Genomic DNA, 72,089 nt, shown 5'->3' on the forward strand with positions numbered 1-72,089 from the left:
ACGGGCTGTGGGTCTCTGCACAGACCAACAACCACATTGTTGTAAGGAGTTTGGAGATTACTCGAAAATCTCTCTCATGGAATAAAAAGTCGATTTCTTGGTTTTGATCTTGTGTTCTTTCTGGGTTCTCAATTTATTGCCTTATTGTTTTGTTCTTGTATATTACTGGATTCTTAATCCAGAAAGACATACAATTTAACTTGGTTTAATATCCCTTAAATGATTAAGTTTGATACACACACACACATATGCATGGAGTTAAGTTTATCTATACCTATTGCTTGAAAAACTAACGAACATTTCAGGGGGAGCTTAAGTATTATTATTGATATCAAACTTTTACTAAGTGCTTGTCATCATCAAACAACCAGAGATTGCTGAGCCTAAGGTTTCAAGTATCATAAAATTCTATATCTACTTATGGATTTTGATGGTAACAAACGAGTTCAAGTATAAAAGAGTTTCAAGTTATTCACATAATGGAGTTTTGAAAGTTAAGGACATCAACAAATCATGCATGAGGAAGAAAGGGAACAAGTTTACAAATGATGCTCTAAGAGTTTTTATGTACATCTTGTTCAAATTCAAAAAAGGTTGAAAGCTCAAAAATTTTTTTTTTTAAAATACAAAACAATATTCATGAAAAATCAATTTACATTTTTTACATGTGCATGATATAATTGAAAGATTAAAATTTAAAAACTTGAAAGATGATTGATTGCCTTTTTCACACGTGCATGATATGCTAAAAATTTTGAAAAGATAATAATGTTCTTTTTGACATATGTAAAAAAAAAAAAAAAACTTTTGTTTAAAAATTTTGAACAATGATCGACACCCTTTATGACATATGTAAAAAGTAAAAGCTTTTATTTGAAAATTTCGAAAAGTGAATGATATTGTCATTAATAATTGCAAAAAGAATAAAAGTTTTACTTGAAAATTTTGATAAATGAATGATTCTCATTTTTGACATATGAATCTTTATAAATTTGAAAAAGATATTTCATATGTCTATAAATAGCTCATTTTAGATCCTTAAAATCACACAACAACTACAAACTGTACAACATTCATTCATAAAAAACTCTCAATCTCTCTTTTTTAGCATTGAGTCTTAGCACTTATTAATTTTAGAGATATATAGTGTGTGATATATTGTTTCATTTTACTCATTGATGAGTGTACTCTGATAAACTACCCATCCTTAGCTCTTGTACAAACATTAAAAGTGTGTATAACTCTTGTGAGTAGTATAGTAGAAGTTCTACATGGATAATAGTTGAATCACCACTTGTAAAGTGATTGAAGTGTAGGTGTTGTAGGTGAATTCTTTGAAACAATATTTCTCATTGCTCGAAAGTGTAATATGTTTCTTTCTCGATATTAAGGAGGTTGAATAGTGAATTTAAAAATTCTTAAGGGATAACTTGAGGCGAGGATGTAGATAGTGGGATTCAACTTCGTTAAAATACTGAGTTTAATTCTCTCAACAACCGACTGAGTGTCCAAAATTAAAAAATCAACAAAGTAGTAAAACTTGTCAATTTGGATCAAAACGTCCTCAACTATCCCACTTGGTTTCTTAACTGAACGGTCAGCCAATTGAAGCACAACAAAAGTAGGCTTAATTTCACCCAAACCAAGCTGCAAATAAATGGAATAAAGCATCAAATTTAGACTAGCTCATAAATATAGCAAGGCTTGCCCAAACTCATGATTCTCAATATTACATGCAATGGTGGGACAACCAGGATCTTTGTACTTAGGAAGAATTCGCTGCTCAATTAGAGCACGAACTTGCTCTGTTAGAAATGTTATCTTCTTAATATGGTGCTTCCTCTTAACTGTACACAAATCTTTGAGAACTTTTGCATAAGTAGGAACTTGTTTAATAACATGCAAAAGAGGAAAATTGATCTTTACCTGCCTGAGGTTCTCCAAGATTTCATTGCTAGAATCTAAAGTTCGGATACCAGATTTTAAAGCTTGAGGAAATGGTACATTAACTAGGCTCTTAATTACCTCGGCTTCCTTGGGCAACTCGGCACTATCCTTGCTTTGTTCCTCTTCAACATCCTCTGGCTTATCAGTTGTTGGGATGTGTGAAGACTTAACACTTCATGTCACGATGGCATTGACCTCCTTCAAATTTCCTTGAGCCATATGTTGGCCTTGGCGTATAGATTGAGCTTGAGAATGGAACTTGCCACACTCATTCACACTCAAGGAGCTCATCAACTTGGATACTTGGCTCTTTATCTCATTGTTTTCTTCAACAACCTGCATAATCAAATATTCAAACTTTTGATTAGTTTTACTCTGTGCCTCAATAAAAGCATGCAAAGTGTCTTCTAAAGGACTCATAAAAGATGAAGGTGCATGATATGGTGTAGGATATGATCTAGGGGGTTGTGCAGGCTGCTGGTTTTCAGACTTCTAGTTAAAATTGGGGTGATTGTGTCATCCCATATTATAGGTATCAGAGAAATGTGTAAAAGGCTTATTGTACATACCTAAGGCATTACATTATTCATCATACATCCCTCTCATCTTAGCATGTGTAAGACATTCTTGGGCCAAGTGATATACCCCGCCACACACAAAACATAGTCCAAAAGACTCTGCATGATTAGCCACGTGTGTTGGCTTTAAGTCCTTAGTCTTTAACACATCTACTTCCCTAGTGAGCATCTCAACCTTAGCCTTTAGGCTATCCTCTTCCCTGAGATGGAAAATTCCACCACCATTTAGGTTTCCTGCAAGTCGTGACCTATTTGTGCTTGAGCTTTTTCAGCGAGCTCATTGAGGTATTCTATAGCCTCATCAGGATCTTTATGTAGAAACTCACCATTACACATCATCTCCACAAATTGACACTCTCTAGGTGTAAGTCTCTCATAAAATAGCTCACTAAGCGTCAATTCTCATACCCATGGTGAGAACACATACTTAACAACTCCTTAAATCTCTTCCAAGACTGATACAAAGTCTCACTGTCATTTTGTGCAAAGGTGGAGATTTGCCTTTTTAATGCATTAGTCTTATGTTGGGGAAAATATTTATTAAAGAAGACCTGAGTCATCTCACTCCATGACCCAATAGATCGGGGTCTCAGTGAGTATAGTCAACTCTTAACTCTATCCTTCAAAGAGAAAGGAAAGAACTTAAGTCTTATAACATCATCAGCTACATTTTGACTATGAAAAGTGGCAACTACTTCCTCAAAATTCCTAATATGCACATATGAATTTTTATTTTCCAAGCCATGAAAAGTAGGGAGTAACTGTATCATTCCAGTTTTAAAATCCAATTGGCGAGTATTAGCTGAAAACATGATGCATGATGGTATGGCTGTGCGTGTAGGGTGGAGGTAATCATGAAGAGTTCTAATGGGTTGATCCTCGTGTTCACTCATTTCTTCGGGACTAGATGGATTGTCAAATAAAGGATTTAAAAAATTTGATTTTGACTCTTCCACAGGCCTACAAGCAAATCTACCCAATGTGTCTCTATATCTGTGCATGCAAGGCAACAAAATACTAAAAGACTAAAAATACTATGAAAAGAAAGGAAAAAAATAATGCCGCAAGCAAAAAGAGGGAATGAAGTTACCGCCTTTACAAATTGCTGAAAATAAAAACAATCTAGCAATTTTTCTACCATCTCCCCGGCAACGGTGCCAAAATTTGATTACTCCCAAAGAATAATGCGGTAGTTGTAGCACAACTTTGGGGTGTCGATTCCACAGAGAGACAAATTAAAAGAATTGTAGAAGGAACAAAGAAACTAAAGAAAGAGATTAAATTATTAATGGAAAACAAAGAGTAATTTTAAGTGCAAATTAAAGTGAAGCAAAGTGACTAACGAAAAAAGTACTCAAGTTTGACAAAAAGTAAAGCATCGGAAATCCCTTGCACAAATATGGTATTTTAATTATTCTTGATTCATTGAATAACTCAATTGGGAACTCAATTCCTAATATTCTCAATTGGAATGTATAGATTTATAAACCAAGATTAAACCAAATATAACCCTTTGAAAAATCATTCACCACTTTTAAAATACGTAAATTATTATCACTATTGAAAAAATTCAACGACAACAATATACTCAGGAAGTGATATTGCAGCAAAGAATTAAATCAATATAGATAAATAATTGATCCAAACATAATCAAAGAGTTAATCCATTCAATAGAAAAAAGCATGACTGAATCTATAAACAGAATAAATTTTATGATTATTTGAATAAGAAAACATCAACAATGAATTGAGAATGATAAAACAAAAGAGTTTTAGTAATTGAAAATCACATACATAAATAAAAAAATAAATTAAAAATACCATCTAATGTGCAAGTTCATCCCTAGCCCTACTTGAGAATTTAGTTACCCATAAATATAATGGACAACAAAAATCTCAAGAGAAAAATAGAGCAAACGGCGGCCATGGAAATTAATTAAGATCTTCTTCCTTCAAACTGAGCCATCTCCCTTCTTCTAAACTCTCCAATTTCATGCTAATGACATGCTTAAATAGGGTAGGAAAGAAACTCTAATGTCTTCATATTCCTGCACATAAAATCACCTCAATTTTAGGACTCAACTTGTCAGCCACATACGAGCTTCAGGAGTTTGAATTTGGAAATAATTATTAGAGACAACTTTGTATCCCTTTAAGATATCTTTCCAACACATCAAGAATCGCATCAATCCGATATTTGAGCAGAAAGTTAGGGTTAAAATACTAAAGTATGTCCATTCTGTCTCCTAACGCATTTTGGACTCTGATCCGAATTACTCTTAAACTCTATCATTATCCTTATTTGAAGAGTCCTATACTCATTGAAAGTTCTTAAGTTGTTCCAACGTCTTGCCTACTTGAAAGTCTTTTAAATTTGAATGGATTTGGGCTTACTCTTTTATAGACTCTGAAATTAAACATAAAAATATGCTTATGAGTATCCCAAAATAAATAGAAACTCAATTCAAGAATACACATTAATTTCAATGATTTCTATTAATATTTTAGCATTTTAGTCCAATAATAGGGTATTTAGAGTACACTTTCGTACACTCATCAGCTGCCAACTCACTCTTCAAGCCGCCCACAAAGGTCCTAATGAGGGCCTTCTCCGACCACCCATGTGCTCTAGTGGACAAGTACTCGAACTCCTTTTGATAATTTGTTAAAAATCCGGTTTGTTTGATCTTTGATAAAGTCTCATGGTAGTCCATATACTCGGTTGGCCCGAACCTCTTCAAAAGTTCCTTGACAAACTTCCTCCATTTCAACTCCCTCATTTGAGCCCCATATGTCTTCCTCATCCATTGCCACCATTGGTTGGCCTCCCCCTCAAGGAAGTAGGCAGCATATGACACTTTTACATGGCCATCCATGTGATTGTGCTCAAAGTATTGCTCGGCTCTACTAACCCATGTGCTCGAGTCATCACCATTAAACTTTGGAAAGTCCATCTTTGGCTTGAGAACTTTCCCCCTACGTGCTCCTCTCCTTTCATTACGGTTCCTTCCTTCTTCACTTTCCCCGGTTGATTTCTCATGAGTGCTTGAGGAATCTTGAGAAGATGAATTTGAGTCATCCACCCTCTCTTGGCGTTGGCTTCTTCTAGATCCAACGGAACCATCCGGACTATGGGCTATTCTCCTATGGTGCCTCCTCTCTCCATTCCTCTTTTGACCTACCAATTGGTAGAGCACCTCCTCTAACCTTTCAAGCTGTTCATTGGTGGTGGTGTGTTGTGCTTCCAAAGTGGCTTCAATGTTCTCAATTCGCTCCCTATGTGTTGGTTCGATTAGCCACGGCTTCCTTCCTTTGGGCTCGACTCTTAATGAAAGCACCAATGATGAAAGCCTCACTCTCACTTAAGTGTTTACGGTCGTGTTGGATGGTTGAATCAAGGGCTACCTCGAGGCAACACCAAGATCCGAATGGTCTGAAGATGAAAATCAAGACTAACTCGAGCTAGCACTCAATTCTCAAAAATTAGGAAAACAAAACATAAGCTTCACTTTTATTGAAAATAACATAATGCTCAATTACAATGCAAACCTGAAATAAATAGTATTAGGGTTCGGCTAGCCTTCTCACTTATTCCCTCTAATAATTTATTTTGAAATTTGAAATTACAATCCCAAAACAAGTCAAACTTCTAAAATTAAGGAAACAATCCCAACAACTTATAAAATAAATGAAACAAACTTAAACAAATTAACATATAGATAATCTCTCTAATTCGAATGAGATATTGGTCAACTCTCTATCAACCGCCAAATCCCCTAAAATCAAGGGGTTTGCCTCCTCTCCCCTAAATTCAAGGGATTTGCCAACCAAAACTTAAAATTAAGGAATTGGCTAACAACTTGATCATTCTCTAGTTGACCTTGTCTTGGGAGCCCAAGGACCCATCACTAGAGCCATGCATGCACCTCAATGCCACCCTCCTAACCTCGGCACGCCTAGCCCTCCTAGTGGCATTACGAATGGCTCTTCTTGGATCTCCATCACAGTGCCTTGGGTCCAAATCTCTCTAGAGATGGACCATGACACTAATGTGCGCCCATATCAACTTAAAGATGGACCATTTTGCCATGGCGAGGAACATTTTGCCTTCCACAATGCTTGTAGGGGTGAGGAGCATTTTGCCTCTATGGTACTCCCTGAGGTGGAAAGTATTTTTGTTCTCCCATGGTCACCTAGGTAATAAGCAATTTTGCTCTCCATCTTGTTTACCTGGAGGTGAGCACTTTGCATTCCACAGTAACACTCTCTTTCCACGATATTCATCGAAGTGTCGAGCACTTTTATTTTTGCGGTGCGCTCATGGGTTGCGAGCATTTTTACTCGCTATGGTACTTGCATTGGGGACAAGCATTTTCGCTCTCCATGAGTCGATATAATGGGGGTTCATGCTTATTAATTATGTTTGATGAGGTGATTAACATTTTGTTTGGATAGTGAGTTGAGATGGAAATTGAAAGTTGAATAAAATTTTATTATTATTTTAAAAATTAAAAAAATTTAATTAGTTATTATATTTCGTATAAAAATTTAAAAAATTATAATAATAAGATAGAATAAAATGAAAGAGTTTTATCATCCAGCCACTAGAATCAGAATTGTTCATGAAAGGCTCCGCCTCCATAACTACATGGGTAGCACAGAAACTCCGTCCTACGTACCAAAATTTCAGTTCGCGCTCCCAAAACTCGGACTCCGTGATCTTTGGAGCCAAATCTACGTTGTATACTATACACTACCACTACTTTCCTCTTCCTGTCTAATAATAATAAAAATTGTTAATACATACATATATAAAACTAAATTGCTGTATAATTTTGCATTTGTTTAGACGAACCGATACTGGACACCTTTGAGCTCTCTCCCTCCATCTCTCTGTCTGCGATATCAACTGGTTTCTCGGAAAACCCTCTGGTTTTTCTTCACATAATTCATGCGCTTTCACTATTCGGTTTTGAGATCTTACTTCTTTATTTTTCTTTCAATTTTTTCTCGGCGTTTCAAGAAGTTACAGAAGAGTTTGAATTCTATCTGCCTTCTTCCTTTCACTCTCTTTTTAGGGTTTCGTGTTGACGTATAGGATTTAGGGGTGTATTTCTGAGAGCCATCGCTATGTAAAAAACATAATCGAGGTGTAAATAATACGTGGGAGTCTTCCGAATTCGATTCCTATTGATTTGGATTTTGATTTCGGCATTCGATGTGAAGTTAGGGCTTGCCTTTGGAGTGTGGATTCGTCGACTTGAATGGTTGAGAACATGATTATCAAACGGACTATGAAACTTGAAATGCCTAATCTGAAGCGGTGCAAGCTCGAAGATTCCGATTGGGAGGGAGACGATGACGATGACCGCTCTTGTTCAGTGAATTCGAAGAAAAGGAAACCCAATGGGTATCACTCAGTTGGTGGCGGTGAGGTTGAAGATTGCAGCAACGGCTCAGGTTATTCCTGTTGGAGCGAAAGCGAAGGATCGTATATGAGCGGAGAGTTCGAGTCGAACTCGAAGCAATTGAATAGAAAAGGAGAGGTGCAACAGTGCTCGGAGCGATTTCGGCCGCCGCTGTTAAAGTCGTCGCGAGGGCGGGTTCAGATGTTGCCTTCGAAGTTGTATGACTCCGTTGTGGATGTATGGAAGACAGGGGAGTCGAAATTCAATAACAAGGATTCGAGCTTACAAGGGGACGAGATGGAATTAAAAGATACGAAATTTGTTAGAAAGAGCGAGGAGGACAAGTCAAAGTTGAAAAACTCGAAGCTTTATCCAAATGTTGAAAAGGAAGAGGAAGAAAAAGTTGGATATGTAGCTTATAAGAATTTTTATCGTAGGAAGCATTTAAACTCAAGTAGCTCCACCGCAAAAAGCTTTGGTTTGAATTCTCCAGCGTTGATAAGAATGGACACTTATAAACCCAGGTTTAGTTTTACCGGAATTGAGCGACTGGCGAAAGGGAATGCTGGGAAGAGGAAGGAGGTTTATAAGCCCGAGGACTTTGCTTTGGGTGATATAGTTTGGGCAAAGTGTGGGAGGAGATACCCGACTTGGCCGGCCGTAGTGATCGACCCCATATCGCAAGCTCCAGAAACGGTCTTGAGTTGTTGCGTTCCTGGTGCTATATGTGTAATGTTTTTTGGGTATTCGAAGAATGGAACACAAAGGGTAAAGTCCAAAGTCCTCTCTCTTCCTATCTGGCGATGATGTTTTTGTCTATTTTGGGTTCTAAGAGAGTTTTGATGGGCAGGATTATGCGTGGGTGAAGCAGGGAATGTTGTTTCCCTTCATGGAATTCATGGACAGGTACGTAGCTAACCGGTCTTGGGATGACGTTTCGAATAGTTGCTGTTGGTTAATTGAGCACGTGCTAGAATTTTGCTTTGTTCAGATATCAGGGGCAGACCCAGTTGTACAAGAGCAAGCTGAGTGATTTTAAGAGGGCATTGGAGGAGGCATTGTTGGCAGAAAACGGTATTCTGGACACAAACCTTGGGGCTGGGGAAATTGCAATTCCAGAAGAAAATCCCAAGGAAATCCAAGAGGCCACTGCTTCTAATCTGGACCAGCAATACTACTCCCAGAATCAGGCAAGTTTCTCCAGAGCAGAATTTACATGCCGTTAATCTGTATGGCTTTGTGTGTATTCTTTTCCTTTTTGCCCAAAGAGTTGGACATATCGCTGGCTGAGTATATGCTTGCTATTAAGATAGGCCTATATATTTCCAAATCAATAATTAGGCCGCTTTCAGTACTTAAGTGTGTGGAAATTTGATCAAACTGTGCAAAATACCAATATACAGAGTTAACAGTACTGCCATTGCTAAAACTTGCTCTTTTCTGAAAATTTTGTAGTGTTTGCTATGAAGTTGTGTAACAGATTTTTTAAGCCAATTATGCTTCCAAGTTTTTGTTATTACTCATTACAAAAAGTTCTGTTGTTTATTCAGCTGTGAAATGCCCAACAGAATCAGGTCTGTTTGGTAAAAGGGTTCATTCAGTGACTTAGTTGTGTATGCAGGATGAGTATTATAAGGATACAATACCATGTGATGGCTGTGGTTTGTTTCTGCCATGCAAGACTATGAAGAAAATGAAGGGTCCAACTTGCGAGACCCTGCTTTTGTGTAAACATTGTGCTAAGGTGTGTTATAAATGCTTGAACCATATCTCTGAAAACTTCATTGTAGCTTCTTGTTTTCCAAGCGATGTTAATGTCTAAATTTTTATAGCTACGAAAATCCAGACAATATTGTGGCATTTGCAAGAAGATTTGGCACCATTCAGATGGAGGGAATTGGGTGAGATTATTAGCAAATCAGACTTGTGTCTATTATATGTCCTTTAAAAATTGAATGTTTCAAAGATTGTTGAAACTTAACTCTTTGGATCAGGTGTGTTGTGATGGTTGTAACGTTTGGGTGCATGCTGAGTGTGACAATATTTCCAGTGAACTATTCAAGGTGCTTACCATATTTGATTTTTGATTTCATATCTCTGTTCCTCTTGTATGTTTATTAACTGAAGTTGGTGACGAGTAGAAGGATCACTGATTTGTTATTGTTTAAAGGATCTGGAGAGCATTGACTACTATTGCCCAGATTGCAAAGCAAAGTCCAACAATGAATTATCAACTTTGGGAAGATGCCAGCCAAAATTGAGGTGTGTCTGCGCTTTCTGTGTTTCATCTTTTATCTATTTCATTTCATTTGCATGTTTGACTTTATTGACTGTCTTTGGAGGTTATTATAAATTTCAAGCCTAATGTTGCACGATTTTTGAAGCAGCTCTGTTGAAAATAGGGGAGAAACTGTTTTGCCTGAGAAGGTAACAGTGGTATGCAATGGCATGGAAGGAACTTATATTCGAAGACTTCATTTGTAAGTCTTGAACACTTTATGAATAGCATACATAGATTTTAATGGATTTTCACATTGGCTAGGACCTCATTTTATTCCTTCTCTCCTGCGTTTGTATGCAATCCTTATTTATATGTACTCCTTGCTGTTGTTCGTCGCTGTACACCACATTTGTGGTGACCTCTGCATACCTCCAAGTGTTAATTTTAGTTACGATCTGTTAGTAGTTTAATCCGTACTGGATTTTTGTTGAGATTTAATTACTAATGTGATGCTTATTGTGAATTTGACTAGGAGTTTGTTATTGGGAAATTCTAATTGATTAGTTAAGTTCTGAGCAGATTTTAGGTGTTTTGAATAATTATTTTGAAGAACAATTCCATTAAACTGCTCTGTTTCTTTTTTGCCTTAGAGTAATATGTAACTGCGGTTTGTGCGGGTCAAAGAAGCAAACACCTAGTGAATGGGAACGACACACAGGTTGCAGAGCCAAAAAGTGGAAGTATAGTGTGAAAGTGAAGGGTACAATGCTAACACTAGAAAAATGGGTCTGTATCAGTTATTCTCTTTTTGAAAGCATAGATGGTTTTTCTGTGTTGTATATTTTAAGTTCTTAGTAGTATTCTAGCGTATGAAAGTAGCTTTCTTGTTTAAAACAATCCAAATTCATTTAAAGTATGATGGTATTTTTGTATTAGATTTTGATGTCTCAATCTTTTGGTAGCATCTTGTCAATGGCTGTTAGGAATGCAAAACATTTAGCCGATTCAATTTTGTGATGTGCATTGGACGACTAGATCTGTTTGCCTTATAGTTGAATAGTTTGGAATGTATTGCTTGGTTCTAAATACTTTCCTGTTATGTATACATTTTATGTGTTCTACACTTGGCTAGAGTTTCTTGGGTTCCTGGACCAAATTGGAAGCCTTGTCAAAAGAAAACTTAAGCTTTGTTGTCTATAAAGAATAAACACTGATTTTGCAATTACCTTTCAGAAACCATATATGAATGCAAATATGTTGTCTTGCTAATTTGCTGTTCAGCTTTTCTTAATTATTTATTTTAAGTACCTATAAAAAATTTATCTCAGGCAGAACATCTTGCCATTTATTATGCAGCATCTGTTTCAGCCCATTGTCTGAGGTGGTTGTGTTATTGAATTTGATACATGATTGAAGACATGATGTTAATCTATCATGTGATTCAGTTGGAACTCATTTTTTTATCGATGTGATTTGTTATACATAACTCTGATGGCTTCAATATGTTTATGAATTTTTAGGAGGGCTTGAAGCGTCACTTTTCTTTCCTTACTAGTATTTTCTCATTTTACTCATTTTGTAAATGAATGAATTATATGTATGGTCCCTATACATTTTCCTACTGACAGTGGTGATGCTTCAGATTTCAGAGCATAATACACATGGTATGGATCCTCTAAAGCTTGATAAGCAGCAGTTATTCACTTTTTTGAAAGGTAAAATGTGCTTTACTGAGTTCTTTACACGTTGAAGGCTGTTCTGTTTTGTGTTGGTGCTGTGTCTGTGGTAATAAGCTCTTTCAGTGGATAATTCTGAATGGTAAGGGGAAATTATTTTAATTAATTTTACATGCTACAGAGACATATGAGCCTGTCCATGCAAAATGGACAACGGAAAGGTGTGCTGTATGTAGATGGGTTGAAGATTGGGATGATAACAAAATCATCATCTGCAACAGGTAGTTCCCTCATCAATTATGTTTATATGCCCCTTTTCGTTTTGTTTTTTTTTTTTTTTTTTGTTACTTAGACGGGATTGCAACTTATGCACTTGAGTACTGAAATGTTTTTCTTTTTAACCTTTTTTGGGTGTACAGATGCCAAATAGCCGTCCACCAAGAGTGCTATGGGGCAAAATCTGTGCAGGATTTTACTTCATGGGTTTGTAGAGCATGCGAATCGCCTAATGTCAAGAGAGAGTGCTGCCTTTGTCCTGTAAAGGGTATGATAGGGATCAGTGTCCTGAGCTATTTTTAGGCCTCATTTGATTACACAGATGAGAGATGAGATGGGATGAAAATTGAATAAAATATTGTTAAAATATAATTTTTTAATATAACTTTTGTTTTGATATTTGAAAAAATTGAATTGTTTATTATATTTTATGTAGGAATTTAGAAAAGTTATAATGATTAGATGAGATGAGATGAAATGGTTTGTGTAACCAAATGAGGCCTTAGTCGACCTATTCAGAAATTATATTTGCTTGTGCTATAATGTTGTCTATGAAAATTCTATGATATGTTTATTCTTCCTGTGGCGTCAAGATGATCTTTTTCTGCCCAGAAAAATCATCTATCTTCAGATGCTGCTGTTTAATTTCGCCAATTATATTTGAAAACTGCTTCCTCAGGTGGTGCTTTGAAGCCAACTGATGTTGAGACACTGTGGGTTCATGTAACGTGTGCTTGGTTCCGGCCTGAAGTTGGTTTCTCAAATCATGAGATTATGGAACCTGCCGTTGGAATCCTTAGAATTCCGTCTAATTCATTTTTGAAGGTTATATGGTGTTTATAATGATTTTGTACAGAGTTTTTAATTCTGGCGCTTTAATTGCAAAATCATTTAAGAGCTCAAGTCTTGTGAATCTTCACAGTTTTGTACCTTGATAGCTGCCAGAAGGCTTTGGAAAGTCTTTTGTTTGATTGTGCTTTCTTTTTTATGACTACAGCGATGTGTAATCTGCAAGCAGAGCCATGGTTCCTGCACACAGTGCTGCAAGTGTGCTACTTATTTTCATGCAATGTGTGCATCAAGAGCAGGATATAGCATGGAAGTATGTTTTTAGAGCTCATTTAGTTGTTAACTGATCATTGATTGGAAGCCACTAATTTCATAATATAATATTCTTCAAGCGATGCTTTTATTTTGAAATTATTTGGGTAAGTTTTTGAGTAAATTAAATTGTACAGGGGTGATAATTTTATTAAAATTATGTTTTGAACTCTCAGTTGCACTGCTTGGAAAAGAATGGGACACAAATGACCAAAAAGTTGATATATTGTGCAGTCCACAGGTTTGATTTGTTCCCATCTTTTGATTCCTCATTTTCTTTCTATTGCACGCAGTGATAAATCTTTTTCTGTTCCATTTCATCATGCACCACTAGGGCTGTATTTGGCTTGTGTTTGTTCAAGTTTGGGCTGCTCAAGCTTGACTTGAAATTATTGAAACCAGGCTCGAGCTTGGCTTGGATAAGATCCGAGCTCTCAAATCTTGTTTAAGCTTGGCTTGGCTCGACTCAACATTTTTTTAAAGGTTTCCATTTCTCAATTTTTAAAAGGTAATGGAATAAAACAATTAAATGAAACAAAACTTGCAATTTTATTGATTTATAGTCAGGTATCAAAATTATGTTAATCCAATGTCAAACTGGAAACACATACATACAACAACTAACAACCAAAATGCTGTCCGATATGCACACACTAATCTTATTAGTATAATGTGACATCCCGTCCTCCTAGGGTTAAGAATAATGTCATTTTTATTTAAATTTGACTGATTGGTATGGTACTAATCTTAAAACCATTTACGTAGAAGCCCGATATAAAAGATTCTGTAATTTAAAATAGAACATACTTCATTAAATTTTAAAGAGGATATGTGGAAGCACTTATTAACATTTCTCAAATTTTGTACTACAAGAATCATAATTTAAAATCCTTGTACATATTCTAGGCCTCTGCCTCACCTCCTTGGGCTAAGTCCCATCTTGCAGCTCCATCCTTATAAAGAACCTCACTTCGTGTGATTTAAAACATAAAAACATATACAAATCAGCCGAATACTCAATAAGTAGTACATCATAATGGTAAACATAATAAACATAGAGTTTTCTTAAAACGCATGTGTACTTAATACTTATACTAACATAAATATGTAACTTGTACTAAGCATAACTCATTAATCTTGTACTATTTTTTCTTTAATGACTATCACACCTTAACCCCCATGTGCAGGATTGTGCACTGATTTCACTACCTATGGCCATAAGGGGAACCATTTAACTTATCATAACATACTATGGTGGATTACATTTAGGTCCGTGATTTGCACATCCACCTATAACTACATTAGTACCATGCATCTGTTATGGCTATTCTTAAATTTTCTTTCATAACTTGTCTTTTATCTTTCTTATCATGATGCATTTAGAACACATAATGATAGTTTATCGTAATCATGCATCAAAACATATCATGATGCATATAAAACATATATTAACGTGATATTGAAATTGACTTTCATCATGTCATAATTGGGGGTGACAATTCGTGTTTGCGGGTTGTGTGCCTATCGTGTCAAGTCATGAAAATTCGACTATATGGGTCAACCTGAACTCGAGATATTAAGCTAAACGTGTCAAAACTTTCAAATTCTAACATGATCCATTTAACTAACGGATCTACTGTATCATTCGTTTTGACTCGTTTAATAATTAATTAAAAATAAGTCAACTCGACATGACTCATTTTAATCGGTTTCATGTAAATGTGTTGAATTAACATGCATAGCCTATTTGATACAATTAATATAATTTCACATAAAAGTTAAATTTATATTTCTTAGGAGTCACAATATTTAAAAAAAAAAACAATAAGACTGTCTACTAACAAAAAATATCAATGTTTTTCAAATTTTAACCTATAATAAAACTAATATTACAAATCCTACAATAACAAATATGAGCATAGGTTTAGAATTACAATCCTAACAATAAAAATATAAACAACACCAATATTACAACTCAACAATAATAAAATTATAATTTTCAAATAAAATCTAAATGGGTTATTAACTTATTGTGGGTTGATTTCAGGTTAAGCGGGTTGACTTGTTATTGACTTGTTTATTAATCATGTCTTAATAGGTCAATCCGTTTTGACTTGAACACATTTATATTAAATCCAAACCTACTAATTCCGTGTCGTGCTTATGTTGAGTTCACAAGTCGTGTCACATATTGTTACCTCTAGTCATAACTTGGTATGTAAAAATGGGCTTACAAGGAGGGGCATATACACATAATACCTTTATAAAAGACATGTTTGTCGTACATTCGTGGAAGGGTTTGATCATGCTACTTGTAGCGCTAATCCAATATTTTCGGGGCAAAGCTGATTTTATCTATAAAATAAGTACGTAACTTACGTCAATTTTTACTTAAACACGTACTTCACAATTGAAACCCTAAATACATTAAATAACCTATGCTTCCCTAAAGTCTAAAATCATCATAACCCTAAAGTATCATCACTTCCCAAATAATTGATGTCCACTTAATTTCTCCAAATACTTGCACAATTAAATCCTAACAACATTTTCGCATCCAAACGTTTATTTTCTCTTGATTTTATCATAAAAATATCATTGCAAATAATAAACCCTACAATCAACACTCACTCAGTAGGGGCATTTACATAACTTGATTCGTAGAGGTCAAGTCCGATCATATAAATTATTAATTATTGGAGTGGAACAGAGAGGCCTTATGGGCAGAGTAGTCATGTGATGTGGGGTGCGACTGTGTAACCAACAAGGAGAGAGAGAGAGAGAGAGAGAGAGAGAGAGAGAGGCTTTTGGTGCAATGGAGGATGAACGTGCAGTGGGTTGTCCGTGGAGGTGCTGAATGTGGTTTGTTGAGGGAAAAGCCACTTGCTTCCAATGTGAGGCTTCATGGTGGAGACTAGAGGTGGTTGCGAGGTGACTTGCAGTGCAGGTACTTGGGTTGGTTGAGTGGTTGGAACAAGAGCTTGATGTAGGTCTATAGTGGTGTAGGATAGAGGCTTGAGGCAGTGGCCTGGAGGCTTTCGTTGTGCAAAAGAGAGTTAGACAGTGTGAGGTGGGTGGTTCTGTTAGGGACCTCGGTCAAGTTCCTAAACACTATGATCTCCACGCCAAGGGTAACCTTGTGATGACTGAATCTTCGTTCCTCTCTTGCTTGGTTCTCGAACAATGGTAGCCAAGATGACCACTTTGGTATGGTGAGGTTAGGTGTTTAGGCTAAAATGGTTGTATGGAATGGTGGAAAAGGTCAAGGAAGTGTATGGGCTACAATGGTGTAAGGGGCGACGGCACTAGTGTGGAGCTAGGGTTGGCGCCACTTGGGAGTTAGGGTTTAGGGTTTGGAAGATGGAGTTGGGCGGCTAGGGTTTAGGTTTAGGGTTTTGAGTTAGGGTTTGGAGATGGGCGGCTAGGGTTGGACGGCCACAAGGGTTTGGCTTGGTTGCTTGATTGAGTGATTTTAGGAAAAGTTCCTAAAATCTAGGAACTCAATTTGGGAAGGGATATGGCTGGTTATGGAGATGTGATTGGGTCAACTAGGGTTCCTAAATTATAGGAACTCTAATATGGTTAGGAGAGTGGCGGCTAGGTCAAGTCTCAATATGGCAAGTGATTGCCGAAAATGAATATGACTTGGCAAGGATAATGTGTTTCGGCTAGGGTAGGGTTTGATGAGGCAAACCAATTATGGAAAGTTGACAAACACTATGGTGGTCAACTTTTATGGATTGGATGGATTGGGAGAGCAAAAATATGATGAACACCAAGAACACAATGAAGAACACTCAAGAACAAAAGCAAAAATACTTATGAACTTGAATGAACAAAAGGACAAACAATGATAATTTAATACTTGATTCACGAATTGCACAAGAATTGAATAAACCTCATATATTGATAAACACAACTTTGATTCACGAATTGTACTAAGTTGCAAGAAAACAAGATAAATGAATTACGCCTGTTCAATGAATTGCAAGGTTTAATCCTCTCTTTGGAATTCACTATGATCTCTCAAACAATAGTCTTCTCTATAGGAGTTTTGCCAAAATATTCTAAGGCAGGAGTTCTATTTATAAGCAATACAATTTGAAAATCCCCAATAGGTCCCTTGAAAATAAATAAATAAATCAAATTAAATAAATAAAATAAATAACATGATAGTGGTCATGGACCAAGTCTAGCCGTGGCATGCATGGCCCATGGTGGGCTAGGTTGGTGCATGGTGGTCTTCGGGTTGGTACATGGCTAGGTGGTGTGGCATGGCTTGCTGATGGTGAGCCATGGTGATGCGCTGCATGGCCCAGGTTGGTGGCCTAGGCGCTGAGGTTGCAAGGCATGGGCTAGAGCCATGCGCTGGTGGGCATGCCATTGACTTGTTTTGCAAGGCATGTGCTGGAGCCGTGTGCTGGATGGCATGCCGTGAGGCATGCCACTAACCTCGTTGATGTGCAGCAGGGTTGTGCATGTGCGCGCGCACTGGGTGGGCTGGATGTGCCGCGCATGGCCTTGCGGCACATGGGCGCGCACAAGGGTCACGCGGCCCATCAAGGTGCGCATGGGCCTGCGCTCTGAAGCACGCATGCGTGTGCGGCGCACTGTTGAGTGTAATGCTGCGTGCATGCGCGCGGCCTAGTGTTGCGCGCATGGGCACGCGGCGCATGACTGCACGCATGGGCAGGCGCTCACTAACCTCGTTAGCCCGCATGCTGGGCACCCGTGTGTGCCATCGCACGGGCCAAGACATGCATGCGTGCTGGGCGCCCCGTGCGTGTCACCCCACGAGCCAAGGCATGCTTGTAGGCTAGCTAAGGTGCTTGTCTCCACCATGACTAGGGCATGTGTGACATCTCTAGAGGCAACTCGACGTGGAGGTCTAATAGGTTCACGGAGGTCTGTGTCTACGGCCTTGATATTCTTGTGGTTAGTTTCACATGATCTATGGCTGGTGTCGAGCATGATTATGGCGAGAGTCCTCCATGGCCTGATCATGCGAAATGGGTTGGGAGGGGCTTTGTCGTGGGAAAGGGTGAAGCTACGATGGGTGTGATGCAGATTGACATCAATGTGGGGGCTTGTTTTGATTCTAGAGGAGGGAGTTGGGCGTGGCAGAAGCTCTCGACGGTGATGCTTGGTGCCGCGGCTGTCCATGGTTGAGCAAAATAGAGGGAGGCATGGACTTGGGAGGAGTCATGTGATTGGTGGTGGAGCAATGGTGCAGAATTAGCTCTCCGTGACTATTGTGGTGTGGAGGAGAGGACCTGTGATGGTTCTCTATTTTGATGGGTGCAAAACAAGGGGTGGGTGGGGGCCGAGATGTGGAGGCTTGTGGGTCTAGACACTTGGAGTGCTCTACATGGTGGTTCAAGGGAGTGGTCTGGGTGTTTGACGATGGAGGAGAGGTTGTTGGTGTGGAGGATGGTTCTCGGATGTGTTGCCACTGTCTTGGCTGTGGGCTGTGGGGAAGAACTGAAGGCTGAGTGCGCGGTGGCCATGCGGTGATGCCTTGAAGAGGGATGTTGGGGTTGCCGGCAGTTTGTTGCCAGGGAGAGGGCTGCCACAAGCTACAAGGAAAACCTTAGAGATGGCTGGGTGTTTACGTGCATGGAGAAGATTGTGTCGGGCCTGGGGTGTTTGTAGGGCTGCCATTCCCCCCTCTCTCTTGTGCGACTTACACATGTGACAACCCTAATTTTCATGAACAAGATGGAGAAGACTTATTGTGGGGGCTATATATATATATATATATATATATATATATATATATTTATATACATATGTGGTTCTGATGGGTATTTGAAACTGGGTCATGGTTTGGGTCTATATCTTGGGTCCTCCTATTTTGGGCTCTAACAAATGGGTTGGGTCATTTTAAGGGTCTAACTAAATTCTAGGGCTTGCCTATGATTTCATGGGCTTTACCTTACAACCTTAATGGGCCAATCTTAAATTCCAAATTGAGCCCAACTTGTCCAATAAATATTTTTGGGCTTTTAAATAAATTCTCAGGCCTAATGCCAATTAAATATAGGCCCACTTGGTCTATAAATCTCAAACGGGCTTCCTAAATTATTAGCCTATTAATACCATTAAAATAAACTTTTTGGGCCTATGAGCCTAATTAAAATTCGTAGCCATCCTCAATAAATTATGTCTTGTGGGCTTATCCAAAATAGCCCATAAACCTTATTTAGGCCCAATAAAGTTAACCACATTCCGACGTTAGAATATTGAACCAGGTCTTCACATATTTTTTTTTTTTTTGTAACTAAGTATTTATTGATATTTAACTTGTATTTGAACCAGTCTTCACATATAACTTGTATTTGTAACTAAGTATTTATTGATATTTATTTATAATTGTATTCATAACTTAGGTATGCTTGTACTTGGGCTATGCGTTGCCTTTATTAATAAAATGATTGCTTACCTATATAAAAAGTTTGGATTAGGTAAAATTTGAAAACTTTTTATAAAAATCTTGAAATGTGTTTTTTATTGAGTTTTGTGAAAGTAGAAAGGAAATATGAAAATATCAATAAAATCCTTGTTTACTGGTAATAAAAGGAATGTAAATATGAAAAATGATTTGGAGGAAAAAGTTTTAGATATATTTTGTAGTGGGGTTAGTGAAAATAGGTAGGTAGATTTGAAAAGTTTGAATTTTTTATAGGGTTTCTTTGGTCTTGGTGAAAGTTGTTTTGGTTTGTTTCTTTTTCTTTTTGTTTGGAAACCTAGACAAATGATTAGATGAAAAGTTTTTTAAGAAAGATTTTTTTTTTTGAAATTTAAAAATGTTTGGATCGAAGTTGAAAACCTTTTGAAAATACCTTGAATAATTTATGGTATCTAAACGTGTAGTTATATATGTGACAATGTATATTCTTGATATACATTGTACTTTGTAACTAATATACTATATATATATATATATATATAGTACTTTCATTTATATACCATTTTTACTAATGTATGTGTTTGTGTTACGATATATAACAACGAGCTTATGAACCAATTCGATCTTACAATGAGAATGACAATACCAAATTCATATTCAAGTGCTTGATTGATTGTGTTTTCTTGTTTGAAATAAATGGGAAACTCATATAATGTGCTTCTTAATAAATCTAAATGGATTTTTTAGGTCACTTGTTGGTTTTGGTATGTGAAATATATAGTTCAGTTCGATTTTTGTCCAAGTCCTATGATAGCACAAGTAAATTAGTAAGAATGGGGGAACTCTTGTCAAAGAAAGTTTGTGATAGCATAATGAGTAGATTTGAATTTTATAGGGGTTGTATTGTTTAATAATCAATCATATGTACGTGTTCACGAACGTCTTATTTAATAGATGAACCGAGGAGTTAAGTTTAACAGTGCCAAATTTAACCAGATGTTGAGCAGTGTTGTTTAGGTTTCATCCCTATGCACCACATTTAATGGTCCAAACCTTGTTTATATTATTCTTTTTTGCAGGGTCCCAAACCCTGATTCTGTTCTAGCTATTCATACTCCTTCGGGAGTTTTTTCCCCTAGAAGCTTGCTGGAGAACCGGAAGGGGTGCTTCCGAGGTTCAAGGCTGGGTTCACTAAAGAAAACTGAACTTCTTGAATCTCCAAGCTTAGAGAGTAATGAGTTTGAGCCGCTCTCTGCTGCAAAATGCCGCATTTTCAAAAGATTAAGGAGCAAGGTAACTTGTCGAGTAGAGTTACATGTCTATAATTTATTGTTTCATTAGAATAATAGTTTCTCCACTTTCTAAAAATAGTTTGGATATCTTTTTTCCTTATTGTGGAGTCCAAGTTTTTATTCTTTTGTGCGTAGCTTGTTCCCAACAAAAAATATAAGCAATTTTACCTCTTGTTGGTTTCATTATTAGTTTTATTTTTTTATTACCAGAGGGCTGAAGGGCAGCCGATATTTCATCGACTAATGGGGCCAAGCCGTCATTCTTTAGATGAGATAAATAGCTTGAACACAAATAATGTGAGTTCTTCGATTGTTATTCTGATCTTCTGTTATCTTTCAGGTTTTAGTCTTTTCCTTTTAGAAGAGGCTAAACTTATTTGGCTGTTTTCCATGGAGGAACATGACAGATTAATGTACATTTACATGCTTCTGTTGTCTTTTAACAGGGGTTAGAAAATCCTAAGATTTTCACTTCCTTGAGGGAACGACTTCACCACTTACAGGTAAATCTTATTTCTTCATATGCAGTAGTTATTGCCTACTTGAGAGTAATTTTTTTTAGTCTTATTGAAATTTTTGGATTCATTAAATTTTTTGGTTATCATATTTTTATTAATATTTATTTGTGGCTTCAGAGAACTGAAAATCATCGGGTTTGCTTTGGTAAATCTGGTATACATGGATGGGGTCTCTTTGCACGAACGGACATTGAAGGAGGAGAAATGGTACTAGATGTGTATTTCTTATACTATTTGCACAATTTCTGATATCAAGAACTTTCTTTAGGATACCCAACTTTCCAAAGATTTTATGGTAAATACATAGACTGCTTTTAATGATTTATTTGTGTTTTTTATGTGCAAATAGAAATAATAAAATTTAGAAGTACAACTAAAGGGGGTGGGCACCCCAATACATACCTAAAAAAAGATATTATAGTGCGATTAATAAAAACGAATCTGGAAATGTAATTAAACATTGTTCGTCATGTAATTTCTTCACTCTTGCTTGAGAAAAGGATCCTGTAAAGGCGGTTTTGTTGGCTGGTGTAGAATCTATCAGTGTTGGAATATGCATTGAAACTGTCTGTGTTTTGGGTGGTCAATGAGAATCTCATGTCCTGCATCTTTGGATAAGGGAGCATACAATAGTATCTTCCGTTAAAAGAAGCATAATTAGGAGTATGAAGCTCTCGGCAAAAGTGGACAACATTTTTTTGCAGTGGCAGAGTATAGTGATGCGCGTGGCCTGAGTATTGGCCAAAATGTGGAGGTGGTCGGGGGGGTGGAGACACTAGGAGACTCACAGTGGGGCAGATGATGTGGTGGTGAGCAGCGGTTGAGCGCGAATATGAGATTAGAAGTTCATATAAAGAAAAGAAAAAAATATTAAAATTGTCTTACAAGGTTGGTTAGCCAGTCAATGGCGAGCCTGAAGTGGCTGGCGTGAAAAAAGGCTGGAACCCAAGGCAATTGGTCAGCATGTGGTGGCCATTTGAGCCAGAGATGGTGTGGCTGTCTTGTGCCAGTTACTGGTGGGAGCTGATGGTTGAGGGTGGGAGATGTGGTGACACTTCCAACTGTGGGGCACTTGTACCAAGTTGGACCAAGAGCCCTATATCTAGTCTCAAGTGTCTTGAAGAAAAAGAGAAACTAGGGAGGAAGAAGTCGAATGGAAAAGAGGATTGATGACTAGATCCTCTTATTAGAGGGGAGGGGGATCTTTTCCCTTCTTGGATTTTGCGTTTGGGGAGAGGTTCGGGAGGAGGGTGGGCATGTAGTGTATAAACTTAGTTTATGATATCTCTTTGCTTAGGTGCTTGACATAATAGTGTTTTACTGCTGTTCTCTACTATTTAAAGTATTTAACTAAATCACTTGAAGCACTTTTCTGAGACAACTTTTGGTTAATTATTTTTCGGTTTTGAAAGTGATTCAACTGATGTATGTGTGTGGCCAGGTGGTTGAGTATCGTGGTGAGCAGGTGAGGCGCAGTGTTGCAGATCTGAGGGAGGCAAAGTACGGATTAGAAGGCAAAGATTGTTATGTGAGTCTCTGACTCTCTAGTTCAAAGTTCCTTTATCTTTCTCTTAGATGTGTGGCTGTCTCGGCAATTGCTTATATTATTAGACATCTTGTGCCTATATTGATGGTTATGATATCTAAATACTGACAGGGACTGTTCAGGTACACCCTTTCTCTGTTTAATTAGGCTTAGTACCTATTTGGGTTTGAGTTTGGAAGCTTAAAAAGTGGTTTTAACAGCCAAAAAGCTCTTTTAAAGAAAAAAAATGGTATACTTGGTAAATTTGTAAAAAATGCATTAAACACCTAAGAAAAGTTGAAAATCCACTTTTTTAAAGAGCACCAAGTTGAAGCTTTTATTGAAAAGCTTCTGCAAATAACTAATTTTTTTAAAAAAAAACTACCGTAACAAACTTTAAAAGTGCTTTTAGATGCATGTTTACCAAACAGTAAATAACTTTTTAATAGAAGAGCTTTTTAGTAAAGCTCTACAATTAAAAGCACTACCATAAAAAGCTCTATTTCCTAATGCAATTCCAAATAGGCTCTTAGAAATCCAATGCACATCTTTTACCTTTCCCCCTTGTTTTTTTTTTATAAGTAATAATCTTTATTGATGTGAATGAAATTAGGCGAAGCCCAAGTACACAGGAAATATACTAAGTGAGGCACCTAATTACATTCTAGTAGACTAGAAAGAAGATAAAAACTCATGAACATTCCCTCCCTTCAATACAATAGCAGAAAACCACTGGAAAATAGAGAATACAAAAAAGTTCCAGATTTCTCCCATTGCACGCTCCTTGTTATTAAAGCACCTGTCATTCCTTTCCAATCATAAACACCGCATTAAGCACAAAGGAATCATCCCCCACACAGCTGCTAGTTGGACACTACTATGAGGTCTGTTCCAGCATGCTAATAAATCCACCACACTCTTGGGCATAGCCCAACTTAGCCCAGCTCTACTAAGAATACCAGCCCAAAGCTCTCCAGCCACCTCACAATGTAAGAGCAAGTGATTTACCGATTCCCCACTCTTTTTACACATGTAGCACCATTCCGTGATCATATCTCGTTTTCTTAAATTGTCAACCGTCAAGATCTTCCCAAGAGCAGCTGTCCAAATAAAGAAAGCAACTTTAGAAGGCACTAATACCTTCCATATACTCTTCCAAGGAAAGAAAGTGGGCTGTAGGGCTGTCAAAACCTTGTAGAAAGATTTAACAGTAAACTTTTCTTTCCTCGTGTGAGTCCACAACATACGGTCTCCCCCATTGGCCCCTAGCTTTGCTGAATACAAGTAGCTGTAAAAATCTGCCAGCTCTTCTAGTTTCCAGTCCTGAACATTTCTTGTAAAAGTGACATTCCAAGTGACCATCCCATTGGCACGACATAGAACTTCTGAAACTGGGGCTTGCTAATTTCTAGCCAAATTAAAAACAACTGGGAAAGCCAAACAAAGAGGGCTCTCCCCACTCCATACATCGAACCAAAAGCGGATACGTGTTCCATCACCCACCTCAAACTTAAGATGTTTTTCAAAGGTATTCCATCCCTTCCTTATGAATTTCTACAGGCTTACTCCGTAAGACCCCCTACCCTCCTTAGAGCACCATCCTCCCCACACACAACCATACTTATGATCAATAACCTCTCTCCACAGCGAATTCCCTTCCATATGAATACCTCCACAACCACTTTCCTAAGAGTGCCTTGTTGAAAATACACAAATTTCGCACCCCTAACCCCCCATTTGCCAATGGACAGCTCACCCTTTGCCAACTCACAAGGTGAAGTTTGGATTCCTCTCCCAATCCACCCCACAAAAAAGCTCTAAACAACTTTTCTAACCGGTTTGCCACACCCACCGGTAATGGAAATAGAAAAAGATAGTAAGTGGGAAGGTTGGAAAGAGTACTTTTGATAAGGGTTAATCTCCCCCCTTTCGATAGATATAGTCGCTTCCATCCTGAAAGTCATTGCTCAACCTTCTCTACCACTCCATCCCAAATGCTCCTTGCTTTGAAAGACGCCCCCAAGGGGAGATCAAGATATTTCATAGGGAGAGAGGCAATTTTGCAACCTAGTAACTCCGCTAAAGAGGCTATATTGTTCACCTCCCCCACCGGAACCAACTCCGACTTCCCCAAGTTCACCTTGAGTCCCGAAACAGCTTCAAAACACAACAAAACTGACCTTAAAGCTTGAATCTGGCCACTAACAGCATCACAAAAAATGAGCGTATCATCTGCAAAAAGTAAATGAGAAATGGAGCTGGTATTACTATTGCTTCCCACTGAAAAATCAGCAAGAAATCCCCCCCTTACAGCTGCCTCCACTATACGACTCAATGCCTCCATTACAATAACGAAAAGGAATGGGGATAGCAGATCCCCTTGTCTCAAACCCTTGGAAGAATGAAAAAAACCACAAGGACTTCCATTGACTAGTACCGAGAACCGAGCGGTTGAGACGCAATGTTTAATCCATTCAACCATCTATCCCCGAAACCACTTCGTCTAAGCATATAAAGGAGAAAATCCCAACACACATGGTCATAAGTTTTCTCCATGTCGAGCTTGCAAAGGACCCCTGGGATGCCCTCTTTCAACCGACTGTCCAAGCACTCATTTGCTATCAAAACTAAATCCAGAATTTGCCGACCCCTTACAAATGCATTTTGAGGTTTGGAAATGAGTTTGTCCATGATCAAACTCATACGATTAGCTAACACCTTTGATATAATTTTATATATCCCACCTACCAAACTAATAGGCCGGAAATCTTTCAATTCATATGCACCGACTATTTTCGGAATGAGAGCAAAGAAAGTGGCGTTTAGTGACTTCTCAAACTTTTGACTGGTATGAAAAGCATGAAAAATCTGCATCACTTTCTCCTTCATTATGTCCCAACTCTCTTGAAAGAAAGCCATAGAGAAGCCATCCGGACCCGGTGCTTTGTCTCTGCACATACTTTTCACCACGAGATGCACCTCCTCTTCATCAAACGGCCTCTCCAACCAACCTGCTACATCCAAATCCAGCTGAGCAAAGGGAAACCATCTAGTTTGGGACGCCATTCTTCTTTTTCAGCAAGGAGATCCTCATAATACTGCACTATGTGGTCATGGATTTCTTCGGAAGAATGTAACACATTTGAACCGGAATGGAGTACTTCAATAACATTGTTGCGCCTATGTGAGTTAGCCATCTTGTGAAAAAACTTAGTACATTTATCCCTTTCCTTCAACCAAATTGCCCTTGATTTTTGCCTCCAAGATATTTCTTCCAACAACAAAACTTTCTCAATTTCGGTCACCACCACTTTCTTCCGCAATAAAGAATCCGCATTAACTACCCCTTCCTCCAAAGCCTGCAACTCATCCCAAAGGATATTTTTCTGCACTTCCGTATGTCTAAATTCTTCTTCGTTCTACTTCTTCAAGTCATACTTGAGGGCTTTAAGTTTACCCGCCACTATGAAACTAGGGGTACCCTCAAAAGAATAATTGTCCCACCAAGCCCTTACCTTGTCTGCAAATCCTTTCACTTCCAACCACATATTCTCAAATTTGAAGGAATGTCTACTCCCACGAATTCCACCACAATCAAGCAAAATTGGGAAATGATTGGAGCAAACACGTGGCAGCTTTTTCTGACGTAGATCTGGAAAGTGTGTCTCCCAAGAAGAGGAGACTAGAAATCTGTCCAGCCGGGACCCCCCCCCCCCCCCCCCCGGGGCTATTGGTCCAAGTGTAGGCCCCCCCAACCAGCGGAAGATCCACAAGATTCAGATCAAAGATCAACTCTGAGAAGGCTTCCATTGCCCCTGACGACGTAGAGGCCCTTGCCCTCTCACTAGAGAATCGAACAATATTAAAATCTCCGCAAAAAACCCAGGGTAAATCCCATAAGGATTGAAGACCTGCCAATTCCTCCCACAAAAAGCTTCTATCTCTTCTATATTGGGCCCATACACACCCGCTAATGCCCACCTCCACCCATCCGCAATGTTCCTAAAAGATACAGCCATTGTGAATGCCCCCATGCAATCCTCTACAATCTCCACCACTTGCTTATCCTACATTACCAACACACCTCCCGAAGCCCCCGATGAAGCTAAAAAACACCACCCCACAAAGGAACAGCCCCACAAGCTACGAATTATGTATCTATCAACACCACACAACTTAGTCTCTTGAAGACATACAATGTCAACCTTCCAACTACGAATGAGGGATCTAATACGGAGACGTTTATTCACGTCATTGATCACCCTTACATTCCAAGAAAAAATTTTAGGCTTCATTAAATAACGAAGTCCCCTTACCCTTCAACCTCTCCCTCCCCACACTCCCCTCCTTGTTATTGTAATTAATAGAGCATTTGAGACGTTTCAACTCCCGATCCCGTTTCACTGCTGATTTCAGAGCAGTAGGTCTCCCTAGCTCCATCGCAATCAAAAGGGCCTTAAACTGATCTTCATACCTAGCAAACGAGATTCTCACACACTCTTGAACTTCCTCTACTTTTTTTAATATCCAATCTTTTGTTATATTGTACACTGGCTTTGGAGAAATAATGCGTAACGGGATAGGACTTTCCAACTCATCCTTATCACCCTCAATGCCGCTGCCCATAAGTTGATCCACTGGTTGAACCATAGAGTCAGCCTCCTTCAACACCACTGAAGATGACCCAGTATCCCTATCAATCCCCCTTCCATATCCACTAACCACAACTCCCGAGTGTTATACCCCTCATCCACCTCCCCATCCTCCAAAATTTTCCCAAAAAGCCCAACTTTTTTTTACCTCCATAGCCTCCAGAGCCCCCTCAGCCACTTTTGCCGCCATGGGCATTGCCTGAACATTCGCCAGTGGTTGGCAGCGTGTTCTGTGCATTCCCCAACGCCGCAGGGGCATTGGCGACCTCCGTCGCACCCAACTGTGCAGGTCCCTAGACTGGATCCGCGTCCATCTCCCCTGAAGCGTCACTCCCCAGTGGACTAAACTGCTGCAATGATGTCAGAGAGACATCGGAGACCTCTGTCGTGTCTGTCTGTGCAAGTCCCGATGATTGGACACCTCGACAACCTTCGTCGACCTCCATCACACCTTTCTCCTCTGTTTCTCGGGGTGCTGCCAATGATTCCGGCACCTAGATGTCAACGGAATGCCCGCCCCCTCTGACGGCAACCCCTGGTCCATTGTCGGCGGTGGGTGTTGAGACCCACCTGACGACGATGGAGTTTCGGCTCTTGGAGGCCGACGTCTCCAAGCTATCCCCGCGGCCTGCCGCTTGACAGGCTGGGCCTGTTGAGCCACGCAGGAGGCCTTATGGGCCTGTTGGACATTCACTGGCCCATAGGCAGAGATCCCTTTCCCTTTAGAACTAAGCCCTTCTGCCTGACCCAAGCCCAACTCCCTCCCCCCCTTCTCAACGCTGCATTTCACTAACTCCATGTTCCTCTGCAGAATACAAATTTGAGTCTGCATTTCTGACAAGAGACGAACCATGCTTTCCTTGTCAAGTCCGTCACGTCCCCTGCCATCCTCCCCACTCCTCTGCACCCCAACCAAACCACCATCCCTCCCACACATGTCAGAGCTAGGGACAAGTCTAACAGTACCTCAAGCAATGTCCAGGTAGCTCGGTTTCTATAAAGCTACCATGCTGCCGTTGGAGTGATGAGGCAGCACTGCCGTCGATGCTGGAAGGACCTCTCTCAAGACCTCCATCCCGCTCCCTCAGTCCTCAGGAATAAAAATACAGTTCCGACGACCCCCCTGTTTATATTCCACCAATGCCATGAATGCTCCTTGAGGGTTGGAACATCGTTGAGCTATAAAGCCCCTATCTCCTTCCCAATGAGCTGTGTAGAACTCTCTTTTCCTTACCTTCAAGCACTCATCCAGTGCCTTAATAAACCAACTTGTTGCAGTTGATCCCAAGTGTAGTTTTTTTACAAACTTCCAACCACATTCAGTGATGATCACCCCAGAACCATCTCTCACCACCACAAAAGACTTAAGTTCAATGTTAACAACATTCGAATTTACCATCTTCCTATCCATGTACTCACTCCCCCTTGTAATAACTACATACTACATATTTTACTCCATTAGTAAGTGGGAAAAGGTGTAGTATAACCTATTAAAGAATTAAACTAATTTCAAATTGGGGTGGAGTTACTTCGTGTTAAACCCTATGCAGAATATAGTGACTATCTACTGGACAGTTGCAGGTTTTTGAGGTATTTGTGATATTAATTTGTATTTAAATTCCTCCTGCTTTTAGGTAGGTTAATATTATATATCCTATTTTCAGTCTTATTCATTTCTTAACTGTGATTATTAAAGCACTATGAAATATTTTGTGCAGCTTTTCAAGATCAGCGAGGATGTTGTAATTGATGCCACAGATAAAGGGAATATAGCACGGCTAATCAACCACTCGGTAAGTTACAATGTTGCATGTAAGTTTTTTGCTGGAGTGAAGAAACATCTTATCCTTCGCATTTCACCTTACAGATGTGTAAGCTCACAACTTTATGCTCTATGGGTGTTAGGGGTGGGGGCGGGTTGCCAGGACACCGCCCATTCGCCTACCCTGCTAGCAGATGGGTGGACAACTTGAGGAGCAAAAGGGCAATCTGCCCACCTCGCCGGCGGGGTTAATGTAAATCTCCTCCCCAAAGACTAGGGGTCTGTGGAAGACCAAAAATCATGGATTTGTGGAAGACAAGATGATTTGGGGCAGGGCGCTACCTGCCCACATCGGGTGGTAGCACCCTCATTGGGTGTTTCATAGATTGGCTTAGGGGAGGTTTGGATACAAAAAACCTTTTAACTTATCACATTTTATCTCATCTAATCATTACAATTTTACTAAATTCTCACAAAATACAATAAATAATTTAATTTTTTTAAATTCTAAAACAATAATAATATTAAAAAATTAATATTTTATTTAATTTTCAATTTTTATCTCATCTCAACTCAACTCACTATTTAAACTTTCCCTAACCTTTAGCTCGAGTTGATACCGGGTGGGGTTTGATTGGCTTGGTTCATGTCAGTCAATTTGCCGTAGTCACGTTCCTGTTAGGAATTTTTTCTTTCTCCTTGTCTATTCACTCAATCCCTCACTTTCATCGCTTTTCCTGGTTAAAAAAGAAAATAAAAAGATTAAAAAAAGAAAAGAAAGAGAGAGGAAAAGAAAAGAAATAATTTTACTATACATGCATATGCTATGATGCTAAACATTCAAATTTCTGTGTTGTTGCAGTGCATGCCCAACTGTTATGCGAGGATCATGAGTTTGGGTGATGAGAGCAGGATAGTTCTTATTGCAAAGACCAATGTTTCTGCCGGTGAAGAACTAACGTGCGATTTATTCCTTCACATCTGTGTCTGTACGAGTACTGGTTTTATTTTTAGCTTTGTTTATGCATTAATATTCATATAAACGTAGTGTGTGATTGCTCCGTTTCAGGTATGATTACTTGTTCGATCCGGATGAGCGTGATGAGTTGAAAGTTCCTTGCCTCTGTGAAGCTCCCAATTGTAGGAAGTTCATGAATTAAGTTGCGCATTCTTTTTAGTCTTCAAGGAGCTAACCCATCTCCTAACCGATGAGCATTCGTTCATTAATATTTTCCTTTTCCTTTTTTTTTTTTTAAAGTGAGCTTGTAATTGTAAAAAAAAAAAAAAAAAAAAAAAAAAAAAAAAGAAAAAAAAAAGAAAAAAAAAAAAAGATCCCAATCATTCAGTTGCAATAAAAGGTAAATTCACCAGCTTTTGAGTTGGCGAGATTTGTTATCCTCATTGAGACTTGGTTGGTAGTCAGTATATCAGGGCAATTTATAGTCGGGGCTCGTTTGTATGATGAGATGAGATGAGAGTGAATGGTGAGAAGAGATGAAATGATTTTAGATGAGATGAATAAAATATTGTTAGAATATTATTTTTTTTGATATTATTATTGTTTTAAGATTTAAAAAAATTGTAATGATGAGATAGGTTGAGAGTGTTTTTATATCCAAACGGGGCCTCAATCTTGTTTGTGAAGCTAAGGAATGATTATTTTATAAAATTGTCTTTTACTAAAATGACATTGATTTTTTTTTTTTATATATATATAGGAAATAGAAATTATTTCATTCATGAAATCGAAGTTACAGTTGTGACTAGTCAATATAGAGAAAAAATTTAGATTACAAGCCAAACTATTTATCTGTAAGGAGCTTTTCTGTATACAAATTTTTTTGTGACGAATATTGTCTTAATTTCTAAGAACTCTCTATTGACAACTGGTTTGTCTGAAAGTACCTTTCTCTGTAAAAAAAATAAAAATAAAGATAACCATCCCTCTCCAAAGGAGGAGGACACAATTAAGCCTGCAACCCTATGTTACAGTTGGGTTTGCACCCAACCTAACCCGAAGAAAATCAAATCGGGTTGAATTTGTATGACCTGGTCTTTAAAAACGCCGTTTACTCTTTCTTTTAGAAACGACTTGTTCACAGAAAAAAGTTCATCCTTTTTTTCTTTTTTTCTCTTCTCTGCATAGCAAACTCCAAAAATCTAGAAAGCACACGGCCTACAACCATCCAAGAATGAAAGAACCAACCAAAAAAAATCCTCTAATCATCAAAGAGTTGTCGATAGAGATAGAGAGAAATGACGAAATCAAAGAATCACATGGCCCACAAGAATCGCATCAGGAAACTTAGAAAGCACAGACACACTTCCACGAAAGGGATGGATCTGAAGTTTTTGAGAAATCAAAGGTATGCAAGAAAGCACAACAAGACGAATTGGTTCTTCAACTGAGGAAGAGTAAATCAATGAGGGTTGAGATTCTCCAGTTTAGATATTGCTGAAAACTTGAAATGGTTTTCAGATTTTTATGTGTTGGAGTTTTTTTCGACCTTTTCAATTAAAAAAAAATAGCAAACTTAAAAAAGTAATTTTTGTGAATTTCTTCTCTGCATAGCAAACCCAAAAAAATTTTTCACTAATACTTTCTTCCGGCTTCTCAGTTGTTCTCTTTGCTTTATTTCCATCTTCTTCAATCTTCATATTGGACAGATGGGTCGACATAGATAAGCATGTTGCGTCACCTCATACACACTCGATGCTATTTTCAGTGCCAAGAGCGCTCTCTCTTTCTCAACATGTTGCCTCCCCGATTCTTCTACTTAAGCATTTCAATCCCTGATGTTCCGTAGAGCTGGAGGTGTTGCAGTTGTGGGAGAACAACTTTACTAAGCACATTGCTCAGGGGCGGCTCTGGCTAGGGTATGAGAACAAAGTATACTTTTATACTCAAAAAGCTCGGATGGGTTGACACCCAAAATACGAACCCGCTATTTTCCAGTTTGGAAACCCCGCTCAAATTATAACTTGATAAAAGTTGGGTCGGGTCGGGTTGGGTTGGGTGAGTCTCATTAGATCCGACCGGTGATCAGGTCACATGTACAGCCCTAGACACAACCATCCTCATCCTCCAAAAGAGGTGGGGATTCTCCTGCTATGGACCAAAGTCTAATAGTCTATTTCTTTAATTTCCTAACATAAATAAAGACCAAAACTACAGATACTTAAAAATACTGTAAAAAAGTGAAAAAACACTAGCTAAGGAGGCTGAAGTGGCGCATGAAGGACACACGCCACTCTAGGAGGATGTTAGACAGTCAATCTTGAGGATATTAGAGTCGTTGACCTTAGAAATGCCGCCTGTGGAGACAACACAAGCCTTCTTGCAGTGGTGCGTGGAAACCATGCGTCCACAATGATCTGCGCGTGTGTGCTACATGACGCTTCTTTTGGCTCTGTATACGATGGACTCAAAGATTGGCAATTGAGGAAACCCATGGTGGGGCGTGTCTAGTACGTTAGTCATTGGAAAACTAAGTGTCGGCATTTCTCCTTTATTTTGACTCAAAAAAGCAAAACAAAATAAAGAAAACAAACATGAGAAGAAAAAATCGGAAAAAACATTGAGTTGGGCCCTATAAAAATGCTAGGGCCCAAATGACATTAAAATTGATAGAACTGTAAGAGAGGATGGCATGCACTTGACCATGCACACTAATTTGATTTTGATAATTTAGAAAAAAAAAAAAAAAAAAAAAAAAAAAAAAAAGAAGAAGAAGAAGAAGAATTCAGATAATTTGTCAAAATCAATACCAATTTGATTCTTAGAAGTCAACATGACACGGCAGGATCAGGATCAAGCCTACAGTTTTTATTTTTAGTTTTTTAATAAAAGAAAATAAAAATGGAGATGAGAATGATACACCACCTATCTCAAGACTTTCAACCCACCTTCCTTCCTACTTTTAACAGAACCGGCTGTTGTCCTCCACTTCAACTAATAGATATATAAATAAAACCACTTATAATATAAATTCTTATATCTCATTTTAAAATCAGAAGATGAACAATTTATCGTGAATACTATACACCAAAGTTTAAAGTTTTCCAAATCTACTCGTACAAGTGGTTAATCCAAAACCTTTTAATTCAGAAAATGTAAGAATGTTTTGGATCAATGACATCTAAATTGATATTTTTTCTTTGTCAATGTCTATATATTTTTTTTTATCATATTTTAAAATTTTGAAAGCTTATATAATTAATTGAGATACTATTTAATCATATGGTCTTGTAGAGAGAAATAAATAATATTTCATATTTTATCATTACTTTTTATTTACTTTTTATTACTTTTTACTATTATTCAATATTTTATTATTACTTTTTCATTACTATTTACATATCATCTGAGATTACCTCAGTATCTAAATAAGTGATCACTTGGGATCTATGATCTTCTAAAATTTTTTATACAAGAGTAATATTATTCATCATTTCAACTTTCATCATTCTATAATGTGGTATTAGATAATTAGAAATTATTTATTATATTTCATTTGTGAACCTATCATATAATATCACATAATGAGATAATGGGAGAACGATGAGAGTTGAGATGATGAATAAGTTTTTTTAATGTCAATAATATAGTTTATAAGTAAGTATGAGTCATATAATTTCAAGTTTTAATGGCATAACGAACTTCTTGTGTAAAATACGTGTTATTTTAATTATTTTAAAGATATAATAATTAAAAACGAAAGGGAAATGATAGATGTCCTGCTGGGGTTACCGTTTGTAGCTCCCGCTCTCAATTTTTTTATTTTTTTAATTAATAATTAAGGATGTATTTTTTAATAATATTTTAATTTTTTTAAAATATTTTTAAATATTAAAAAATACATATATGAAAAAAAAAAATCCTAAAACTAGCAGTGGGAACTGGGAGCGGCGGCTCTAGAGCCATCTAAAACGAAAATAGTGGTACGTAGTTGATTGAAAATATTTATCTCTGTGGAATTATCAAGACAAGAACAAGAGTACTTCTGCCTCTAACCTAAAAATTGAAAAATGGAAAAAACGCGTCATCTTTATACGTGGCAAAGGGTTATTGGAGAACATACAGGGCGCGAGCTGATTGGTCAAGAGTCAAGACCCCATTTTGTCGTGTCATCTTGGAGCGCACTCCAACTTCAGCTAAAAATAGTTCTAAAAATTAAATCAAATTATATTAAAGTCAATAAATCAGCATTCTGACACACGTATGAATCACCGGTGGCTTCACGCGTTCTCTCTCTCTCTCTCTCTCTCTCTTTCCCTCTCCCCCAAAGCGAACAGAGCTAACGAAAATTTGCTATTTTTCGCTTCTTCCTCTTTGGTAAGGATTCTCCATATCTCTCTCTCTGACTGCCCAGATCTCGAGAGTTTGATTGTATAAAATTCTGGGTTGGTTGATTTCGATGTTTTTAATTCTGTAGCGTTTGAATTGCTTTCTGGGTTTCTTCCCCAGATTGTTTTCATTTTTCGTTTTCCCTTTTTAGTTCTGTATAAATTTAGAAATCAAAATATGGGGTTTATTCGGTCGTCTAGTTTGACAATTAGATCCTCTTATATGCTAATTGTTATAGAAATGGCCGAATTCTTCTTGTGAATTGTATGTTTTGTGTCAAGTAATTGTACATTTGCTTCATAGCATCAGGCTTTCTAGAGTTCTGTTTTAGTTAGAAAAAGAACAAAACAGAAAAACAATGTCGTCCGCCGGTGTCACTACTCTTAGTCTGGTTCGTGATGAGCCTGTAGTTTTCCCAAATAATTTACATTCTCCATTGGATATGTGCTCGAAAGAATCTATTTTGATATACCTCTCCATTTCGGGGTCAATGACTCCTATGCGTGCTTTGGAATCCGATTCCATTGAGTCCATGAAACTCAGGATCCAAACATGTAAAGGCTTTGTTGTAAAGAAGCAGAAGCTGGTTTGTGGAGGCCGAGAACTAGCCCGGAGCAATTCTCTGCTCCGGGACTATGGGGTTGCAAATGGAAATGTTCTGCATCTGGTTCTTCGACTTTCGGATCTGCAGGAGATTAAAGTTAGGACTAGGTGTGGGAAAGAGTTCTCATTCCATGTTAAACGAGATAGAGATATTGGGTATGTGAAAAAAAGGATCGCAAAGAAGGGGAAGGACTTTGTTGATCTTGAGGAGGAAGAGGTTGTGTGTAATGGAGAACAGCTTGACGATCAGAGGCTAGTCGATGATATCTGTAAACATAATGATGCGGTGGTACATTTGTTTGTTCAGAAATCTGCAAAAGTTCGAGCTAGACCGATCAAGAATGAGCTTGAGTTGTCTATTGTGGCACCGGCGTTAAATAATGAGAGGGTCAATGACATTGATGGAGGAAATTATGGGAGACAGTATGATGGAGGAAATAATTATGGGAGAGAGTATGAAACTAATGGTTATGTTGTACCAAGAAAACCGCCAGATAGGGATTTCTCACTTGAGCCACTTATTGTTAATCATGAGATTCAATTGCCCTCGGTGATATGGGATATGGTTAACTCTACATATGATGGACTGGATGCAGGTCATTATCCAATGAGGTCTATGGAGGGTACAGGGGAGTTTATTTTATGCTGGATTCATTGGGTCAGAAGTATGTGTCCGTTTTTAAGCCCATTGATGAGGAGCCAATGGCCATGAACAACCCTCGAGGGCTGCCAGTGTCACTGGATGGTGAGGGGTTAAAAAAGGGTACAAGAGTTGGAGAAGGAGCTTTCAGGGAAGTTGCAGCTTATATTTTGGATCATCCAAATGGCGGGCGCCGTTCGATGTTTGGTCTTGAGAAGGGCTTTGCTGGGGTTCCCCCTACTTTTATGGTCGAGTGCTTCCACAGAGGATTTAACCATCCAGGGGATTTGACTGGCAAGATTGGATCTTTGCAGATGTTCATGGAGAATAGTGGAAGTTGCGAGGATATGGGCCCTGGGGCTTTCCCAGTTAAGGAAGTGCATAAAATCTCTGTTTTGGATATAAGATTGGCAAATGCGGATAGGCATGCTGGGAATATTTTGCTGAGCAACGAGGGAGAAGATGGCCAGACCATGCTGATTCCAATTGATCACGGGTACTGCTTGCCTGAAACTGTAAGGCTGCTTAACTTTGTTTATGATTTTTCTCTCTGCAACTTATTCCATCTGATCTTATGGCACTTTTATTTGCTTTATCCTCCAGTGATATCGTAGCTTGAGTGATAATGTAATCAATAATAATGGGCTTTATCCTCCACATGATTTATAACGAAACCTCTTCCTTTATTATGTGTATATATATATATTCTGTCTGGAAGTTCTGCAAAATTTCTTTCTGGCACTGACATCTTAACTAGATTTGCGAAGAACATTTTTTGGCAATCATTGTCATAAAACATTTCAGTTAGATGATAGCTGCCAAACCTCATTTTTTTTTTTCTGTATTTTGATAGTACTTAAAATCCATACTATTCAATGTACATTTTTAGTTTGTTCAATCCTATTAACTTTACATTTTTCTGTTCCTGCAGTTTGAAGATTGCACATTTGAATGGCTTTATTGGCCACAAGCTCGCCAACCTTACTCCACAGAGACCATCGACTACATAAATTCATTGGATGCTGAAGAAGATATTGCCCTTCTTAAGTTCCATGGATGGGACTTGTCACTTGAATGTGCTCGCACGCTCCGCATCTCAACCATGCTTCTGAAAAAGGCAGTAGAAAGAGGGCTCACCCCGTTTGACATTGGTAATATAATGTGCAGAAAAACCTTGAAGAAGGAATCCATCATTGAGGAGATTGTACGAGAAGCACAAGATTCGGTGCTTCCTGGCACAAGTGAAGCAACATTCCTTGATACAGTGTCCCAAATCATGGATTGCCACCTTGACAAAATTGTTGGATTGCCTTTATCATGAGGATGCTGGTTTCTTCTTTTCTTTTATTTGGAGAATATAGGTATATATATAAGTATCACAAGGTGATTAGGATGTTCTTTTGTCCATACACAATGTGAAGGACTTATAGTTTCTTTGTTATTTTCCCTTTCTTCCATATCAGTCACTCGTTTCTTGTGATTGAACTTTAAAAGTTGAATTCCTGACTCATTTGTTCATTTGATTGCTAAACCCTTTGCAGTGACATCTGCAGGTTTTATGTATTATCATTATTTTTGTTATCTTTAACAAGTGCTTCATGTTGCGTGATTCCACGCTGCCAATGATTGTAGGAGAGAGCGTAAGCGCTGTTCTGTAGTCCATCAGAAAATGAGACTTTTCCTTTCAAATTTTTGGAACAGTCATAGGTTTCATATTTGAAATTTTGATGCGAGTATCAGGTTGATCTTTGACATTTCCAATGTCAGCATTAATCCTTGCACGTTGGATTTGTGTGGAATTGTCGAACCTTCTGTTGAGTTTTTCTATAAAATCAAAACAGATCCCAATCACTAATGAGTTGAACTTATCATTCTTTAGCTATCTACAAACATAATAACGACCCATTTTATTTCGTGGTATTTCGCTCAAAGGGCTGAAGGAAGATGATACATTTTCATCTACAAACATAATAACGTCCCGTTTGGATTTAGAGATGAGTTGAGATAGTTTTAGATAAGTTGAATAAACTATTGTTAGAATATTAATTTTAAATATTATTATTGTTTTGCGATTTGAAAAAGTTGAATTGTTTATTATATTTGTGTAGGAATTTAAAAAAGTTGTAATGATGAGATAAGTTAAAGATGAATTTTCAATCCAAACCGGGGCCATCACTTGACTCTTCCAGCTATCATCAACTTCCTTTCAATCAGCGGAGCCCAGAATTGTAGCCAAGTGAAAGTTCCAAAACTAATGTCTTATCACATTGACATGGAGAAAAATCACGTACTGACTATGAGATGCGTTTAACACATTCACCATAAATTGAAATCTTACTAGATTCTAGTTAAGATTGTTTGAAAAAGTCTTCCCAATTGTAGAGATTGCCTTTTTATCTTGTTTACTTAAGCTCCACATATCAGCTTCGGGACACACAACCGAAGAAGTTGTTCTAAGTCGTTTGGATTCGAAGATAAGTTGACATGAGTTGTGAATAGTAGTGAGATTTATGAGTTAAAATTAGTGAATAGTAGTGGGATGAGTTAAAGTGGTATTCGAAACCAAACTAATGAATATATGGATTTTTGCCTTAATACTGAGGTGGATCCACCTCTAATTAATCTTGATACCTCGGTTGACCATCAACTTGTACTTCAATACATTCTTGAACAATGTTCTCAAATTTTATTTTTTTCTGAGGCTTTAACAATGTTTATAATGTAAGAATGAGTTAAAAAAAAAAAAGAACATCTTAAAATAACATTTAATCCATTTGAAAATAACAATAAAGATTTAAGAAAAGAGGGATCGAAGAAGAGTTTCACGCAAGTTGAAAAACCCAGTAAAGAAGATTTGATTTTCTCCATACGAGTTGAGTAGATCTTGGGTTGTATTAAAGCTTTGCATTCCATTTGTTATGGTTTCTAAAATTCATGACTCCGTATGCTATGACCGTAACAATGAATGCCATGGAACATACAGTTTGGATTTTGTTGAATCATTGATCATGTTATCCTCCGGATTTGGTCAGAAAATTCGGAGAGAGAGAGAGAGAGAGAGAGAGAGAGAGATGATTAACTGGCAATAATTGGTCAGCTGGTGCAATACTGAGTTGTGGATCTTAGACATCTATTTGCTGAGAGTACGAGACAGCAGGAGCAGATAAGCATATGAAGTTAATTGGACTTACACGAGGATAAACTGTCAGGGAACTGAAAAACAATGTTCTTTTTCTTCTACTTCTTTGGCTCGTCTAACCTAGAATAGCAGCAGACTTGCAGAGAGATCAACATATACCATCTAACTAACATTAAGAAGCAATAATGTGATACAACTTCAGAAAAAAAACTATAACGCTATTTTCACCTTATATCTAGTCATCCCCAATCATATGTCTACCACTTAAATGTCAATTGCTTAAAATATGCCACATCAATAAGCATAATTAGAGATGACAAAATCTAAGATGAAAGAACTACATTTCTCAAAAACTAGACATTTTCAAACTTTATGCCTAACCCTTTCAACCGCATTGGATCCATGAATGGGGAGCCCGGATGGCAGGATGACGCGGAGCAGTTGTCAATCACCCCCGGGACAATTTACCATGTCTTGCACAACCACATGATGAACAGATTGAAAGCTGGCTACAGCTCAGTCCGTCTTTGGATGAAATTAGCACAAAATGCAAATGGAATGGGCAGTTACAGTTCTTCCTGAATCAGAAAAAACCCATTCTTCCGAAAGTATATGCCAGCTTGACATCAAGATTTTGCCACCATTAAAAATGCATGCAAAAATTGTAACAATCTCCCGTTAGCAGGCTTGGAACAGATCGACTGGGGAACTTAGCAGTGGGAGCTAAATGCTGGGTTGAAACATCATAGATCTGGCTAAGGCTATGGCAGTCATTTGTCTGGCTCTTGTCAAATGAAAGTACGACAATGAAAGGTACTATATTGTTTAGAAAAGCCAAAATCATTGTCAATCTGTTTTATTCCCCTTCTTGCTTTGTCTGGTTTAAATGGTACTTTTTCATAAAATCTTAGTGTAGGGTGAGGTTGTCCACTCAAGGTTCACTGAATTTGTGCATATATTACCAGCTAAAGAAATTAACGTTTTGCTGCCCATGGGAGGCAGGCACCATCCTTATTTCTTGCCAGGCTTCTTCAGCATCCGCTTCAGGTTCTTTCTGAAAAAGAAAATAGAGACAAAAAGTGACAGGTTTTTACTACAAAAATGAAAAGAATTGCTCAGATCTTGAGCAGATTTCAGAATTTTATGGATTACCATCCCTATGCTGAATTTAAGAACTAGCTTTCCCAGAGTTCCATACGTACCTCTTTGTGGGTTTGCCAGCGACACCAAACACGCCCTTCATCAAGGAGCTTATATCCACAGAGCGTTCCTTTGTGATATTATCATGGTAAAGTTTGCTTCCAATCTCAATAATTTGTTCCTCCACTTCTTCTAGTGTTTGGTCCACATTGAGCTGAAGTTCCCCTTTCCTGATGACAGTTACATTAAAGCCATTTCCTTTGGCTTCCCGAAAAGCATCCTAGAGAGTTGAGGAGTGTTAACGAGAGCAAGAAAGAGGTTTTCACCTCAAAAGAGTTGAGGGACTAGGAACCCAAAATTAAAAAAATATTTTTTACACTACAAAGGAAGAAAAGGGAACTGTAACCTAGAAGTCAACACTAATGCTCAAAAGCCAAAGAGCATTGCAGAAAGGACCAAGGCCATGTTTGGATGCTTAAAGTACCTCAAAATTTTGTGAATAGTAGTTAAATGATTTGAGCAAAGATGTTTTATTGGTTTTTGGGAAAAAAAAGACAAAAAGTTGAATAAAAATATTTTTTAAAATAAGTATTGTATTGGAGTTTGTGAAAATGAATATAGAAAAGTTAAAAAAGTTATTTGAATATTATTTTTGTTTTGAAGTTTGTAAAAGTTGTATTAATTTTTGTGTTTGAGTAATGATTAGGTAATGACTAGATGAAAAGTTTAAAATTTGAAATAGATAAGTATATTGTATTTGAGTACGTGGCTTTTATAAGCTAAGAGAAAAGCAGAAACCAAGCATCACATGGTCCACATCAAAGAGGCCTCTAGACAATGATGACGTACCACAAGCATAAATGAAAAATGTGAGCATGGTCCTCTCAGCTGGACCAGCTGGTTCTCTAATAAAATGCAAGGCCATTACCAACAAAGACAATCACATGATTTGCAGAAAAGTTTCGTATGGAAACAAAGTAACTCCTTACTTTAGGACGCTGTGGAACAACAAAGGCATGGCCATTTCCAAGCATGTCCATATGAGCCTGAATGATACAACAGAGATTTTTGCAGTCACCAGCATCCTCAAAGGCAATCACATGATATGGCTTTGGTTCCAATTCAAGATCGGTAGCCATCTCCAACGAATAGAATCCAACCCTCTGTTCCCCATTATGAACTGTGTACAATTCAATGCACTGGAAAAGAAGGAAAATATTCCGTAACTATCTGGAAAAATTATGAGTACTATAGCAGAGTATAAAAAGGATCATTAAGTAAAAAATTTAGGAACATGGGTACTGAGACTTTCTTTGGTGGACATGAGCAGATTAAGGTAAAAGAAGCGGATAAGATGAACTGTCTACATACCAACACACGTGGGAGATCCAACCACCACAGGTAATCTTCTTCGTTCTCATCTGCATACTCGCGGTATTTGCTCACCACAGCTTGGGTCCAAACAATTCCATCTCTCTTTTGAGCTTGTTGAGCTTCTTTTCCATAAATTTTTTGTTCTTCTCAGGTATGTTGGTCATCATATCAGCTACTTCTTCTATTTCTTTTTCAGTGATCCACCGATCCAAATCCTTCCCCATATCCTTCATAATTGACTTAACTTCTGGGTCTGTCTCTGCATTATAAGACTCCAAAAACCCACGGGACCATTTCTTTGTATGTTGCCAATATTCCTTCCCTGATTTTGTTCCAGCTTTAACAGAACCATCACTACCTTCGATTATTGTCTTCGAAATTTTTGAATCCACATCATGATTTTTTTTGTGTGAATCAAGGGTTGGCAAAGAAGCAACAACATTCTCAGGGGTGGGTGATTCTGTTGATATGGGAATGGAGTCGTCGTGGTCCTTCTTCAGGGGGTATGAACCAGAGGTGTTTCCAGACACAAATGCCTTCCGCTGTTCAAGGAAGTTATTGAGAAACTCAGGATTCTTTTCTACGACAGGGACTTTCCAGCGTGGTATGATTTTTTCTGGAGGATCATACAAGCTGATTCCATCTATAGAAAGAGAAAAAGACTATCACCATCAGTGCTTGAAAAAACTTCAAATGCTAGGTTAAATATACGAACTTGAACCCAGCCAGTATTTGCTGACTCAATATCTAGAACCATTTACCAATCTACTTAATTTATTCACAAGAAATTTATTTCCTTTAGGAGATTTGGTGCAGTGTTGTAAAAAGCGCGAGGCGCACTAAGCACAAAAGCCACCTAGAGACTAGGCGCAAAGTGCAAGGGCGCGCCGTGAGGTTAAGTGCATGCTTTTATAAAAATGATAAAATACAATAAAAAAAGGTTTTAAAAGGACAGTATAATAATATATTGTAGCTTATTAACTCTTTTATTAGATATCATGCAACATGACAACTATGTGATCAGCTAATTATATAAAATTCGAACATAAAAATTTATATACTTCTCTTGTGGCTTACAAAATATACACAACCATGACATTTTATATCCATAAACAGAATAAAGTAATAGTTGAATAAAAATCCAAAATATATCTAAAAGGCAATGCCCAAAACAACACAAAAAATGTTGGATTATTCTAAAAAATACTCCAATTCAATACAATCCTAGAGTATATAATCATCTGGTTAATTTTATCGACCCATGTGTTATATATTTATTAGTTTTGGTTCCTAGCTATAGAGTCGTGCTTAAGGACAAAGAAACATTCTTCTCATTAAATTGTAACAAAGCACACTTTTTGCACTTCAAGCTCACCACTAAAAGCGTGCTTTTTGAAATGTGCTACTAAAAGCGAAGCCCTTGGGGCTATGCGCTTTGCACTTAAGCGCACTTTTGACAACACTGATTTGGTGAATGTCAATGCCCTGTTGGTGCTACACGGATTAGTTATATTAAAAACTAACAAAAAATTACCACTACCCTTAAAGGAACAAAAGGTGAAAAAAAACAGAAGAAAGACTTGAGAACAGGTGACTACCTGCTCCATAATCAAGATTTTCAATGTTTGAATGTAGCCATTCATGCAGTTTTGAAAGCTTTTCATTCTCTTTCTCAACTTTATTTTCAAGACCCCTAAAGAATGCATGTTTATCTTCAGCATCCATCAAATAAAATGGGTCCCGCCCGCCAACTCATTTTCACGGACTTGAAAGACAATTTCTCTTAGGCTATCATCTTTCATCCACTCAAGTTCACTATCATCCTCGTTAAGACCAAGCTGTGAAATTTTGAGATTATCTAACGATTCGTCAACTTTTTCTCTAGCAACGAGGTAATTATCTTTAAATCCAACTCCAATCTTCTTAACTATGGGCTCAACTTCATGAAAATTTGTTTGTATCCAGTTTTCCATCTTTGCAGATGATCCGGTCTCTGCATTGACACCATTAACTTCATGATTCAAGGAAGTTTGGGGTTTCTGAATATCTCCCACTCCAAATACTGACTCAGAATCGTCATAATCATCATTACTGGTTGGGAGAGATTCCTTCAACGAAACTTCACTAGCATTTGTGGAAGGAATATAATCTGATGTTTGACCTGAAATGGCGACCACTGCATCATTCGCATCAAATTTATGGCTTGTATTGCTACCAAATTCTTCATCACTAGGAATCCTCAAAACATCTGCACTTTTTTGCACAGTTTTGACTTGGGATTCTACACTAGGCTCTCGGTTGTCTAGTTTTTCAGAAAGATAGTCTCTAGCTTCTTTCACTGACAATATGACTCTTGGTTTTGTTTTAAAAGATCTATTCTTACATGACTCACCATCAGGAGTATCAGAGGATTGGATAAGCTCTCTTGTGTCTTTTAACTTCAAAGAACTCTTGGTATCTTGAATATCATGCATAATGCTTTGCTTATCATCAGAAACCTTTTCACTTGAAGTAGTACAAGTATCTGTATCCTCTACGGAAGTGACCTTACTGAAAAATTCAGCATCATCAAATTTCGGTTTTTCCAAAGTTGCATTCCTTATAGTTCCATAAATGCCATGACTCTGCCCTAAATCTCCATTTGGAAGGTTACTTAAAGAACTGGCAGCCTCTTCACTATGCACATCAACTAGTTCTATCTCACTGGACAGTTCTTTATTCACAACCTGCTTTACTCTCCCATCATCGGATTGAGAAAGCTCTGGTCCCTCAATTTCTCGAGCATGCCTGGCCATTTGTCTGATCTCCTGAACTTTATTATCCAATTCCACAGAATTGGCTGCCAGATTACCAAAGGAATCACGTAATGACGATGTATCAGTACATGCCTTGGCTTTTGTAATACTATTCATAAGTTTTTCCTTGTCTAGCTTGGGCTTCTCAATGAGCAGAGTGGCCGGTTCTGAAGTTTCTTGAACAATCTCGACGCTAATGATATCTTTCTTTTTTCCTGACTCAATCTTTCTCCTCGTCATTTCCTTCTCCTTTCCTGTAGAATAAACCTCCTTTCCTCCAAAAGCCAATACCTTCTTCACTGCCCACAACACAACAAATCCAAACAACACCGTGGTCCCAACTCTCGAGAGCTTTGGGAGCAGCTCAGGCCGAAGAGTAAACCCTGGAGCTGCCTTAACAAAACCAGATTCCACACCTTGAACAATGAACTTTGCCACCGAACTATTCCTCGGAATCACACTCTTCCCACTCTCCATCTCTCTAGCTAAATTCTCAGCACGCAGAATTCTCAAGTTCGCTTCCGTTGACTCCTCCAATTCGAGTCGGTTAACTCGACTTCTTCTCAAGATTTCATCCTTGTCAACTGAAACCCACTTGACATTCCCTTCCAAATCTTCAAAAACCGTAAAAATAGGACCCGACCCAATACCCCAATCCTCGATATCTCTCTTATACTGGCCAACCCAATTCTCTAATTTGTTCGACAATACAGATTCACCCAAACGTTTTGATTTGATTTCTTCCCGTCCACCATATTCGACTCTATCAAAAATACCACCATGATTAAAGTCACGCTCTTCCGCACCAACACTATTCGAATTATCTGTTAAGCTACAATTGTCATCGAAACTACGATTAGCGTTTTGAAAATCAGAGCTGGGATTGTGGCGCACCTGTTGATCCTCAACGAGTTTCTTCCTTAGCGAGTTCCGGCGACTCGTGGGTCGACCAAAATGTGCAAGTATCTGTAAATTCCGGCTGTTTCGTGATGGTAAAGATATTCTAAATGAGGGGTTGCTGAAGAATTTGGAACTGGGTACGTTGTACCTAAATGAAGGCCTCTTGCTCCAAGTGTTGGTGGGAAATTTGGGAGAGAAACGTGAAGTTCCAAAGAGAACGAGAGGGGTAATTGGGTTCGGAGGGGTACGAACCTCCATGGATAAAGACAGGTTCCAGAGTCGGGAGTGAATCATTAAGAGCAGAGGAAGGCAGTTTGTCTTTGGATTTTGAAGAATCTTTGCAGACAGCGCTCTGTTTAAACAGAGCGAGTAGTAGGAGCAGATGATAAAGTGGAGAAACGACGTCGTCGAATCTGCTCGTAATTGTGCACGTTCAATCTCCGATTAAAAAAAAAGAAAAACAAGAGATATTGATCTTCCTAAATTTTGGAAAAATCTTATTATTTTAATTTTTTCTATAGATTTATGATGTCAAATTCATCCAAATCTAAGGCATTTCAATGAGCTAAAAATCCAAAACCAGAAGTTCTAGCACATGAGACCTATTCACGAAGTGAGCAAGTACCACATGAGGTGGTAGCTACTAGCTAGGGTAAAAGAGTTGAGTCCGAGTGAGTGGTAAGTCTTGCACATTTAAGGCTCATTTGGTTTCTTTATTGTACTCAATTCAACTGAATTGATTTAAACCTCTTCTAATATTTAAAATCTAACTCTCAAATCACTAAATTAATCTTAACTCAAAATCTCTTTACATATGAGACCCACAACTTTTTCAACTCAACTCATCTTTATATATAAAACTCACAACTTTTTTTAATTTTTCATAAATACATCTAAACTCATCTTAACATATAAACATATTTAAACTCATCTTAGGTGACTCTTACAAAACTCACTTCACCATCTCAACTTACTATTATTAATAGAGAACGCAATTTAACTCAATATCCAAACTCAACCTCAATTTTTATTTGAATGAGTTGGTTTTCTTTTTTTTTTTTTTTTTTTTTTGGAGTTGGATTTCACGTTGACAAACAGTTTGTGTAATATTCGAGCCAATTTGAGTTTATTCACAAGCTGCTTTATTTAGATAAAACAGATTATTTATATTACATTTTATAACTTTATCTAAAATTTTTTACAAGTAAATTTTGGCTGTTTGCTAATTTATTTGATGAAGTTTATGAATCTATATCTCAACAATTAGATTCATAAGGATTCAACGAACATTTTCTTAGAAGTAAGAACATAATTTGCTTTAATCTTTTTAAATATTCTTATTATAGACATAGAGTTAATACTACAAAAAATAATAAATATGAAGTTATTCGAATTATATGAGTCGAGCCAAACTTTGTATAAATTATATCGTTTAATAATCGATCACATTTTGTGTTCAAAAGCAGCTTATTTAATAAACGAATCGAGTTGAACCCGAATTTGATAAGTCGAACTCAAATGGCTTGTCAAGTATTATTATTCTCATTTACAGCTCTATGAGATGGTATTGAATTACAAAACAAATATGCTCAAGATGCACAGGCAGATGGGGGTGAGGGTGGTGGGTGAGGGCCCCATGCACCCGATCGGATGGCTAGAAAAATCGGGGAGAAGGTGCAACAATAGGGACATGACTGGAGAACTTCTTGTCAAAGGAGATGAAATGGAGCTGATACATCCCATTTCGAGTCCAAAAATAGAAGAGCAGGGAATAAATATAACGACGTTACCTTTCTGGGTAAAAGTATTTCTATGTTTTCTGGTGAAATTGTTCTCTATTTTTAATTAACTTTTTAAAACGTAAACAAAATCCGAATTTCCTTAAAGAAACCTTTCCCATCCAAGACAAAAGCAGCTCCATTTGAATGTACAAAGCAGCTGAGTGCGTTTCACTTTTAAGCTGCTTTGGACATTCAAACACAAATAAGTGCAGTTCAATTTGAACTCGTTGATTGGGCCCCATGTAAATAGCACCGGCAACTACCGAAAGGGACTTTATGGTTCTCCAGACATGAGCTGACAATTGATATCGGCTGGACAGTATATTTCAAGTGCATTACTCATTGACATGTGTTGTTGGGCCCCACAACTCAAACCCACAATATGACATTTGTTCCTTAATCCTTGTGCCAGAATGAAGTGTATAAATTTTTTCCTTTTTTTGCAGGTTCGGCGCACTGTAGGTAAACAATAATATAAGTAAATAGTAGATATTATGATGGGTTTCAATAATTTTATAACTTTTTATAAATATATTTAAACTCATTATAATATTTAAAAATATTTTAAATTCATCTTAAGTGAATCTTATAAAATTTATTCAACCATCTCAACTCATTACTATTTATAAAATATTTAGATTAACTTAATTCAATTTAATTTAATATTTAAATGCAGACTAAGCCTTAACAAGGAGATGCAAGAACCGGTATGCGCATGGCTAAAAAGGAAAGTTAAAACAAAATATGGTGCCTAAGTGGCAAAATTGAGAGAAATAAGGTCATAAGAGAGATGTCAAAGGAAGAGAGGAGAGGAGAGGAACTCTTACCCCTCTCTCAAGCCAAAAAGGAGCGTATTGCGTGGCCCAAGAGTTTTATGTGTAACAAGAAGTGGAGGCGAGGACTGTGGCATTTTCTTTGCTATTTCGTTTAACCTTTTTATTTATGATTTTTCCCATGACGCTAACAAAGAACTTATGACTCGGGAGTGTAAAATTTCGTTTGTTTTTACAAAACTTTTTAATTAATCTCATCTTACTTAATTATTATAATTTTTCTAAATTTTATATAAAATAAAATATATAATTCAAAATTTTTAAATTTTAAAATAAAAATAATATTAAAAAAATATATTTTAATAATATTTTATTCAATTTATAACTTTCATCTCAATTCATCTCATTTGTAAAAATAAACAAAGCCTAAGATTCCTATACAAACCTTGATCGACCGAGAGCCTCTAACAAACTCACTATGACTTGAACTTAGTCCAATCTTGAACCGAATCCTTCTCAAAAGAGTTACAACTCAATTAGACTAGTTTTATAATTTAATTAATTATTAACTCCTAATTTAACTTGTAATTCATCTCAATTATATACAAATGAGCCTATAACCCACGTAATGCGGGGATTGTAGTGTATGCTGTGTGTTGATGCGATAAAAATCTCTCAACAGATCGGAAGGGGAGAAAGAGTCATTCCTAGTCTACTAAGACGACTTAGGCCTTGTTCGGAGCCCCCAACGGTGTTTCGGTGCGACTGTATGGCGGTGATGTATATGCCCATGGCGGTAAATGGAAAACGTAAATGCAGAGAAAGTAAAGAGATTAACACATGGGTTTACGTGGTTCGACATAATGTTTACGTCCACGGACTTTTGGAGAGGAGAAATCTACTATAATATTCTTGTTTACAGTTTCTCATGGTCTCTCATATCTTACTATACAATGGTGATGCTGCATATAAATTTACTGGAGAAGAGACATTTGCTGGAGTTCCCTTGTTTGAAAGAGCTGTCGATGAGGAAGAAGAAGCTAGGAGAAGAAGATGAAGACCCCCAGACGAAGGAGAGAGAGCCTTTATTTATACTGAATGCCTTTTCCTGCGTGCGCCCCATCTGCAGGTAAGGCCACGCCTTCTGACCGCGCCCCGTTGACATGCCCCTGCACCGATCATACCCTCTGCCCTCCCTGACAGGCCATTACTTCCTGATAGCCCCATTTCCCTGTTGTCCCCTAGCCCTTACTCTCTGCATGCCTCCCTGCCTCCCTTGTCCCCTACTGGGCCCAAGACCAATAGCTTTATCCCCTCACAGTACCCTGCAATTCTTAAGACCGATTTGTTTCCAAAAGAGGACCTTGAGAATCTTCAAAGGTAAAAATGTTGCCGAATTGATTTGCCCAGGTACGTAGGGAAGTAAATTTCGGAGGTTGGTCCCCGCTCATTTCTTCCTATAGCACAAACAATAAATATTTCCGAATTCAGGTTCCAGATATGAGCTTGATTATGTAGAGTTTGGGTAGGTAGCTTGTGCGGGTCTAGGGCAGGAGATGGGCTCAACCGCATATAGTACGAGAGCAAAGCTCGACTAATGCGGGAGATGGGCTCAACCAAGTATGGTGCGGGTGTGGAGCTCGGCTAATGCGGGATTTGTGCAAGGTCTTTATCTTGTTGTTGGCAGTAGAATTTGTGTTCATTAACCCACGCTAAGTGGTCAGAGGGCCCGTCAACCCCCTGGGTCCATGTTAGGAGGTTGTCAAGCTCGTCGGCTCATTCCCGAAGGTTACCTGCGCATGGGGGTTGTGACTCGAGTCAAAGGACCCGTCTTCTTGCGAGTGTAAGGACTCGGATTTTATCGAGTCAAGGGACTTGTCTTCTTGCGAGTCTAAGGACTCAACTTTTATCGAGTCAAGGGATCCGTCTTCTTGCGAGTGTAAGGACTCGGCTTATCGAGTCAAGGGACTTGTCTTCTTGCGAGTGTAAGGATTCGGCTTATCGAGTCAAGGGACCCGTCTTCTTGCTAGTATACTCGACTTTTATCGAGTCAAGAGACCCATCTTCTTACGAGTGTAAGGACTCGACTTTGTTGGACGGGGGGTCGGTGCCAAGTTTGGAGACTTGAAACCTTACCCTGCAGCGAGTCAATGGACTCTTCTTCTTGCGAGTGTAAGGACTTGGCTTATCGAGTCAAAGGACCTGTCTTCTTGCGAGTGTACTCGACTTTTATCGAGTCAATAGACTCGTTTTCTTGGGAGTGTAAGGACTCGACTTTGTTGACAAGGGGTTGGTGCCAAGTCCGAGGACTTGAGACCTTACCCCGCAGTGAGTCAAGGGGTCGTCTTCTTGCGAGTGTAAGGACTCGGCTTATTGAGTCAAGGGACCCGTCTTCTGCGAGTGTACTCAATTTTTATCGAGTCAAGGGACTCGTCTTCTTGCGAGTGTAAGGACTCGGCTTTGTTGGATGGGGGGTTGGTGCTAAGTCTAGGGACTTGGGACCTTACCCCTCAGCGAGTCAAGGGACTTGTCTTCTTGATCTACATTTCCCGCTATAATAAGTAATTTCATTAGTAAATATAAATTCACACAAATTTTGTGAGATAATACCAGGAAATTTCTAGTTGCTGTAGTCAGTCCTTGCTTGGCTGAAAATTGTTCACAACTGTCTATCGCTATGCCCTTCTTTTTTTTTTTTTTTTTTTTTTTATTTTTGTATTTTTTGGAAGCATTCCAAGTCTTCTCGCTGGTTCGAACTGAATTGTGTTGAGCCCTGTATAGACTGGGCATTGTCCAAGCTGTGCAAGTGACGAATTGCCGAGTCCCACGTAATCAAGCAGTGCATGGTGTTGGTTTCCCGAGCAGAATGTTTCCCGAGTCGTGCATGCGGTTGCTTCCTGAGCTGTGTCTTCCGACCATGCATGCTGTTGTTAGTTTCCCGAGCTGTGTTTTCCGAGCCGTGCATGCAACTGTTTCTCGAGTGGTTGTCCGAGTTGGTCGTCTCCGAGTTGTGACAAAGTGGGTTGCCATGCAGTGGCCAAGCAGTGGTGGCGAGTTGAGTGGCTTTCGGGTTGTGGAGGTGTCGTGCAGTGCTCCCGAGCACCGAGCTACGCTCTCGAGCCGATGAGGTGGAGGAGGCAGAGTGTTTGTCGAGCCAAAGGGGAGGAAGACCCCATGGGGTATCTGTCGAGGCGAGGAGGAGGAGGACCCTAGGGGGTTATTTATCGAGCCGAGGAGGAGGAGGACCCCGTGGGGGTGTCTGCTTAGCTGAGGTGGAGGATGTGTGTCCGAGTCGTGGTGCATCTGCCGGTGGCTCTGCAAAGCCTCTGCTATGGATAGGCCGCCATGGGTCATCTCCAAGGGGACAGACAACACCAGTGGTTCGCATCGACACCGCCAGCGTAGCCCCTGGCCCTGTGCTCATGGCTGGAGGTCGCGAACACCTTGTCGTGCACATAGGGGCATGGCTGTTGGCCACCGTGTGCAAGCCGTGGGTGTTGAGGACACCGCTGGTGCAACCAGAAGACGCTGGTGGACCACGGGGGTCTCTGCCAGTGTCCCATCCGCAGGCAACACGACTGGGCCATGCGAAAACCAACGAGCCCAACAGATGTTGCTCGCTCAGGACCACTTCGGGGTGGGGAGATGGCAGTCTGCGACCGGTTTAGAAGAATCAAATAGCACTAGAGGTCCTCATGGTGGCTGCCAACGCCGTATCTAGGTTGTGCCACGGCTGGGTCGTGGCACCATCGGGGGTGCGGCAGGCGTGGTTCCTGTGGAACCACGCCATGGGAATGGGGTGGTCGAAGACCACCCCAGCCGACTCAGAAGGCGCTGACAATCTGTTTGGTGGCATCCGGTGCCATCTCCCGCCGTGCCACGGCAGGCCGCAGCATCACTAGGTGTGCACAATAGACGTGCTTGACACTGTACACTTAAGTGTCAAGCACAGTGTCTCGGGTGCTGTGCATAAATCAAACTCCTAGAGTTGGAAGATGGGTGACCCGACCGGTGTGCTATTCACTGTCTGCCCATTTTTCATAAAAGTAAATGTTAAAAAAAATTAAGAATACTCATCTAGGATGGTGTCTTCTGTCCGTCCGGTGATTTATTCAATGTGTCGAAAAATCGTCCTTTTCCCACCTCCGACAAAGAGAGGAAATCAGATCCCATAAAGGGCGCCACTGTTGATGCGGTAAAAATCGCTCAAGCCGAAAGGAAAGAAAGAGTCATTTCCCGCCCACTAGGGCAACTTGGGCCTCGTTCAGTGTTGTTGGGAGCCCCTGGCGGTGTTCCGGTGCGGCTGTACGACTGTGATGCGTACGTCCATGGTAGTGAATGGAAAACATAAATGCAGAGAAAGTAAAGAGATGAATACATGGGTTTACGTGATTCAACATAATGCCTACGTCTACAGGCATTTGGAGAGAAGAAATTCACTATAATATTCTTATTTACAGTCTCTCATAGTCCCTCATATCTTACTATACAATGATGATGCTACATATAAATTTAGTAGAGAAGAGGCATTCGCTGGAGCTCCCTTGTTGAAAGAGCTGTTGACGAGGAAGAAGAAGCTAGGAGAAGAAGATGAAGACCCAGACAAAGGAGAGAGAGCCTCTATTTATACTGAATGCCTTTTCCCACGCGCACCCCCTCTGTAGGTAAGGCCATGCCTTCAGACCGTGCCCCCTTGATATGCCCCTGCACCCACCATACCCTCTGCCCTCCTTGACAGCACATTACTTCCTGACAACCCCACATTCCTGTTGTCCACTAGTCCTTACTCTTTGCATGCCTCCCTTGTCCCCTACTGGGCCAAGGCCAATGGCTTTATCCCCTCACATTGTGTACGAGGGAGATAGATTTAGTGAGAGACCGGATTTTATAGTAAAGAAATTCGAAACAGTTTATAGAACAATTTATTAGACGAAACAATATAAAAGTTAAAATAGTACATTTAGGTAAAGACTTGAATCGGTTTATATTTTTATATGTAAGAAAAGAAAAGAAATTTAAAAGTTACAACATTTCATAATGAAATATTGCTTTTAAAATGATTACCACTCCATAAATATAACACTTCAAATTTAATGCCTACTTTTATGGGTAGAATACCACATCAGAGTCATATGACTCCACTTAAAATACAAAACCATATAAATGTTGAATTAGTACTTTTGGATGGAGTTTTGAATCGATTTATATCTTTATATGTAAGAAAAGAAATGAAATTTATGAGTTACAATGATTCATAATAAAACATTGCTTTTAAAAAATTTATCGCTTCTTATATATAACACTTCAAATTTAATAGGTAGAATGCCTACTTTAATAGGTAGAATGCCGCGTTGAAATTATATGACTCCGCTTTTATATATAGTAATAGATACCCTCACCCAATAAAATAAAAAATAAAAAGTATCTATTAAGACTTTAAAATAGTTAAAATGGAAAAATAATTATACATATAATACAAATTGGCCAATGTGTTGCCCACAACATCATTCTGTACCACTCCTCAGACCTGATAGTCCAAAAAGACCGGCGAGCAAAACCTGCTACACGCCTCAGTCTCATGCAATCAGTTGTGAGAGAGACCAACTCCCAAAGTCTCCTTTAATACAACTGAATCTGCTGGTATGTAACCACCATGTGCATCTATGTAATTCTTATACATCTCAAAAATAGCCTAAAAGCATAGCATAAGTTTCCATTACCATTGATTTGGAAAGGCTTCTCGGTAATTTGCATCTTCACCTGATGTAAGCTCTCTTACTGTCGCATCCTTCACTCTCGTATTCAAAAGCCTCTGAGCTAACCTATCTTTCGATGTAACTTTCTTACGCAGCATGGACGACAGTGTTTCCTTTTTGTTTCTGGCCGAGGATGTCTCACTGTTAGTCACCTCCATATCTTGTCCAATATCTGCAGATCTTGACGTTGATGCCAACGCAGCATCCCTTAGAACAGCTGCATTGTGCTCCCTGATTTTGGCAAGCTTTGCGCGCTTCATCGACTGTTTATCAATTTCTCTCTTGTTTGTTACCTCTTTATCTCTCTCACGAACATTCCTCACAGCTTGTTTTGCTAACTGCTCAACTAAATCAATCCTTGAATCAAGAGTTATCTCATCTTTTAAAGAGTTCTGATTGAGTGGTTTTCCTTCATCATCTCGGGGTACAATAGGTCCATGAAACGGACAAACTCTCAAATCTTTTCTCTGACAAACTCCCCCTCTCCTCAAAGGAGCACGGCATGGTTGAATTTCCGTCGGCTCCTCTTTGTAAAGAGTTGCATGAACATTTAATTCTGCAATTTTCTCAGCTGGAATAACTGCATTATAGTCCACTCTCCCCCAGTGACTCTCAAGCTCCAATCCCCGCTGGTTAGCCAAAACCTCCCTGCTTGAACCCCAGTTATCTAAGAAAGAGCCCCACTCCATCACTGGAGCTTCAGCCAGAAGCTTACCCCTCAAAGGGTTTGAATTGGTTTCATCATCTTCACGATTGAGCATTTCATTGTCATTACAATCTCTGTTACTGCTTTCAGGAGTTCTATTTTTCAACTCACTAGATGTTGACGCCATGGAAATATCTTCATTTAGCTTACCAGGCACAGCGGATCTCCCATTCTCAAGTGATCCAATCTTAACCTCCTCCCAGAAATCTTCATCTTCTTCATCATGATTTGCAGTTGTCACAAGAGCACAACCGGACTCTTCACACTTCTTCTTCACCGATATGAGATTATTTCGGATGTCGATTAACTCCTTCAAAACAGAATCTCTGAACCTAATGTCTGCTACTTCAACCCTTACAAGAATGGAAATCCATTCTTGGACTGAAACCAAATGCTTTGTCACTAAAAGCTTGTATAGCTCCCTCAATGCATCAAAAACCACTTTATTTTCACTGTTTTCATGAACCTTTCCCCCTTCTTTTAAAGTATTGAGACGTATTTCCAGCAGTTCAGATGAACGAAACTCCACAAAATCTTCATCATCTAAAGGACCTGGTGGCATGAATTCCTCTTTTGTACAGACAATGTCTAAACACTCCCCAATCTCATCTATCGTTAACTTTATTTCTTCCTTTATTGATGAGAAATTCTCCTTCAACATTTCAAATTTGTTTAGTAATATCTCTTTTGACCTCCTTTCCCTTTCACTTCTCTCCTGCTGAATCCGTGCTGCATGTGCCTGTAGATTAGGAAATTGAAACTTGAGGGTGTTTTTAAGGTAGTCAAATCCTAATCTGAGCTGCCTGTAATGAATCCCAAAGGAAGTGTTCCACTTCTCCAAGAATTCGATTGCCTTCGACCGCAAAACAGATGCCACGGCTGGTGGAGCAGGGAGAGGCAGATTTCTTCTGAACCCAACACTCAAACTCAGTAACTGATCCAAATTCTCAACAAGGACGGTTCTGAAAAGCTTCGACCGCATGAAGAGTTCATCAACTATGAGAAGCGTGAGGTACCTAACCTGCAACAAATTGAGCAAAGATCAATGCCTCGTTTGTTTTTACAACCATTTTTATCTCTGATCATTACAACTTTTCTCAAATTTCTACACAAAATAAAATAAACAATTCAACTTTTTCAAATCTCAAAACAAAAATAATATTAAAAAAATATATTCTAACAATATTTTATTCAACTTTCAACTTTTATCCCAACTCCTCTCATTTCATCTGTGAAAACAAATGAAACCCAAATCTTTCGTCTACCAAAGAATACCCTCACAGAAGCAATATTTATGAACATTTTAAGGGCGGCAAACTCAAAGAAATGATAAAGAAACAAATAACTGCTAGCCCAAAACAATCATAGAACTATATTGTTCCAGAAAATGAGAAGCGAAGGTTGGGTGGGTGAATACTTGATATAATCCCCACAAATGAAAAAAAATACCCATACCCTAATTATAGCATGATCAAGGGCACCTCAAGTAAATCATAGCACAGAAGAAAAGACTTGACTCTTCAACCAACCTACCTAAATGAAAAAAGTTGTTTAATCTACCTAAAATTAAGATAAAATTATCAAAAAATTTTAAGGCTAAAATTAAGATAAATACTTATAAAAAAAAAAAAAATTTAAGATAAATCTTAGGGCTAATATCTTCTGTACGTTCTGTGTACAATGCTGAAAAAATTTTGAGGTCTCAAGTTCATAGCCATATGACCAGTAGTCTTAGAACAGATGTCACCCACCGGGTGAGCCTAATATTAAAAATCACTCTAAAGGAAAGGAGGACACATGTCTTTATCGGCTAATATCTTCTGTCAGTTCTGTGTACAATGCTGAGGGAATTTTAAGGTCTCAAGTTCATAACCATATCACCAGAAGAAGTCTTAGAACAGCAACCTACCAAACAGTCTTCATATAGCAAAACAGTCACACTATTTAAGTACAAAACCAATCGAGGCTCCACATCTTCTTACTTCATTGCCTGCCATGTGTGACACAATAAATCTGAGCATTCTCCAAGTCCGTTCCAACTTTCTCCTGACTGTCAATCTATCTCACTTTAGTGTTTCTAAGCGCACATTATTTATTGCTCCCCTTATATTTTATGATGATCGTATGGGACAACAAGTGATACCACAGAATTTCTATCCCTGGTACACAAACAAATATGAGTGTCTCAATGCTCAGCAAATTGTATCTAAAATCTACAAATCAACTGACGGAAACCATAAAGAATGCTTCTTGTAGGGGGAAATATGGACCAGAATAATAAGCAGACAATTACAATCCATTGAGTTTTAAAAATCAACCGACAAAATTAACATAAATTTATACGACTCCACTTTATTTTCTGCCCTCTAGTGTAGCCGGTGAAAGGAAAATTCAAGTCTTGTGGAGTTTCTCTATGTTGCCGAAAATTATTGAGAATATGAGTCAAAATGGACGAAATGGTGAAAATGGAACCAAAAATAAGCATACGAAAAAGCAGACATCAGGGCTGTGTTGACTTGAAGGATTTAATGACAATTTTCTGAACCCACTCTTCTCAGCAACAAAACATAAACGTAAGAAAGCAAACCGAAACACATTCGATGCAAATTCTTGTTCTGCGAATTCAAGTTCCAATCCGAATCTAATCCATATATAAAGCATATTATCGCCAAAAAAAAGAAAAGAATTAAACCCTGAAAACGTATCCACTGAAAATCATTGTTAGATAAGAAGGAACACACAAAAGAAATAACTTTCAATAAAGACAATGAACCGAATAAATTAAAAAACGAGTCAGAAAAAAATAAGGACCTGAGAGTGATCCCGCTTCATGAGGGCCATAAGGGTACGGGCAGCGAGTCGGAGCTCGGAATCCGAATATCGAACGACCGATTTGATAGCCTTGAGAAGTCGCGGGTCAACCTCCGGAGCCGTGGAGTTCGTCGCCTTCTCTATCAAAACCCTAACCCTCCCTTCCTCTTGTCTCTTCTCCATTGCTGCCATTAATCCCAACCAATCTAAAATACAGATGATGGATCATGGAATTCTCAATTTGATTTGAAAATCCCTAATTTATAATATGTAGGGACGTAGAGCCGAAAAGGCCCAAAAAATATGGCGGTTTGACAGAATGGGCCCAGAAAAGCAGCGATGGGCCTTTCCAAGCCAACCCAATCCGATATCGAGAATATTTTGTACCCGAGGAGCCTCAGCGGGGGAGTGGGACCCATGGCTCCGTATTCAGTCCACAATTTTTGCAAGGGCAGTAATTTGGGAACAGTTTCTAAACTATTTTCCGCTATCTCTAAACCAAAATCATCCCAATTATCAAAATGGTAACTAATTACATATGGAAGGGATAAAAACCCCGGTCTATTGAGCCAAGCCCAATGGGAAATAAGAGGCCCATCCCACATCCAAGAGATCCATTCGACCCGGCCAAGAGACCTGCGAGTTGGTAAAAAGTGGAGATTGAGGAAAAATTGGCACGGGAAAATGATGAAGTACCGATAGAGTTGATAAGGGCTGACGCACACAGACCTGTCCGACACCTCAGGCACTCATGAGCTGCGGTTGCTGAAAGGAGAAGCAATCGCCACCCACGCCTTGAGTGGGGGAAAAGTAGCTATCGCCGGCACTGGCCGAGAGGTCGTTGATGTATCAGTAAAAGATCCACGCTGCATTAATTACTTTTCTATGATACACCATGTCGCATTAAATTCTTCAGGTGACCAAAGTATGAAAGTGATGGGACTACCCCGACAACACATACAAGTTGCTCTCCCCAAACCTCGTATAAAAGTTGACCACAAGGTACATTCAAACTTACGCAAAAATTCTATTGGCAACACCATTAAAGAAAACTGAGTTAGGTATCGGAGGGTCTCTAGACTACCCTCGAGCCTCCTTTGAATTTGTGTTGGTGCAGGAGAGGCAACCAACACCCCGATTGTCAAAGGAGACACGACTGAGCATCCAAAACACGTCCAAAATAGTGAAGACCCTAACAGGATAGACCCCCTTCGCCCTTACCTCCGGGCATGAGGCTATCTTGCCCGTGGAAATAGGGATGTCCACATACTATGTTCAAAACTTCGATCAGAAAGCTAATGACGCAAAGCTAGAAGGAGAACTCGACTTTTTGGAAGAAAGGTTGGAGGCAAAGATAAAGACGGTGGCCCATGAGAGGAAGGTGGAGCAGAGCTTTAATCGGTGAGTTCGACCACGGTCATTTAACGTAGGGGATCTGGCACTTAGGTAGATTGGGAACTCCCATCCTCGGCCAAACATGAAGAAAAACTTCAAGGTCCAATCTTTGACCTTGCAATAGCACTGCTCTATGGAGACAAGGGCATGCATTGACTTGAAGCTGCAAGTATTCCCCTCACGTTTATGAGGTTATGGGTCAAGACAAATTTGTGGCCAGTGAGGTCAACGTGCTCGAGATCAGATTCTAGCAAGGCTTGCCGCCACAGGATGTAATAGCACATCAGAGTCCTGCAAGCATTTGGGTTGAGTTGCGCGGGAGCTAGGCCAAAACGGTCCAACAAGTCGCAGACAAGGCGAGGGAACGACAACCTCAGCCCATAAGAAAACATATTGGGGAAGAGGGCGACCTTTGAAGCGTAACCCTCACAGTCTACAGCCCCTCGTGCAAACCAGGAACCTCAAAGGCCACTGAGTCTGGGACATGGAAAGTGGAGGCCAACGAGGACAAGGACTCCAGGGTGACGTTCGAGCTCTAGTCGTACCCAATGAAGAACTGTGCTACTGTTTGTACCTCCGGTAAGTCCAAGCCCTCGGGAATCTTAGGCTGCATGACCTTTTTAGAAGCAATTGGGATTGAAAGAAATAACGGAGGATAAAGAAAGTAGACGAAAACAGAATGAGAGCCCTAAGCAAGAAGAACAAGAGTCACGGTAAAGGGAGAAAAATGAGCAGGACCCGTTAAAAAGGGAGGATGTGACGGTTGACGTTCCTCACTCCCGTGTTAGAGAGGGGAATACAGATTGGCTCGAATCCCGGGAAGCACATGGTACAGAGCAACATGGGCGGGGGCCAAATGACATTCCCATCAAGGTCAGAGGAACTGAATTGTCGGATCAAATGATGTGGTCCCAAAAAACAAAAAAAAAGAAGAAAAAAAATGGGAGGGTGAGAGAAAAAAGAAGAATGAGCAATTGAATTCCCATCAAATAGGTTCAATGAGAGGCTCATCCCACCTCCAAGAGATCCAAGAGTTGGCAAAAACAGAGATCGAGGGTTGGTAAAAACGGAGATCGATGAAAAACTGGCCTGGGAAAATGATGAAGTATCAACAGAGTTGACGAGGGTTGACGCACATAGACTTGTCTGACACCTCAGGCACTCATGAGCTATGGCTATTGGAAGGCGTGTGGGAGAAGCAACCACCACCCTTGCCCTAAGGGGAGGAAAAGGAAAAGTAGGCGTTGTGGGCACTGGCCGAGAGGTTGCTAACATATCAATCAGAGACCCACGTCGCATTAATTACTTTTCTTCGATATGTCACATCGCATTAAATGCTTTGGGCGACCAGAGTATGAAAGTGATGGGACTAGCCCTGACAACATGTGCAAGTTGCTGATGGGAACCAAGGTGGGCCTACTCTTAAAGATCCTTTTGCAAGTTCCAGATGGGCCAATTACAAGATCAAGGGCCAAGAAGATCAAGGAAGCAATACACGGATTGGTGCAATCCACTTGAGATGAAGCTAGCAAGAGCCCAACACTCAAGATGGGCTTGAAAGAAGGAGAACCAGTTTTGATCCACTTGATTCAAGCTGTAGAAGACATGACTTAGAAATAGGGCCTATTGTTATTGGAGGCTTCCAATTTGGTTAAATGATTTATTTTATTAGTTTATAATAAGTGGGTTTGAAGATGATTGACCCACACGTCTTATTTTTAATGAACTAGGGTTTTCGGGAAGACCTTGTATTTTGGCCAATGGCTTATTTGGAAAGTTACTTTTTAGGCACTAGAGTTTCAAGAGGTTACTGTAGCGTTACTGTAGCCGCACATATTGTAGTTGCGACACTATTCATCCAGGGGCATTTTGGGTAAAAGAGGCTTTATTTTGGTTAGGGTTTTAATTAGGTTTGGTTTAAATACTCTTTATAGCCTCATTTGAAGCCTTAGAAAATATTGAATTTTATTTGTGAGTTGAGTTTACTCTTGTTTTTTATTGAACTCTTGAACTTATCAAATGTAAATCACAATCTTTGTGGCGTGCCTCCTTTGTAATTTGGGTTCTTGAGATGAGTTCTTCAACGGATTTAGATTTTAATATAATCTAGATTCTTGAAACGAGTTCTCATCGGGTCTAGATTCTCCATCCATTGACTTGATTTTGTCTTTCTTGGAGAGTTTTCAAATTGATTGTGGGTTCAAAGGATTTCATTTCCACGGGTTCATATCATTTGATATTCAAAGCAAGGTTTCCAATCAGGTCTGATTCTATCTTTTATTTCTTGCATATTTAATATTAGGGCTTCATTGTTCTAGGATTTATTACAGAAAAAAAATAGAGGTGCCTGCTGGATTTCTTCACTATTATTAGAGTTGCTGAATTTCATTGTTCTAGGGTTTGTGTTGGCTGAAATCTCTTATTCTAGGGGCTGCCGTATATCACTTGTCTTATGGTTTTTGAGTTATTGTTAGGGTTTTCTCAATTGTTTATTCTTGATTGTGATCAAATCAGTTGGTGAAAAGACAAGAAAAGAAAAAAAAAATCGCCCAGAAAACAAAAATCCAAATTTTTTTCTTGAGCCTTATCATCAAAGGGGTTGCATACATTATTTTAGTTGGTATCTTGTCTTATAGTTACTGTTTCCTTCATATAATTTCCTTGATTCATGTATCTTTTTTTTCATTCCTTTCGTGTTTCTCTTGTTCTTGTTTCTTGGACCTAATTACTAGTTGGGATAAAACAAAGTTACTTTGTCTTGATTGAGTTCAATTAGTTTTTAAAGAACTTGAGTGGGAAAACTCTTGAGGTAAAAGGCAAGAGAGTATGAGACTATTATCGGAAAAAAAAACAATTAAGAGTAAAACACGAGTGGAGTGCCATTATTCGAGTGTAAACATGCAAGGAAGTGTGTGAGCTTTTCTTTTTTGCCACTAACATTCTTTTGTGCAGCAGCTTATAATGTCTCATCGGAGTAGCTCATCACTAAGGGGGAGAGCAGATAACTCATCCTTTGCGTTGCAAGCCATGCAACGACAGTTTGAGCGGTTGAACTTTGTGTTGGGTGAAGTGGGGGATAAGATGAATCATCAAGAAGCAGCGATTAGAAATCTGCAAGGTGGGAAAGATAGGAGGCGACGTGAGCATAGAGTTGAAAATGAGTATGAGAATGAAGGAGATGGTGAGGATGAGGAAGACTTAGTATCTAAAGTTGGGTCGGGTAGACATGGAAGAGTTAGGCATGAAAGATGACTTGAGGGGAATCTCAAGGGTCGGGATGGTGTAGATAGAGACCTTGGGAGTATCAAAATGAAAATACTATCTTTTCAAAGTAGAGCTGACCCTGAGGTTTATCTAGAGTGGGAGAAAAAAAAATAGAATTGGTGTTTGATTGCCATAATTACTCTGAGGAGAAGAAAGTGAAGTTGGCGGTAATTGAGTTCACTGATTATGCTATTATTTGGTGGGATCAATTAGTGACCAATAGGAGGAGGAATTATGAGAGGTTTGTAGAGACATGGGGAGAGTTGAAAGCTCTCATGAGGTGGATATTTATACCTAGCATTACTATAGAGACCTTTACCAGAAATTACAAAATCTTACACAGAGGTCTAGGAGTGTGGTCTAGGAGTGTGGAGGATTACCATAAGGAGATGGAGGTGGCTATAATTTTGGCGAATGTAGAGGAGGACTGGAAGGCCACCATGGCTAGATTTTTGAGTGGTTTGAATAGGGACATAGCCAATGTAATTGAATTGCAGCATTTTGTGGAGATAGAGGACATGGTGCATATGGCTATGAAGGTGGAGATGTAGTTAAAGAAAAAAGGGACAGTAAGGTACACTTCTGTTTCTAGCACTACTTGGAAATCAAAGTGGGCTGAAGTAAAGAGAAAGACCAAACCACCTAAGGGAAAAGATGAGGGAACTAGCAACAAACCCAAGGTAGAATCCCAACCTTCACGGAATAGAGATATTAAATGTTTTAAGTGTTTGGGTTCAGGGCACATTGCTTCTCAATGTCCAAATATGAGGGTGATGATTATGCGTGACAATGGGGAGGTGATGACTGAGAGTGAGGATGATAGTGATGAGGTGCTTGAGTTGGTTGATGCTAGTGATGATAATGGAGTGGTATACCCCGTGACAGGTGAATCTCTTATTGCCAGGCGTGCTCTCAATGCACACATTAAGGTGGATGATGCAGAGCAACAAAGAGAAAATATTTTCTATACTAGATGCCATGTCAACAATAAGGTATGTAGTATGATCATTGATGGGGGAGTTGTACTAATATGGCTAGCACTACTTTGGTTGAGAAATTAAATTTACCAACCTTAAAACATTATACACCATACAAATTGCAGTAGTTGAATGATTGTGGGGAGGTTAGGGTGGATAAACAAGTGTTAGTTACTTTTTCTATTGAAAAGTATCAGGATGAGGTAATTTGTGATGTTGTGCCTATGCATGCTGACCATATTTTGTTGGAGAGGCCGTGGTAGTATGATAGGAAGGTGACACATGATGGATTCAAGAACATGTACAACTTTGAAAAGGAGGGCAAAACAATCAAGTTTGTTCTTTTAACTCCAAGCCAGGTCTATGAGGACCAACTGAAATTGAAAAGTGAGGTTGCTCAAACAAGAAAGAGTGAAAATGAGAGTGATCAAAAGAGAAATAGTGAAAATAAGAGTGATAAAAAAAGAAAGAGTGAAAAAGTGATTGAGCAAAAAAGAAAGAGTGAGAGTGAAAATGAGCATAAAAGAAAGAGTGAGAAAGAAAGTAGAGAGGTGGCTGAGAGTAAAGAAAAAAGAGTGGAGTCACGAGAGAAAAAAGAAAGAGAGTTTGCAGAGAGAAAATGAAAGGCAAAAGTGAGTTTCTATGCAAGAGAGAGTGAGGTTAAGAGGGCTTTCTTCGCAGATCGCCCTATGATTTTTCTTGTCTATAAAGAGTCTTATCTTACTCTTGATGAAACTAATCAGTCTCTTCCTAATTTGGCCGTTTCTTTATTGTAGGAGTTTGAGGATGTATTCCAGGAGGAGATGCCAAATGAGTTGCCACCTATTAGAGGCATTGAGCACCAGATTAATTTTGTGCCTGGAGCTGCTATTCCAAACCGACCAACCTATAGGAGTAATCCAGAGGAGACAAATGAGCTTCAGAGGCAAGTTGATGATTTGATGAGCAAGGGGTATGTGAGGGAGAGCATGAGCCCTTGTGCAGTACCAGTGCTACTAGTGCCAAAGAAGGATGGGATGTGGAGGATGTGCGTTGATTGCAGGGTGGTCAACAATATCACGGTAAAGTATTGCAATCCCATTCCTAGATTGGATGATATGCTTGATGAATTGCATGGCTCATGTATTTTCAGTAAAATTGATCTTAAAAGTGGGTACCATCAAATTAGAATGAAAGAGGGTAATGAATGGAAAACTACTTCTAAGACTAAATATGGGATTTATGAACGGTTGGTTATGCCATTTGAACTTACAAATGCGTCCAGTACTTTCATGAGATTAATGAACCATGTCCTACGTGCATTCATAGGCAAGTTTGTGGTTGTATACTTTGATGATATCTTAGTGTACAACAAGGACTTAAATGAACATATTGAGCATTTGAGATTTGTGTTTGATGTATTGAGACGTGAGAAGTTGTATGCTAATTTCAAGAAATGTGCCTTTTGCATGGAAAAAGTTGTTTTTCTTGGTTATATTGTTAGTACAAAAGGTATTGAGGTGGATGAAGAGAAAATCAAGGCCATCAAGGAGCGGCCAACGCCAAAAGTATCACTGAGATAAGAAGCTTTCATGGCTTAACTAGCTTTTATCGGCGTTTTGTTGAAGACTTTAGCACTATTGCTGCACCATTCACTGAGGTAATTAAAAAGAATGTTGAGTTTCATTGGGGGCTAATCAAAAGAATGCTTTTGCCACTATTAAAGAAAGGTTGTGCTCTGCACCTGTGTTAGCATTACTTGATTTTAACAAAACTTTTGAGATTGAATGTGATGCCTCAAGAATAGGGATTGGAGCCGTTTTGATGCAGGATAGGCGGACCATAGCCTTCTTCAGTGAAAAGCTAAGTGGGGCATCCCTAAAGTACCCTACTTATGACAAAGAGGTTTATACTTTTGTTTGTGCATTAGAGACTTGGCAGCACTACTTATGGCCAAGGGAATTTATAATCCACACCGATCCTGAATCATTGAAGCATCTCAAGGGTCAAGGTAAGTTGAATAAAAGGCATGCTAGATGGATGGAATACATCGAGACCTTTCCCTATGTCATCCGTTACAAGCAAAGTAAGAAGAACATTGTTGTTGATGCTCTATCCCAGAGGTATGTACTTCTTACTTCTATGAGTGCTAAAATGCTTGGGTTTGAATATGTGAAAGAAATGTATACCAATGATGCTGACTTTTCTGATGTGTATATGGCATGTGATAAGGCGGCATTTTGTAAGTTTTACAAGCATGATGATTATTTGTTTAAAGAAAGTAAACTTTGTGTGCCAAGTTATTCTATGCGTGAGTTATTAGTGCGCGAGGCACATGGTGGGGGATTAATGGGACACTTTGGTGTCAAGAAAACTTTAGATATTTTGCATGAACATTTCTTTTAGCCTAAGATGAAGAGAGATGTTAATCGTATTTGTGGAAGGTGCATTACATGTAGAAAGGCCAAAGCTAAGGTTTTGCCACATAGATTGTATACACCCTTACCCGTTCCTAGTGAGCTATGGGTAGACATATCTATGGACTTTGTTTTGGGGCTGTCGAGATTCTATTTTTGTGGTTGTGGATAGATTTAGTAAGATGGTACATTTCATTCCATGTCATAAAATAGATGATGCCACAAACATAGCTAACTTGTTTTTTAGGGAGATAGTGCAACTCCATGGTGTACGTAGGAGTATTATTTCTGATAGGGATGTTAAATTCCTTAGCTACTTTTGGAAGGTGTTGTGGGAGAAATTGAGTACTAAGCTCTTATTTTCCACTACTTGTCATCTACAGACTGATGGTCAGACTGACGGTCAGACTGAAGTAGTTAATAGGACTTTAATTTAGTTTTTACGCACTGTTGTTCATAAGAATTTAAAAATTTGGGAGGATTGTTTGCCATTTATAGAGTTTTCATATAATAGGACCATGCATACTATTGCTTCATATTCTCCTTTTGAAATTGTTTATGGATTTAATCCACTTACTCCTTTAGATTTGATGCCTTTACCTGTTGATGGTAGGAGTAGCTTGGATGGACAAAAGAAGGCAGAGTTGGTGAAGTCACTTCCTGAGAGGGTACGGCTTCAAATTGCCCAAATGAGAGGGTACGGCTTCAAATTACCCAAAAGATTGAAAGGGTTGCTTCCCAAGCCAATAAAGGGCGAATACGTGTCATCTTTGAATCAGGAGATTGGGTTTGGGTTCACATGCGCAAAGAAAGATTTCCAGCCCAAAGAAGGACTAAGTTGCATCCTCGAAGAGATGGACCTTTCCAAATTCTTGAGAAAATAAATGACAATGCATATAAAGTGGATCTTCCAGGTGAATATAATGTTTCTGCTACTTTCAATGTTTTTGATTTTTCTTCTTTTGATGTAGGTGAAGATTCGAGGTCGAATCCTTTTGAGCAGAGGGGGAATGATTGGAACCAAGGTGGGTCTACTATTAAAGATCCTTGCAAGTTCAAGATGGGCCGATTACAAGATCAAGGGCCAAGAAGATCAAGGAAGCAATGTATGGATTGGTGCAATCCACTTGGGATGAAGTTAGCAAGAGCCCAACACTCAAAATGGGCTTGAAAGAAGGATAACCAGTTTTGATCCACTTGATTCAAGCTGTGAAAAACATGACTTAGAGATAGGGCCTATTGTTATTGGAGGCTTCAAATTTGGTTAAATGATTTATTTTATTAGTTTAGAATAAGTGGGCTTGAAGATGAATGACCTATACGTCTTATCTTTAATGAACTAAGGTTTTCGAGAAGGCATTGTATTTTGGCCAAGAGCTTATTTGGAAAATTACTTTTTAGGAACTAGGGTTTCAAGAGGTTATTGTAGCATTACTGTAGCTGAGCGTACTGTAGCTGTGACACTGTTCATCCAGGGGCATTTTGGATAAAATGGGCTTTATTTTGGTTAAGGTTTTAATTAGGTTTTGTTAAATATTCTTTGTAGCTTCATTTAAAGCCTTAGATCATATTGAATTTTATTTGTGAGTTGAGTTTACTCCTCTTGTTCTTGATTGAACTCTTGAACTTATCAAAGGTAAATCACAACTTTTGTGGCGTTCCTCCTTTGTAATCTGGGTTCTTGAGACGGGTTTTTCAACAGGTTTAGATTTTAATATAATTTAGGTTCTTGAAACGAGTTCTCATCGGGTCTAGATTCTCTATCCATTGACTTAGTTTTGGCTTTCTTAGGGAGTTTTCAAATTGATTGTGGGTTCAATGGATTTCATTCCTGCAGGTTCATATCAGTTGCTCTCCCCACACCTTGTATAAAAGCTGACCACAAGGTACATTCAGACTTGCACAAAGATGTTCTTGGCAACACCATTAAAGAAAACTGACTTAGACGTTAGAGGGTCCTAGACCACCCCCAAGCCTCCTTTGAAATTGTGTTTGTGCAAGAGAGGGAGCCAACCCCTTGATTTTTCGAGTAGACTCGACTGAGCATGCGAAACACGTCCAAAACAATATAGATGATCTACCTACTCCATACCTAAAAAACATGATTTCTATTGAAAATTTTCAATGTAAGATTTCGATAAACTAATTGTGAGTTTTCATAATGACTCAACGTGCGTTGTGAATGGACTCATTTCAATCAATTTAGTGATCATCTTATTAGAGCACACGCAGGGCAACGATACTCGTAGACCACTTGCTCGTTACATAACATATCAATTTTAATTTGTTGTTTTCTTTCTGAGTCAAAGGCAAATCCCTTATACTATATACGGTCAAGATGTCTTTGTTAGTACATCAAGCATATGGTCATATTGCTTGTTCGGTGTGGTATGGTACACATATTTGACAATATCAATCAAGTAATATAATTCATTCCTACTTTATAAGGAAAATGTGAAGAATTCCCATTTTTTAAGCTTGTTAGGCCTGCTCAAGTACTTGAATAAAGGCATCTCCCTCCTCTCTTTCTCTCCTAGAAAACCAAGGGCTCCAGATCTGATTTTAGCCGAAGGGGGAGGAGGCCTCGGCTTCCTCCTCCTCCTCCCTCTCATTCCCCTTTCCTCCATTCACAAACCTTGTCTATCAATGTTTCTTTTATTTAGTTTTATTTTTCTTTCTTTAAGGTCGAAAAAGTCAGATCTACAGTTTTCTAGCAACTCCCAAGAGACACATGTGGCACAAACAGATTCATAGGTAAAAAATCGTTAGGAGGAAAGTGGTGGTTTTGCAAAAATCAGCATGTGTGGTTCTTATGCACCACCCACATCTGTGCGTGGGACCTTTCAGATTTGACCTTTGTGGCTGAAAAGAGATAAGTGTGTTGCCTTCACAGGCCGTTACAGATTCCGAAGTCTATAGGAGTTTGTCCAAATTATAATCCGTCATTTTTTGCATCTATGTTACTGTTTTCCTTTTTTGTTTCCTTATTGTTAATTAATAAAAAAGAGTTCGTCTCTCGAACGTTTGTCTGTAGAGGTTGAGTCCTCTCTTTTTATGAAGGGTAAGGTTGAGTCTCTATTCAGGTAAAATGTTGTCTATTAGATGTTTGTCAATAAAGAGTATCAGCAATAGTGAAGACCAGACCAGCCATAAAAGGAATAGTATATTGGTGGAGCTCCAATTCATTATTTTGGTTTTTGATATTATGTTTGATATGAGGACATCCCAGAATGTATCCAATTATGAATGTAAATTTATCTGATGAATGAATTATGACAATTTTTCTTTAAAAAAAAGCCCCAGAATAAAGGGGAAAAGTGTGAGGACTTGCCGAAACGGGTAATTCGATTTTAACGACAAGAAAAAGAAAACTAACTTTTTCACAAAACTTCCAACAAAAATCTCACAAATATTTTGTTCTTTTATTATTTTAATAGACTTACCACTTTGTCAAATCTCGAAAAAAAAGAAGATATAAATAATGTTCTCTCAATCTAGACATACTTTTAACGAATTCCACCACGCTTTTACTATACTCAACAAAACTTTGAAAGATTTTTTTTTTTTTAAATCTTAGAAACTTTTAAAAAAAAATCTTATACCCAAACATCTTCGATTCTCCATCACAAATGTGAGAGGATGAGGCGTGACACAGAGAGAAATTTATCATTCACCCAAAATATAACAGCACGCTCCCCACGGTTAAAAATAAAATCACTTTTATAAATTTTCGAAGAAGCCATAGTACTACTACTGAACTTGACTCAAAAATATATATTTTTTTATTTTAAAGAAAACTCTAGGTACAAAGATTCTTTATAATACAATCATTCTTTATCAAAAATACTGAAATCATAAAAGAGAGTATGCGGAAGTATTTATTAAAATTTCATGAAGTTTGTGCTATAAAATCATAACTTAACATCTGTGTATATGATCTAGGCCACTATCACACATCTCTGGACTAAGCCTCGTCCTGCAGCTTTACCTTCATAAATATTCTAACCGGGGTGGTTTAAAAACATAAAATAACTAAAATGAGTCGATGACTCGGTAAGAAACCTATCATAATGTAAGCATACTTAACATAAGGTTTTTCATAAAATATTTCATGTTAAGAACTTAAAATCATGATTGTTCATACATATGCTATGATATGCATGATTTATTTATCTTGGCTTATTGGATTTATCTTACTTATCATATTAGTCCACATACTTAACCCTGTGTGCAACGTTGTGCATTGGCCTCACATCCCTCGGCCGCAAGGGGAGTTGCTAATAGTATTTTAGTATACTATGTGGACCATGCTTAAGGGTGTAACCGGTCCGGTTTGGTCCGGTTTTGGACATATTTTAGAACCGAATCGGTATATACTGGTTTTGAGATTTGAAGAACTGATACCGCACCGGTTATACCCCTAAACTGATACTTCTGGTTTTACTGGTTCCGGTCTGGTTTTTTCGGTATATTATATAATACTATATATATTATAGTATATAATAATATAGTGATAATATTTGTCGTATATTATAATATATATTATAATTGTATTATAGACTATAGTGATAATATATAGTTATTTATATAAGATTTTAAAATTTAAAATTATATTAATTAGTAATTTATCATATAATACAAAATTATTTTATATATAATTATATATAAAAATGATATATAATATAAAAAATATTTTATACAATATAAAAAATTAATATATATATATGAACCGGTTCGATCTAGTGTTAGAAAAAGAAAAATTAAAATCGAACTTATTTCGACCGATTTTGAAAAAAATAGAGTCGGTACCAAACTTATATATAAATCTATCTTACAGAATTTATTCCATTATAAAAAGTGTGATATATATATACATATATATTTAATTGGTCATTACTTTTTATAAATAATTTGTATAAAATATTCACTTTAAAATTATACCTAACATTATTCATAAATTTTAAGGTATCGAGATTGTCAGATCATGAATGACAATTGCGTGTCGTGTAGAACAAAAGGTAAGGCTGTCTAGTCGTTTCCCGTCCAGACAAGGATTATATCTAGTTTGACATCGTCAATTAGAAGCGACAATTGTGTGTTGTTTGCAACTTAGAGACAACATGATGTTTCCATTTGATAAATGATAACGTTACTATTATTTTATAATTATTTTACAATTTTACATAAAATGAATGGTAGTTTTGTAATATTAAAATTTATTTTTAATTGAGTGGCATGATTTTATTGATTGTTTGAAAATAAAATGTAAAAAAGTTATAGTTGCATCGTTACTCGTTTTGATTTACCACATGAAAGATGTTTAGACAGGTTGTTTTCCATGCGCTTGTTCAAAACTCATCTTATATAAAACTCGAAAAACTCTAAACCCAGGCACAATCCTTGAACAACATCCTACGTGGAGAAAAATGCACTGTTTTGAAGTAAATAAAATGGTGCGTTTAGAAACTGGTCGAAATGCAGGTAAAGCATCTTCAAACGGTGTGTTTTACATTTGTGTTTCTTGGTTTCTCTCCACCTGCTCGATCTCTCTCTCCTACCCTCTCTCTATGCGACTCCCGTTCCCAACCCTAACCCTAACGCGACGACGACACCATCCTAGGTATTCAACTGATTCGCAAGAAAGATTAAGCTGTGCGATGCCATCTAACTACTGATTTGTAATCTAGATTATGGAAAGAGTTTCTCTACCTTTTTTTTTTTCTTTTGTATTGTTGTCTTTTCATAGATGCTTGTTGACCTTTCTTCCTCTCTTACTAGCCATGTGAAATGAACTATTTTTTCTGTTTTGGAAGTATAAGAAGATAATTGTACTCGTGATTATCTTGTTAAATTGGCCTGAGACAAGGTGCTATGTCTTTTGCAAGTTGGGTCTCGTTAGAAGAGAACAAAATGGTGAGAGATGTAACACCTGGGCCTAGCCAAGCCCGCTTTACAAAATTTTTGAGTTTATAGGTAAGAAAAGCCCATTTCGGGTTAACAAGTATTTCTTTTTTTTTTATGGACATTGAGCCCAGATTTTTTTTTTTTTTTTAATGGTGGACTATGATTTTTCAATAGGTTTGATAATTAGGTTTTGATTCTTTTAATAGACCAAGTAGATATTCACTCGAAAAATTTATGGGACAAGTGTAATTTTTTAGGTTGGGTTGAGGTCCAAAACTTAGAGAAAAAGGCCATGCATTAACCCCATTCAAGATCCGTGTCGTGAGCCAATTATTTTCAAGTTAAAGAGCCATAGCCGTGGAAAATAATTTCAGACTCCACGTTGTGCACGTTCGTCTCCGTTTAGTCACTGCAAGCACGTTTGCACTCCCATGCACGTAGGCCTCTAATCTCCTCAGCTTTAGGGTTTTTGTTTTTGTTTTGTTTCAACCACTTTTTTTTTTTTCACACGTTAACTTTTCCGCACGACTCTTTTCCCATCCGCATGCACGTCTACCTCTTTTTATTCTCTCGGGTTTTCTTATCACCCATATAAATATACACTTTTATCTCATACCTTTGGAAAACCAGCTACAAGAATCACCCAGCCTCTCCTAGTTCGACGCCCATCCCTGTGCGCCACCACCGTAAACGACCATCACCCAGGGCCCAAAGCCTCATTGTGCGCCACCACCTCCTTCACGGCCTCAGCCGCAGCAACAAGCCATTTTCGTGAGAACGTCCTGCTCATACGTGAAGTTCAGCAACCGCGGGCAACCATTGCACCACGTCTGGCCACCATCGCCTGCCCACTGCCCAACCTTTTCCCCTCCGTAACCCACTTCTACTCCTCACTGTGAGCCCTCCCCCTCAGCGTAGCCATGCAACACCCCCAACCACTGCCACAAACAAGCCAAGCCCGTAACACAGCACAATATTTTTCCGTGACGCTGCTGCCTTGCCACACGAAGTCGTAACCAGCAA

General features: G+C 38.5%; 4 protein-coding genes across 4 annotated transcripts; 2 read left to right on the top strand and 2 right to left on the bottom strand.

Moving 5' to 3' along the window:
* Positions 1-7,341: 7,341 nt before the first annotated feature.
* On the top strand, positions 7,342-30,636 carry LOC121246237 (histone-lysine N-methyltransferase ATX3-like). The gene is made up of 23 exons (XM_041144324.1): positions 7,342-8,701; positions 8,784-8,839; positions 8,925-9,123; positions 9,555-9,677; positions 9,766-9,834; positions 9,928-9,996; positions 10,104-10,195; positions 10,321-10,413; positions 10,805-10,940; positions 11,797-11,869; positions 12,012-12,111; positions 12,250-12,374; positions 12,786-12,931; positions 13,104-13,208; positions 13,384-13,448; positions 20,696-20,909; positions 21,119-21,205; positions 21,355-21,411; positions 21,544-21,633; positions 22,868-22,954; positions 29,322-29,396; positions 30,228-30,325; positions 30,435-30,636. The coding sequence occupies exons 1-23, from the start codon at positions 7,790-7,792 to the stop codon at positions 30,523-30,525; spliced, it is 3,162 nt and encodes a 1,053-aa protein (XP_041000258.1). The 5' UTR covers positions 7,342-7,789; the 3' UTR covers positions 30,526-30,636.
* A 3,912-nt stretch (positions 30,637-34,548) lies between these two features.
* Positions 34,549-37,521, top strand: LOC121246239 (phosphatidylinositol 4-kinase gamma 4-like). Its single transcript, XM_041144329.1, is given in 3 exon segments — positions 34,549-35,941; positions 35,944-36,470; positions 36,887-37,521. Coding segments are annotated over 3 exon segments (1,788 nt in total). The 5' UTR covers positions 34,549-35,070; the 3' UTR covers positions 37,277-37,521.
* A 1,727-nt stretch (positions 37,522-39,248) lies between these two features.
* On the bottom strand, positions 39,249-45,697 carry LOC121246236. The gene is given in 7 exon segments (XM_041144323.1): positions 39,249-40,148; positions 40,297-40,514; positions 41,224-41,433; positions 41,606-41,688; positions 41,691-42,251; positions 43,207-43,356; positions 43,359-45,697. Coding segments are annotated over 7 exon segments (3,504 nt in total). The 5' UTR covers positions 45,598-45,697; the 3' UTR covers positions 39,249-40,105.
* Positions 45,698-53,301: 7,604 nt separating this feature from the next.
* Positions 53,302-57,372, bottom strand: LOC121246678 (UV-stimulated scaffold protein A homolog). The gene is made up of 2 exons (XM_041144914.1): positions 57,131-57,372; positions 53,302-55,340 (listed from the first exon to the last, which is right to left on the bottom strand). The coding sequence occupies exons 1-2, from the start codon at positions 57,320-57,322 to the stop codon at positions 53,574-53,576; spliced, it is 1,959 nt and encodes a 652-aa protein (XP_041000848.1). The 5' UTR covers positions 57,323-57,372; the 3' UTR covers positions 53,302-53,573.
* Between the last annotated feature and the right edge of the window lie 14,717 nt (positions 57,373-72,089).

This window comes from Juglans microcarpa x Juglans regia, chromosome 1S (assembly GCF_004785595.1).
Source record: "Juglans microcarpa x Juglans regia isolate MS1-56 chromosome 1S, Jm3101_v1.0, whole genome shotgun sequence".
NCBI lineage: Eukaryota > Viridiplantae > Streptophyta > Magnoliopsida > Fagales > Juglandaceae > Juglans > Juglans microcarpa x Juglans regia.

What these genes read in the sequence shown, in the direction of transcription:
- LOC121246678 (XM_041144914.1), bottom strand. Translation starts at nt 57,322, where the DNA reads ATGGCAGCAATGGAGAAGAGACAAGAGGAAGGGAGGGTTAGGGTTTTG. An exon ending in TGAAGCGGGATCACTCTCAG is followed by an intron (nt 55,341 to 57,130) that starts GTCCTTATTTTT and finishes AATTTGTTGCAG; the next exon opens with GTTAGGTACCTCACGCTTCT.
- LOC121246237 (XM_041144324.1), top strand. Translation starts at nt 7,790, where the DNA reads ATGGTTGAGAACATGATTATCAAACGGACTATGAAACTTGAAATGCCT. An exon ending in TGCTAACACTAGAAAAATGG is followed by an intron (nt 10,941 to 11,796) that starts GTCTGTATCAGT and finishes GTGATGCTTCAG; the next exon opens with ATTTCAGAGCATAATACACA. An exon ending in CTGCCTTTGTCCTGTAAAGG is followed by an intron (nt 12,375 to 12,785) that starts GTATGATAGGGA and finishes CTGCTTCCTCAG; the next exon opens with GTGGTGCTTTGAAGCCAACT.